The sequence below is a fragment of the Lathyrus oleraceus genome, chromosome 5 (assembly GCF_024323335.1).
Source record: "Lathyrus oleraceus cultivar Zhongwan6 chromosome 5, CAAS_Psat_ZW6_1.0, whole genome shotgun sequence".
In the NCBI taxonomy this organism is placed as follows: Eukaryota; Viridiplantae; Streptophyta; class Magnoliopsida; order Fabales; family Fabaceae; genus Lathyrus; species Lathyrus oleraceus.
In genome coordinates this window covers 241,188,878-241,260,966 of record NC_066583.1, presented here as the reverse complement: position 1 = coordinate 241,260,966, position 72,089 = coordinate 241,188,878, and the positions used below count along the sequence as shown (strand labels likewise).

At 41.5% G+C, this 72,089-nt stretch overlaps 1 non-coding gene across 1 annotated transcript; it reads left to right on the top strand.

The window, feature by feature from the left end:
* The first annotated feature begins 70,512 nt into the window (after window positions 1–70,512).
* LOC127090161 (small nucleolar RNA R71) lies at window positions 70,513–70,619 on the top strand. Its single transcript, XR_007791690.1, has one exon. It is a non-coding gene; the product is annotated as a small nucleolar RNA R71 (small nucleolar RNA).
* Window positions 70,620–72,089: the final 1,470 nt, after the last annotated feature.

Below are 72,089 nucleotides of genomic sequence, written 5' to 3'. Positions count from 1 at the left end.
TAGTTAACATTCCAGTTGAAGCTTCGAAGGTCAATAATGGAAGAAGTGGGGAGCATGATACAACATTGTTCAAGGCAAAGTGATTATGCAATTAGCTTTTGAGAGTGCCGATGAAGCTTTTTGGGTAAAGATTTAAGGTTGAAAGAGCTTGAAATGAAGAAACCGTAAACTGTTTTTTGAGCAATATCAGGTTCAAGTGAGGTAGGGTTTTTCTAGATGTTCAAACTTACATATCAAGGCAAAATGATCCCCTATTTATAGGAAATTAGATGGGAAGATTACATATCCCAATCAGATATGAATTCGTGTGAATTATGGTTGACATTTTGTGAAATGGTGCTCGTGTGAGATGAAGCATGGAATGTGTGATTTACTGATGAAACATGGTCATTTTGTGTTCATTTGCACGTGTTTTAGCATCAAAAACAAGTTGCACATGTGCAAGTGGTCCCAAGATGCAAAATGACTTATAATTGCAAATTCTGGGCGTCGGGCAAAACAGGGTTCAATATGCCATGTTTGAAGCTAAGCCAGATGGAATCCACTCGTGGGTTTTGTGATTTTCTTTATGCCAAATATGCATATCATTGCAATGAATTGAACAAAAAAAATAAACAAATCAAAAGGAAGTATGAGGTGAAAATGGCAAGTGTTAAAAGTTGAGGTCGTGACATGCTTTCTAGGTTAGGCATTTGGTCAAGCAGTCTTGGCGCATTTTGGGCATCTTAAGGCCCCAAGTTCATGACATCATAACTTTTGATTACCTCATTAATTTTGAGCCAAAATTGTGCTAAATGATATTTTAAATAAACTTAACAATATTCAAAAGGAACAAAATCAAAAGGAGACTTGAGCTGAAAATGGCATGACTGCCAAGTGGGGGTCATGGCAAGGTTTTGACCTAGTTTTGAAACTTGCCCCTTTCTAAAATTTAGGTCCTTAGGGGTTGAATTGATGTTTTATCCTTGAAACAAATTTGTACAGGAACTCCTTAGGAACATTTTACTCAAAGAAGCTTGTCAATTGGTTGAAAATTTAAGGAGTTATGGGGTTTGGACCAAAAGTGAGCCATACTTGCAAATTAGGTCAACAAAACTTGTGTCATCTTGTGCAAAACTTGAAGTTTCCTTGCATCCCAAGCCAAAATGATGATGGAATGAGCATCCTTTTAAGAAAACTTTATTAAGGTATGATCTTGAGGATGAGTTGATGATTAGATGAAATGGCATGGAAATAAACACATCAACCGCTCTTGAATCAATGGACCACAATTGCATCTTCCTTAACCAAAATGACCATTATTTTGTCTTGAATTGAATTATGATCACCTACATGAACAAGGAAACAAACAAGTACCGTATCTTATGATTCTTTGGTTAGTTTGAAAGTGAAACAAAGTAAAAAAAAACTAATGTTAAGATTAAACCAAAGAATATGGTCATGCTTGTGAATCTAATGACCAAATGCAATGGTCATGCTAATGATATGATTCCATGTATGCAAATGAAGAAGATAAAAAGGTAAGAAAATGGAAGGTAAATTTTGGGGTATGACAGATACAACCTTGTAGCAGTAAATTCATGACCATCAAGTTATGGATAAGCTTAGCATCAATTAAACCAGAGTCGCCACCGCACTTTTGTTGTTTCCAAAGGAAAAGGGAAAAGTAAGAACAAAACCCAAAGATAAGAAGTTTTCAAATCAAAACTAATAAAATACCGGAGATTAGATGTAAGGGGGTTGGTTACACAGAGGGAAGATGTTAGCACCCAAAGTGTCCTAGGTACTCCTAGGGGGCCTTTTTTATGTGTGCGTGTGTTTTTGGTATAAAAGATGTTTTATAAAATAGAGTGGGGGGATGAGAAAAGAATTCATTGATTATATTTTTGTGTTTGACAAGGCCTTCGGTCTTATGCCTACGTACCAACATAAAAATGAGGGATCAAAACCTCATAGTTCATGGTAAAAATTTCAAATAAGTTGGTGAATTAATTTTAACTAAAGTTAATAAGAGAAGGCACAAAGGGCCAAAAATTTGAATGGAGTTGTTAGTTCTTTTTGTATTTTGAAATTTTAAGTCAATATGATTAAGTTTATTTACGAGTTTGATTTAAGAAAGAGTTTGAAAATTAAATGGCAAAAGGCCAAAGTTTCTAATCATTAAAACAAAGTCTAAGTTTGAAATCACAAGCAAAGAAGTTTTTGAAAAGGGGGAGAGATTTTGAAATTAAATAAGTGGGAGGAGATGAAGAGGTTATCCTAAGCACACATTTAAAAGTTAAGAGTTGAAAATATCTGACCAATGGGATGCAATCCAATAGACAAGAATGTCATATAGAAACCCATTTTCCTTTGGACTTTAATCAAGCAATAATCAATAAGCAATGAGCAATATCCAGACATCACGAAGATCAAGGAATCAAATAAAGATGGCCACATTCAAGTAAGCAACTCCAATAGCTAGTAGTCTTTATTGTTTTCCCATGTATCAGATGAAATATTCCTTGATCAACTTAGAACAAAACACCAGACACAAGATCAAAATAAAAATTAAGCACAAAGACGTAGTAGCAGATGGACCCAAGAAATTCTCAAGTCTTGTATCAGATCATGGCACAGTTCAAAGTGGCTCAGTCTCAAGATGTTGGCATTGGCCAAGTCCTTTTAGCACAAGGAATGTTGCCTAATCCTAAGTCCAAAAGTTCAGATCAAGTTCAACAGTCCACCAAATGTTTTTTAGGGTTTTTGTTGTTATTAGGTGTTTTAAGGTCCTAAGACCATAAACAAAATCAAAACACACAAATAAATATATACGATCACAAGATATGGCTCAAATGAGCAAAGTGAAAAGGACGTAAACATAAACAAGTTATATGAAATGTAAATGGCAATGAATGATAAAGGACTGAAATTTAAATTGCATAATAGTAAATGACTTGAAAGTAAAGCAATATTAACAAGAGTTAGTTAAATGTTAGTCAAAAGTTAGTGGTGTTAGAGGTATTTTTTAATTGATTAAGTCATTCCTTGGAGAACACTCAACCATTCATTCACAAGTATGAATCCTTAAACCAAGACATCTTCCATGAGAAGGGTTCCAACTTGGATAATTCAACAAGTATGCCGCTAGCTCCCATGAAAGGAAGAAAGGTCAAGTATCCACACAAATCCATGAAGAATGGGAGACTTACAATCTCACTTACTAGAATGTTATGCTTTGAGCGTCAAATTTAGCTCTATGTTAAGCAATCATAATTGGACTTATGTAGAAGTCACAACTATCTGAGACCAGACAATAAAAACTTAGGTGTATTGAAGAACCAATCTTTGTCAAAAGGGAGGGACCTATCTTTGTCATACTTGTATTGATTCATCTGACACAAAGTCATTGATGAATCAATTAGCCTTTAAACATTAGAGATTTCATTGGTCAAATGAGGGAATAGGAAATAATAGGGATGAAGATGAAGAGGGAGGGGAAGATAGAAACACAAATTGATCATGGGAGGAATTTCATCATGTCAAAATCATCCATTCATTTTGGGAGATAAAATGTGCATTTCATCAATCCCCTAAATCCAATGATTTTTATCCAACAAAAGTCAAATCAACCTTGACCAAGGCCCAAACAGAAAGACAAACATCACAAGACCATAAAAATGGCTCAACATGATTTTTATACATTTAATCAATTAAAAATCAATTTAAAAATGAATTAAAATGCATTTTAATTGGTTAAAACCTAAAATACCTTCAAAACACCAAATAAATGGCTAAGGGATTTATCCTAGGTCAAACAATGTCAAAGGACCTTAGACAAAAAATTTCACAATTTTTAAAAAGTCAGAAGTATTTTTAAACAATTAAAAATATATTCAAAAACACTTAATTCATGAAAAATACCAAAGTTAATCCAAAAAATAATTTTAATTCAGAATATGGAAGAGAAAAATATTTAAAGATTTTTGGTGAAAGTCCCATATTTTTGGATTAAAAGTGAAATTGCTATGAATAAAATAAAATAAGTGGATTAAATGAAAATTTAGAAAATACAAAAAAACAAGGGCCATCAGACCTCCTTCATTAATTGAGGTGGCAGATCTGATGGCCAAGCGCGTGTTTCACACCATACACCTCAGTCAACGCGTCATAGGGATGATAATCATAAGGAGCGGTCATGATTAAAACATTTTAAATGAATCTGAAGGTTGGAAGAGTGACAATGCACCACCGGAGTTAGGGCTTCGGTCATCTTCTTCGGTGGACCTCACCGGACTGGTCCACTATCAACCAACTGGAAAATGAAAAGTGAGTACATGTTTTTGAAGGAAAAATGCTCATGAGCATGAATATAACCTCAATTTCTTCCAATTCCAAGTATATAGAAAGATACATGGATTTGAAATTTTAGGTTCATGATCTGAGTTGCTTTGATTTGACCTCAAAGTAACTCAATCTTATTGCCTACATTGGTAGGACTTCAGCCAACCAAAAATCAAAGAGAATGGTGATGAATTGAGAGAGAATCGAAGCTCAAAGTTTTTGAAAAATCACCTTCGGGTAGCTTCAAATTGGCTTGATCTCGAGATGAATTTACTTGATTCTTCCTCCTCATTCTTGTAGTGATCAATTGAGATGAGTAAGGTTATGAATCCTTGGAGTTTGAACTTCAAAATATAAGGTGAAATTCAAACTCAATTTCAAAAAAATCTTTAAGGAATTCTATGGTGTGAGGTTCTGAGATCTCTTGGCAAAGATTGGGCAAGGTGTATGTGTTATTTATGAGGCAATGCACTTGTTTATATAACCAATTGAATTCAGTTTTGCACCCTTTCAATTTTTGACAAAATTAGAAACCATAGTGCATGGATGCATAAGCAATGATTTGGGCCTAAAGAATGATGCGATCCAACTTCAATCCATGCATAATGAGTACTGAGGTCATTACATGGAAGCATGCAAATGGAAATGATCATTTGAATCTAAATCTTGCCAAAACAAACCCTACAAAGTAGCCATGCGCAGGTCCTTCAATTTTGGTCCAAATGAGGTGATCTTGGACTCTTCGGAAAGGTGAGATCAAGGGGAATAACTTTCAAGTTGAACACTTTTCCATTTTAAGTTTGGATAATGATGAATTTTGAGGTGGAAGTTTGGAAAATCAAACATAATTGAAAATTTTCTAAGTACCAAGTCAAATATCCACTTCTTCCACCTTGAATAACTTTTGTTATGAGCTTCAAATGAAAAGCGTTCCTTCATCAAAGTTGTATCTCTTTCAAACATATTAAATATGGTCACAAATTTGACTTCATTTGGATTTGGAATGAAGGATTTATGCATTGTAGAAGTTGAAGAAAATTGCTTGTTCAATGATGATGGCCCAAAATGACCTATAATGTTTCCTCTTGGCAGATTCCTTTGAAAGTTGAATTTGAAGTTTCTCAAAGAATCAAAGTTGGAGAGGACATCATGAAACTGATCATGAAACTTGGATGACCTTCATCGCATAAAATTGAGCAAGTTATGGTCCTTGGAAGTTGACCTCCTAACTAGGGCATAGACAAAATGACCTATAATATTTCACCATAAACAATGACTTTTCAAGCAAAACTAGCTCTTGACCTCAACATTAAAGTTGTTTGGAATGTCATAAGGAGTAACTTTTATCTTGGAATAATTTTCATATGACAAAAATTGTAGGAGATAGGGTCTAGGGAACCCCAATTTTAACTAGTTAACTTTCTCTGGTCAACCTCTTTAAACCAACTTGCAAACTTGAAGTTATATTAATATTTAGAGATCATGGAGGATCATATATGCATAATATGATCTATAATGAAGTATCCCTTGATATATTTGATCAATTTCTGAAGAAGCTTGTGATGCGTTATTTTTCGCAAGTGTACGAACGCGTCAGAGTAATATAAAAGATTGTCGAATCCACAGAGACCAAATGTCAATCTATCGTTATCTATTGTTATGGTGTTTATCTAAGGTAATCGAAACAGGGTTTTTAAGAGTGCACAATGAAATATAAAGTATTTAATTAAATTCAATTAATGAAGACAGGTTCAAATGTAATTCACATAATCAATTAATAATCTAAGTACTTTCTAATAGAATTACTTATGGGCAGTGTTTCCTACTTTGAAAGAACCAATTTAACGAGAACTGTCGCTTTCACGTATTCAGAACCGAGTTGTACTCCCTAATCAAAACCTCTTATTGTCCCTTATAAAAAGGCGCGCATTGCGTTAGAGTAGTAAACCTATTTTTAAGAAATATAGTATCTTGACTAAGTTGAAAAGTATTTTGACCTGGATTCTTTAACCAAAAAAGGTTCTCACGAACCAGACTCTAAACTTATAAACACTTCCAAAAGTAGTTTTAAAATCACTTTTCTTTTTAAGTTAAAAACTCCTAATGAACTAAACAAAGCACTTCGCTGTATTTGAAATAGTTAAAAACAACTAAGTTTAAATAGACGTCGGACGGCTTTCGATCTTACCCAACGAAAATTAAGTGCGGGAAAACTTAAGTTGAAAATCAAAATAGCCCTTAAGTGTTTCTACGAACAATTGTACGGATTATCGGTTCAATTACGATCCTTACATTCTAACCTTTATAGGTTTAGCTAGACATGGTAAAGTAAAGATGCATTTTAATTTAAATAAAAGTAGTGCGAGTGCAGGAAATTAAATAAAAGTAGTGCGGTGCAAGAAATAAATAAAGTAAAGTGCGAGTGCGGGAAAGTAAACAAAATAAAGGTAGTGCGGGAAATAAAGAAAGTAAAGTGCGATTGCGGGAAAGTAAACAAAGTAAAGGCAGTGCGGGAAATAAATAAAGTAAAGTGCGAGTGCGGAAAAGTAAAGTAGACAAAGGTAAAGCAATAAAACCTGCTCCAATCGGAGGGTCGAATAAAGTGTGTGACGGAAATAAAAATGGCGGCAGGATTAACTTCCTTCCAAAGTGCTCCAAACTCGATTACAGACTCGATTACACAGTTGTGGCAACACTCCGATGTGAAGCGATTACCATTTTTCCACAATACTGATATATGCCTAGTTGTAACTAAGTTTGGATGCCGAAACAAATGAAATCAAGACTCTATTTATAGGCAAGGAAAATAATCGAAATGACAAGGATGCCCCTAAGTTTGAATTTGGGAGGGAAACATCTTTGTTCATGTGGCGCCCGCCACAACATCATGGCGCCCGCCATAGGAGTAAATTGTGGCGCCCAAGTGGAGATCGTGGGAGATGTGGCAGTTGAGGAGAAGTTGAACTAGGACACGTCATGGCTGGACCCATGACGCCAACCACAGTGGGAGCCACAAGTGTAAAATGCTGATTTTTTGGCTTTTTAGCTCATTTTCGCTCCTTTTCTCGATCGGGGATCCGATTAGACTGAAAACTTGAAAACAAAGAAAAACATAGTAATAACATAACAAAATAACAATAAAACAACTAAAATGCATGCGAAATCGGAGTTAGAAATACGGTGAATTTCAGTGTCATCAAATTCTCCCACACTTAAACCCTTGCTTGTCCTCAAGCAAGACACTTAAAAGCTCAAAGAAGAAAGACTGGTGTCGACGAGTGATTCGGGCTAAAAAGGCTTCTAGGTTCAAGTCAGGATGCATTCATAGGTACTAACTGAGTGAACCAAGGGTATCATGATGACACTTATCCGCAGACACGGACATAAACTTCATTCCTATATTAACCAACCCATATTATCCCACAATACCTAGGCCTACCTCTTCATCTCTTTTTGAGTCCTTTTCATTCAGGCGCAATCACATTAAGCCCGTTATCCGTACATGCTTCATAGTGGAGTGACCTGTTAGTGATTATGATCCTAAACATGGGGTTCCTGGCACATAAATCTGTGTAAACCCTTTTATTTGAACCAAATGCAGTTATGGGGGATCGGATCGTAATCCTTCCTACCGAGTTCAGCACCAGATACCTCTGAACCAACTAACAGCGGATGAGTTTTTCTTTTTTTCTTTTGCAGATTTTTTTTACAACTTTTTGGTTTAAATGACTTTGTGAGGGTCACCTATCCTGGAGTTGCCTTTTTCTTTATTTATTGCACTGGATCATTCACTTATGTTCATCGGTCCCCTACGTAGAGGATGCTTAGGTTGGAGCTGACTGCTGGAATAAACTATTGAGGACTATACTGAAATGATAATTAAGGCCATGGTATATGGGGTTTCGGGAGTGATTCCTATATTCATGAAGTCTATGGTGCTAAAATGATACTGATGTTTCAAAAAGTTCTCCCAAGTCACCACATCTTAACTCAAACCTATCTTAGAGCCCAAAAACTTTCAGAACAACACCGTTTTCTTTTACAAAATTTTTTGGTAGGGCTAAAGGAATGGGGAGATTAGGATGTACTAAAGATACACTATACTGGTGACTCGTCAGACACATGCATTTTCTAAAACACTCTAACTAAAAGCAAAATAAAACAAAGTAAACAACTAAAAAGCAATAAAAACAATCTAACTAAAAACAACAAAGGAAAATAGAAAGCGATAAAATCTCCTCCCACACTTAAATCGAACATTATCCCCAATGTTTCGAAATAAGATAAGGGGAGAGTAACCTGTCATACTACTACTGACCACTGCTCCCTTCGCCATCCTGAGGTGGACGACGGGATCGACAGCGACGACGGTCTCTCTGGTCCATCCTGGCCTGTAAGGCAGCCTGAGCAGTCCTCACCTCTCGAAGGTTGCCTAAAATAGAACCCTGAGTGGCCTCTATCAGCGCAGAATGCTGATGGTGGTAGTTCTGCTAACGGGATTGCTCGTTTGTGATCGCAAGCAGGGTCTGTGCAACAGTCTCATATGATCGATCTGTCCTCCGCTGCGATTCTTGCATGAAGCTCATATTGTCTACCAGTTATTGTTGAATGGTAGAGAGTAGGTCATCACGCCTCTGTTCTCTAGCCATGTGGTCGCGCCACATCTCCTCAGTAATATAGAATCCAGGAACAGGACCTGCAAAAGAAGAAGATGGTGCGGTGTGTGGTGGTGAAGGGTGATGGGGGGGACATATGAGGTACGGGAGATTGCTCTCTCCGATCAAACTCTTCATCAGTGTCGTGTCCCTCCTCATCAGGAACATTAGGAGGAAGTGGACCTAAAACAGGTGGAGCATCTAAAACATAGGTCCAGTTCCTTTTATTACGTACATCAGTACGTATAGTGCACGGTAAGACAACAAATGGGATAGCTATACCATGAATCATAAGCACATAACCTCCCTCTCTTCTCACTCGGCACAATTTCATATCTCTCAGAAATTTAAGGTTGATTGTGCGAGGAGCTAAGGGAACTAAGGTAGCTATCTCATTGTTCAGGTTAAGAGCCCGAGCAATAGACGTAATGAGTCCTCCAAAAACAATAGGTCCCGCTTTATTAAGAGTTAAAGCCATATGAGCAATCATAAATGGGACCGAATTAATCCTCCTATTTGTGAGGCTTCCTTGTAAAAATAGAAGCTCCCTAGCATTCACCTTGTTTGGATTCTCCCGGCCAAAAATAATGCATGCCAACAGATATCTAAAAACTCTGATGGCCGTGTTATGGATGGTCGAGGCAAGAATTCCTTCAAAAGAATTTATTGAAGTATTAGACAATCTCTGCCAGAAGGAAAACACCTCGACCGACCAATCTGAATCCAAAGGGGCCTCACAAATAGCACCTTCCCCATGAGGAATTCCTAACAGACCTGCTAGTTCGTTGGTACTAAACTCATACTCAACAGCAAACATTCGAAATCTAACAGTACCAACTGTACTAGCAGTGTTGGGACTGACAATATAAATTAAAGAACTTAAAAACTCGATTGTCAGTCGCTCAAAGGTAGGCTCTCTGTTTGAAAAGATAGTGTGCAAGCCTAAAGAATCTAACAAATGAAAAACACTATGGTAGATACCCAAAGTATAAAGACAATTATCATCCACGTACCTCGTCGGGAGAATTTCCCGATTTTGCAACCTTTCGATAATCCTTCTCTGCCTATCCCCAGGTTTCCTTTCACGAAGAATATATCCGTTGAACTCCATTATTTTGATCTTTGAATGTGTTGAAGAAGATGAAAATGGGTTTATATAGATAGTGTGGTAAAGGTGGGATTTTTATGGATATTGATGGACGAAAATTAAAATGGAAGTTGGAAAGGTATTTTGTATGGTGGGAAGATGAGAAATGTAGGAGTTTTTATGGGGTTCAAGGGAGTTTTTGGAAGAGGAAAAAAATGGGTTTTGGAAGTTTGAAGGGTTAAAAATGGTGAAATATGTGAATCTACCCCGCTTATACCAGACGCCGTGGCAGGCGCCACAGGATCCATGGCGGGCGCCACAAGAGCAATTGAAGCTGGGCTGAAATTTGAAGATTGGTATGGGCTTCTCCATGCTTTTTTTTGGTTTGGGGGTCCGGATAGCATTTTCATTATTCTTCCTAATGAAATAAGACTTGCACACTTTTATGAAAATAAAATTTAAACATTAGACAAATAAATAAGTAATACTATTATACTATAATATGATTATAAAGGAAATAAACACACATAATATATATATATATATATATATATATATATATATAATATATATATATATATAATATATATATATATATATATATATATATATATATATATATATATATATATATATATATATATATATATATATATATATGAAAATATCAAAGTGCTAACGTAATTTGAAAATATACCAAATGCGATAATATAATAAATAAGTCTGGGAAATGCGAAAAATAATATAAGCATAAATAAGAAAAGGTAAACGAGATGGTAAGCTCAAACAGTAGGGAGTTCCTCTGCCTGACTGGATCCACGAAGCACGACTATCTCCTGACGAAGCTCTGCGATCTCTTGGTACAAACAATCAGCCTTAGTAGCATGTGTAAGATCGGATACTGCAATCTGTAAAGTAAGATCAACCACCTTCTGCCTAAGCTCGACAATCTCTCTACGACACTCGGCAATCTGCGTGTGGACATTTGGGGTCTGCAAAGCTAAATTATTAGAGAGCACAGTAATCCTGGGTGAAAGCGGCGTAGGAGTATAATCAGCAACAGGAGGGGATCTAGGCTCCTCAACAGTCTCTCCATGACCTTCCAAAGCATAACTCCAGTTAGCTGGATCATGAACATTGGTCATCATGGGGTCTGGCAGTGTAAAGTAGTGTATCGTCTCGCTATCAATCAACAATCTGAACTGTCTGGGATTGAAAGAGGATCTCCTCATCAATCCTCTGGTCAAGCAGAAATCAATATCCATAGTAGTATGGCCACAAAAAGTCTTGAGATGGAGCAGCTTGCGGAATAGGCCTAAGGCAATGGCAATCTGCGTGACAATCCCTCCTATATGAATAACTCCTTCGGATGATCTAGCAACATTGCTAAGGCCACACAGTAGGAAATTCCCACATGCCACAGGGCGTGACTGGGATGCACAGAATAACAAAAATATCTCCTCCTCACTCAGCAAAGTCTCAACATCTGGTCTTCCAAGAAAGAAGTGCGCCAGTATCATCTGGAAGTACCTCATAGCAGGGTTGTGGATAACCTGGGACAACTGAGTGGAAGGATCCTGACTACCTCCACCAGAGATATTGCTCCAGAATTTCTCCACTTCCTTACTCAGAAAGTATCCCATCGGCGTCTCAGGGATAGCGTCGGGGGTAGTCTGAAAACCTAATAAGTCACCGAACTCCTTCTGGATGAAAGAGTACTCAGTCCCGAATAGCCTGAAAACAGCATGTCCATCTGGTTCGGAGTAAGGATCATAATCAAACGAGCTAAAGAACTCCAAGGTCAGGTTCCTGTAGGTGTTATTCATGTCATCAACAAATTGATCCCATTGGAGTTGGTGGCATAGGAATCTGATGCTCGGCTCAATGCCTAGGGCGTTCATGCAATCCTGATCCGGATAACGCGTAGGTGCCATAGGGCGCTGGTAGAGAACTATGTAATGCTCCCTTTGGGCGTCATCTCTGAAAGCCACGTGCATGTCATCAAAGTTCTGCATCATGCAAAGGTTAGGGAAAAGGATCCTGAAAACACAAACATTGCAAATGATATTTAGTCTTGACGAAAATATGATTAAAAAAATAAAATAAAGTAAATAAATGCAAAAAAAGAAGTAAAATAAGATACGAAAACCGTGGGTTGCCTCCTAAGCAACGCTTGTTTAACGTCGTTAGCTTGACGATCAGAACTTATACATTTGTCGTAGGATTTGGTGGATCTATCAGAGTGTGGCTGGAGTAGTCTGTTGGAATGTCTCCTCCTTCATAGAGCTTCAGTCTTTTCCCATTTACAATGAATGGACTATAGGTTTCGTTCTTGATTTCTATAGCTCCGGATCTCAAAATCTTAGATACTTTGAAAGGGCCAGTCCATCTGGAATGCAGCTTCCTAGGGAAAAGTCGTAACCTAGAGTTGAACAGGAGAACAGGGTCGCCTATATTGAAATCTTTTTCACAATTCTTTTGTCATGCCAAGCTTTTGTTCTCTCTTTGTATATTTTGGCATTCTCGTAGGTAGATTGCCTGAGTTCTTCCAGTTTGTGGATGTCAAGGATACATTTTTCACCAGCGGTCAGGTAATCTAAATTCAAAGTTTTAATTTCCCAATAGGACTTATGCTCTAATTTAAAAGGTAAATGACAGGATTTTCCATAGACTAGTTGGTAGGGAGTTGTTCCTATAGGGGTTTTGAAAGCAGTTTTGTAGGCCCATAATGCTTCTTGGAGCTTCTGAGACTAGTCTTTTCTAGATATAAAAACAGTTTTTCTAGAATTTGTTTTATCTCCCTATTGGATACTTCTACTTGGCCACTAGTCTGTGGGTGGTATGATGTTGCTACTCTATGCCTAACTCCATATTTGCTTAAAAGTTTATCAAATATTCTCGATATGAAGTGTGATCCTCCATCGCATATGACTAAACGGAGTGTTCCAAATCTGGGGAATATGTAGTTTTTAAATAACTTGATCACCACTCTAGTGTCGTTTGTGGGTGAAGCTATAACTTCAATCCACTTAGACACGTAGTCCACAGTGTCGCAACCTGAAAAAAGGAAATGCGAAAAAAACAACCGACGAAGAGGAAATGACAGAAGAGTCGCCACCGTGCGTTATTTATCCCAAAGGAGGGAAAGGAAACGCTCGAAGTAAACCTGGAAAAAGGAAAAGGAAAAGACAAGGTCTCGCAACCAAATCTTGGGTTCGGGAGTTGGTTATGTGAAGGGAGGGTATTAGCACCCCTACGCATCCGTAGTACTCTACGGGATCCACTTTTGTTGTTCTTGTCTAAAGGGTGTGGGTTTATCTAATGTGTTATTTACTAAAAGGGGGGTCAAAAGAAAATGACTCACACGGATGTCGCATCCACTGCATACGTATCTCATCTGAATATGAGAATCAGAGTCTTCGTAGCTCGGCTACCTATGGGTTAAGGGGAAGTGTGCTCGCTAAGACATCGCGTCTTATGCTTACGTATCTCATCTGGAATGAGAATCAGAGCAAGCCGTAGTTCAGCTAACTACGGGTTAAGGGTTGGGTTTTTTGGGTGAACGACGTTACTACGCAATCTACCGGATGCTCGACCTTTGGAGACTTACTCGTCTGTAGTAGAAGGAGTAAACGTGTTATTAGGAGAAGACAAATCAATGAGTTGTTGGTGTTTAGGGATGCTCATGCAAAAAGGGTAATGAGGATAAGACCTCATAGCTCTTTACCCTGGACAGGGTGAGATCATGACAAAAAATGGGGGTTCAGAAAGGTGGAACCCTCTCCACTGACCGACCGAACAAGAGATCTGGGGTTTTTGTTCTGAAGCATCGACGCGTAGTGTGATCTTAAAGAACGACGCACTGAATAACGAGGGATTGACTATTGATCCCTTTTATCCGTCAATTGCCTCTTCATGGAGGTCTTTAGGCAAAAAGTAGTAAAATGCGGGAAAGATAAAGGGGGTTAAGAGATCTACCACACGGATAAAGATCCGAAGCAACAACAAATAAAGGAATAAGAAACCCAGAGATCTCTCAAGCTAGCACCATCAAAGAAAGTGAGTCAGTACAGGTAATCGGAATAAACCTCCAGGTGGTATCCCACAAATAAAGTGGAACACCAGGCAAGCCATCTTTGCAAGAGTCATGTGAGCCCTCACAAAAAAAACTCAACAAACAGGTTAGAGTGACAAGACGGGGCGCAATCAAGAGTTGCCCCCAAATCAAAATGTAACCACATGAATCATGCCATTAAAATTCATAAAAAGAGCTCACAAAAAGCAACCAAGTGTAGAAGGCCTAAACCTCTTGTCAAACACATGCATCAAAAGGGTATCAAATTCACCCATAATACCTCATACATTCAGAGCATTCAAATTAAAAGCATAAAGTAATGGGAATAAGGCAAACCTGACTGGAGAGATTGAATGAAATTGAATTTCCCGGTTGGGTTTGTAAAGCAATCTGAGGGTTTATATGAGATGGAATTGGTTCTTTGCAGATGAGTTCCCTTCAGTCTCTGGAGGTTGCTCTGAACTCTGTTAGCTCTTCTCTCACTATCTTTTTCCCAGCCAGGGTAATAGGAATAGAATGGCCTTTTGTTTCACTGAAACTTTGAATTTATAACCTGATTTTTGTGGACCTGTGGGCTCAGATGAGAGAGGCCCAAGTCCAAAATTTTTCTGTTATATTTTATTTATTTATTTATTATTATTATTATTATTTTTTCGTTTTTTTAAAACACGTGGGCTTTGCCTAGCGAGCATGACAGTTCAAGAAATTCCTCTGAGCGTAGGTGATTCTGGTGGCTTTTCTTGGGACTCGCTAGGCGACCCATTCTGCTTGCCTAGCAAGCATGACAGCTCATGAATAAACTTTTGTTCCTTCATGATTAACGTTTTGAATGACGAATAGACCCCATTTGAACCTGTTGGAAGTAACTAAAGTCTTTCCCTTGTGTTGACTGATCATCTAAGTAGAACCCACAAAGTGTCTTGGATGATGTTCAAGCTTCTTGGAGCTAATCCCGATTGACATGATGAAATGAAATGTATCTAATTCTGATTGATAATGATGAAATGCAATGTGAAATGTTAAATGACCTAAAAATGAATGCATGAATGAGGAGGGCAAATTTTGGGGTGTTACAGCTGCCCCTATTCAGTCATCAGCTAATCCGAGTAGGGTGAAAGCGAACAGCTTATCAGACAAACAGGGTGAGCTGTGATTGAATACCAAAGACAGACCGAAAATTTGCGCTCTGAGAACACCACAAAAATGCTGAAATACACCGCGCTGTTTATTTCTCTTCCGATCCTCTGGCTGAATCTGAATCTGTCTTCTGACTTAATCTGGAGTTCCGATCCTCTGGCTGAATCTATACTCAATTTAGTCCTCTGGCGATATTAATTTGATCCTCGGGCTGGATATGATTTTGATCCTCGAGCTGGATATGATTTCAATCTTCTGGCTAGATCTTCTTCGATCTTCTGGCTAGATCTGAATTGTTTCGATTCTCTGGCTGAATCTATTCCCTTTGATTCTCTGGCTGAATCTATTTCTGATCTTCGGGCTAGACCTGACTTCGATCTTCTGGCTAGATCTACTTCGATCTTCTGGCTAGATCCTCTTTGTTTGATTCTCTGGCTGAATCCATTTTCGATCTTCGGGTTAGACCTGACTTCGATCTTCTGGCTAGATCTACTTGTTTTGATTCTCTAGCTGAATCTATTTCCGGTCTTCGGGCTAGACCTGACTTCGATCTTCTGGCTAGATCTACTTCGTTTTGATGATAAATTCCCATCATCAGGATCTCGCATCTGAGGCATGCGCTGGTTGACCCTCTTTCGAAACCTACACCTAATCTTCGTGTTAGATATACAGCTTTGAGAATATTCCACTTTTTGGGCTTCGTACATATTCTTCAGGCTAGAACATGTTGTAACGACCCTTCAATTAGACTTTTGTTTTTAAATTGCGATCTGCGGGCTGGATCCTCTTGTAGATTGATTTTCTGTTGAACTGCCAATCTACTCCTCCAGCTGGTTTGCTGGGGAAATAACGCTTGTAGGCGATTCTCTGGGTGAATCTTCAAATTGAACCTCAGGCTGGCTCATTGGAAAACGATTCTCGGGCTGAATCTTGGAAATGACCCTCAAGCTGGATCACACCCACTTGATCCTCTGGCTGGATCTCATGACTTTGGTTGTAAAGTAATTCTTCAGTCTGCTTTGAAGAAACCGTTTATCAGCTTATGTGTATGCTTGATATGCATGCAAATGCAAATGCAAATGTTATGCATGGTGCAAAAAAGAAATCTGCTTGGGGAAGCAAGCTCCGGTAGGGAACAGATCATTGTATCAATCCTTGAATGCGCTGCGGGGAACGATCCGTCTCTCGGGACCGGGGAGCCACCGAAAATAAATCGGCTTTTTTCTAGAAATTTGACCTTGCTGGGGATGTGAACTTGCTAATCGTCCTCAGGTTGAGGACCAAAACAAATATGTTAAAAATAATCTGCAGGGGAGTGGGATGAACACTGGGAACACCACCCTCTTGTTTGTTGGGTATGCAACTACTCCGCTGTTGCTAGGGATACAAGGTGCAACTCTACTGGGGGACATGCTCTGCTGAAGAGAGCCTTTGTCAACCGCTTGGGGATGAGGATTCATGACTTGGCATCCAGTTCCTGTGACCTGCAAACACACACGTATGTCCCGGGGGAATTACTCGGTTTGAATTCACCGTCCGGGATTAAGCACATTCAAAGCAATTTTAAATGTTTTCCTGTGCAAATCATCTGCAAAAGCCACCATTATATTCAGATGCAATATGTTTCATCAAGAATTCAGACATCTTCTACAAACAAACTGATAAATGAAAAATAAAGAGGCTCTTTAAATGAAAAATTTGTGCCAGGAATAGGCGAGTACATCAGGAAGATGATCCCTGAAAAGAGGCGATCGATATAAATTGAAAAAAAGAAACTATCCTAATGGCAATGTGGATACGGGGTCCCACTGTGTTTCGACTCTGCTATGGCTCGTATGTCCTCAAGACGCTCTGCTCATCTTGCTTTCTGAAGTGGATGATTAGTCGATCTTTAACCTTCGAAGATTGCCGGATTGAACGAAACGGTGATATAACACAGATGAGCTCCAATCGCAGTCATTCGCTTATTCCCTCTTTTGCGTGGACCGCCCTTTTGGGTTTTCAATCCACCGGGATACCCTTTTTTGCCTGAGCCGCCCTTTCAGGTTTTCGACTCACCGGGTGTACATTTTTTATTTATTTTTATATCCCTAATTTTTGCCCGAACCTCTTTATTTTGTTTTTTGGTTCGTCGGGACGCCCTTTTTTGCCTGGACTCTTCTTTTTATTGTCCAGTGGGTCAATTACGCGAAGTATTTTTTAACTGCGTCTGAGTTGACAGGGGATGGGAAGTCTTCGCCATCCATGGTTGTTAGCATCAAAGCTCCGCCAGAGAAAACTCTTTTAACCACGTATGGACCCTCATAGTTCGGTGTCCATTTGCCCCTGTGATCTGTGTTGGGAGGAAGAATTCTTTTGAGTACCAATTCACCAACTTGATACTCCTGAGGGCGCACTTTCTGATCAAACGCTCTCTTCATTCGTCTCTGATATAGTTGGCCATGGCATATAGCTGCTAGTCTCTTTTCCTCAACTACATCCAGGGTTTTAATCCGTAGGTTGATGGCTTCCTCAAGTCCTAGGATACAAGCTTCGTATTCGGCTTCATTGTTGGTGCATGGAAAAGTTATTCTGGCACAAAATGGCATATGAACCCCCTCCGGCGTGATCAACACTGCACCAACTCCACGACCATTGACGTTGACCGCCCCATCAAACATCATAATCCATTTGGATTCAGGGTCAGGCCCCTCCTCCGGGAGTGGTTCCTCGCAATCTTTCGATTTGAGAAACATGATGTCCTCATCAGAAAGTCAAACCTCATAGGTTGGTAATCATCAATCGGTTGCTCTGCAAGATAGTCCGACAGGACACTTCCTTTGATGGCCTTCTGCGAAGTGTATTGGATGTCATACTCTGTCAGTATCATTTGCCACCTAGCAACCCTTCCGGTAAGCGCTGGCTTTTCAAAAATATACTTGACTGGATCCATTTTTGATATCAATAGAGTTGTGTGAGTCAACATATACTGTCTTAGTCGGCGAGCAGCCCATGCCAAAGCGCAGCAAGTTTTCTCGAGCAGTGAGTATCTTTGTTCACAGTCGGTAAACTTTTGCTAAGGTAGTATATTGCATGCTCTTTTCGACCTGACTCGTCATGCTGACCGAGCACACAACCCATTGACCTTTCTAACACAGTCAAGTACATGATCAACGGTCTTCCCTCTACTGGAGGCATTAGAATCGGGGCTCCTGCAAATACTCTTTTATTCTTTCAAAGGCTTTCTGACAATCATCATTCCAACTGACCTCTTGCTCTTTTCTCAGCATTTTGAACAATGGCTCGCATGTGGCTGTAAGATTAGATATGAACCTTGAAATGTAGTTCAACCTGCTCAGGAAGCCACGAACCTCTCTTTCTGTCGTCTTCGGTACCAATGTTGATAGTCTCAATCACCTCCTGATAAGGTGTAATAGCTCGGTCCTCCTGTTTCAACAACCTGGCTAACTCTTCAGGCAATTCACAATCTTCCTCAACCCTTTCTCCAACTTGATAGATAGGACTGTCGAAGTCATACTTGGCCATAACAGTGTCGTTAGCAGTGAGATCCGGGTGATCATGCTTTACTTTAGAGCGAGATTTTTTGGAAAGAAGAAAAAACGAAAAAGAAACATTGCCATTTTTTGTAAAAGTAAAAATAATTGAAAGAAAGAGAACACAAAATTGTTTGCAAAAGCTGTCCTTTATTGATGATGAAAATAATTATGAAATGTAAGTAAATGGATGGCCCTACAGATGAGTCATTACACCTTGGGCAAAGTGTAAGACTTTATTATGCATGTAAAAAGGAAAACAATAAAAATTACTCTTTCAATAGAGTAACCCGGACGACTTTTTCGGATGACCAGTTGTTGAGCTTTTCTCCCGGGACACACGGGCGAATCCAGCTATCTAAGTCACAGTCGCTGTCAGCCTTGTCTTCATCTGCAGCATTGACGATGTGGGGAGAAACCAAACCCCCGCTGGAGAAAGTACCGGCTTCATTCTTCTGAGACCCCGGAGTAAACCCCAATCCAAACTTGTCTTCTTTGATGACTAGCTCCACGAATTTGCCCCAGCCTTGGGCGTTACCAACTTTTACCACTTCAACAGCTTGCTTGTATGAAGAGATAGAAGTCCCGACCTTCTCAGACTTAGGTGAAAAGACAGCTTCGGGCGCGATCTCACTGATGTTTATGGCTTCGAAGCCCTGACACAGCATCTCATGCATCTCGCCATCCATCTCCACATACTTAAACGTAGACAGGTGGCTAACAAAAATATCCTCTTCACCACAGACAGTGACGACCTGACCTTCTAGTTCATATTTGAGCTTCTGGTGGAGAGTAGAAGTAACAGCACCGGCAACATGAATCCAGGGCCGACCTAGCAGACAGCTATAGGCAGGCTGGATATCCATCACATAAAAGGTGCTCTTGAACACCTGTGGTCCAATCTTAACTGGCAACTCGACTTCGCCACAAACAGTTCTCTTAGAGCCATCGAAAGCCCTCATAACTAAATTACTTGGCCTCAGGATGATGCCATCGCAATCCAACTTCATTAAGGCTTTCTTTGGAAGAACATTCAGAGAAGAGCCTGTATCAACCAAAACATGGGAAAGCACCACCCCTTTGCATTCCATTGTGATATGCAAGGCTTTGTTGTGATTCCTGCCCTCAGATGTCAGGTCATAATTGGTGAAACCTAGCCCATGGCTAGTGTTTACATTTGAAACTACCGACTCCAGCTGGTTAACAGTTATCTCTGGTGGAACATAGGCCATATTCAGTACTTTCAACAAGGCCGCTCTGTGCGCCTCAGATCACATCAATAATGAGAGAATGGAGATCTTTGAGGGTGTCTGATTTAGCTGGTCGACTACCTTGTAGTCACTTTTCTTGATAATCCTCATAAACTCATCCACTTCCTTCTCGAACGCGGTCTTAGGAGGAGCTTCCTCAGTAGTAACCTCTTCGGTGGCTATCTGTTTTCCTTTAGCCTTGGTAGCTGCCTCAGCTTCAGTATTCATACGCAATGTTGATGGTGCAAATAGGCGTCCACTGTGGGTGAAGCCACCAACTCCTCCAACATTGTCTACAACGGAGCTACCAATGTCAAAGTCTTCTTTATTAGCTTTCCGCCCCTGGAAGTAGATATCAGCCCCATAGTGCCATGGGATAGCACTGTCTTTCTCATACGGAACAGGTCCTGGTACCGTGATGGTGACCGGACTAACCAAAGCTGGTTGAGGGCTGTCAGAGTAAATTGTGACTGGTGTTGGACTTTCGATGTTCACCGTTGCTGGTGCTGTACTTTCTGGGAAATATATTATTGTCGGAGCGGGTCTCTCGGGAACATATATTTCTTTAGGAGTGAAATAAATCGTCACTATCGACACATCATTCTTCACTGGACGGGTCTGATCGAACTGAAGACAACCTTCATCTATCAGTTGCTGAATACCCCTTCTCAAACTGTCACATCCGTTCTCGGCAGCTTGACAATTTCTGCACTCTTCCCTATAGCCCGGGAAAATCTGTCCTTTCAAAAGTCGGTCTTTGACTACCGATAGCGAAGTCTTCACTTTAGTCACATCAGAAACCAAATTCAAAGTTTCCCCATTATCAACAGCATTAATCCTCTGCCCGCCGTGGGCTGGCATCGGATTTTGGATAACATTAGGCACCGGAGAAAAATTGATGGCCTGGGCATCTCTCAAATCTTGTACCTTTAGCTGGAGAGCCTTGCAATTATCTGTAGTATGGCCAGGTGCGTTGGAGTGAAAAGCACATCTGGTGTTGATATCATAACCTCTAGGCAAATTATTGGGATCGATTGGTGGGGCAAGAGTTCTCAACGTAACCAGATTCATGTCAATCATCCTGGGAAGTAACACAGAATAAGGCATTGGGATTGGCTCAATGACCCGGTCCGTTTGCCTTGGACATTGTTGATAGTGTCTCTGTTGACCCGGGTTACCTCCTTGTTGTTGATTGTTGTACCTGGGTTGTTGATGAGGATGATACTGCGGTTGCTGTTGCTGTTGAGGAGCAGGTGTTGGAATAGTGACTGCAACCACTTGATCTTGATAATAATTAGGGCGTCCTCTGCCTCTTCCTCTGCCGGCATACACAATGCTTGTCTCGCCTTCTCTTCTTCGCTGTCCGTTACCAGCAAACAGTTTCTCCAACAATCAAGTGGCTGCAGTCTCTCAAATCTTTCTCCAACAATCACTATCTCTGCAAAGCTGATTGACGGGCAAGCAGCCAATCTCTCAATATAATTGCCTTGAAGAGTGTTCATGAACATGTCCGCCATCTCCCTTTCAGATATAGGGGGTTGGACGGACGCAGCAATTTGTCTCCAACCTGAGCATATTCCCTAAAGGTCTCCTTGGCAGTCTGAGACATTCCTTGCAACAAGGTCCGATTTGGAGCCATGTCCAAGTTGTATTGGTATTGCTTGACAAAAGCCTCTGCCAAGTCTTTCCAGCTCTTGATGGTAGTATGAGACAAATGAGAATACCATTCACGAGAAGCTCCAGTTAGACTGTCTTCAAAATAGTACATCCACAGCTTTTCATCTTCCGTGTGAGCTCCCAACCTTCCCAGATAAGATTGGAGATGAGTGTGTGGGCAAGAAGCCCCGTTGTATTTCTCAAAAGTAGGGGGTTTGAACTTGTGAGGGATCCTTACTCCCTGAACCAGACCAAGATTTGTGACATCAAAACCTAAGGAATTTTGAGACTCCAAAGATTTGAGCTTCTCAGCAAGCTCATCCATACGGCGAGTGGTCTCGTAAGCTTCGTCGTGCACAGAGAATTGATCATACTGATAATCTTCAGTAACGGGGAGCCCGTTAATCCGAATTCCTTGATTCACATTGTACCTTCCGCCAATGCCATTTCCAACATTCCCCGTGTTGCCAACATTACTCGGGTTTCCATCAGCGTTTGGGTTACCCGCGTTACCAGTGTTCACAGGGTTATCAACGTTCCCCTCAGCATTTGGTATCTCTACCTCTGGATCGGGCCTCGGTTGCTCAACCAAAACCCTCAGCTTTTCCTGGCCTTCTGCCATACCAGTCATCAATGTCATGAATTGATCCATCCTTTCACGCATATCAGCCAGCTCTTTCTGTACTTGGTCCATCGTTAGTTGCGGACGATTTTCCTTTGTCGGGTACCTGTGGACTAGCTTTGGACCAATAATGCCTGAGATAGGGAACAAATATTAGACACTGCGGTGACACCTGCAAAACAAACAAGGGTTAGTATGCATGGTATGCGATGCGCTGCTTATTCAATTTCAAGGCACCCCCCTTAAAAGGGGAATACTCTGCAAATGAATAAGCATGAGATGTTGGATGCAAATATACAAATGATGTTATGCAATGCAAAGGCATGTCAATCAGGATTGTTGGATCCGCTTGAACATCTGTCAGGTTGCACTGCCTGGAGAGAAACCCACTGAGGAATATAATACAGGATCAGCACTTCGACATGAACTCGGAACCGGGAACCATAGAACATAGTCATCAACTCGGAACCCATACTTCAGAACCAACGGTCACCAACAAGAACCGAACAATAGTCACCAACAGAACAAGTCACCATCAGTACCTATAAATGATTCATTCCCGCCCCACTCACGGGTGTAATCTAGGCCAGGGTAAGGTCAAGAGGAACGCAGGATAAACAATCCTTTCAAGAATATCATCATATGCACACCAGGTGTATGCAACGATAATACCCCATCAGAATCTGAACTGCTCGTGATACCATGTTCCGCTAAGTGGTGCCATACCACCCGCTTCCCATGAATCACTCTATTCCTAGGTGTCCTAAAGTTCACTCATAGCCTGTGTATTGGGCCTTTTACCTCTTGTGGAACATCCCATCCCAACAAACAGAACTAGCAGATATAGCAATCATACGTACACAATGCAATAAAGCAAGTAAATGCTGAAAAATAAGTAACTGTACAAAAGCATGAACACCCAATAAACAAGCAACCTACAAAAGCTAGGAGGTGTCGCATCCGCGAAAAACAACCGGCGGGAAAAAACAAACAGACAGAGCCGCCACCGTGCGTTATTTATCCCAAAGAGGGAAAGGAAACGCTCGAAGTAAACCTGGAAAGGAAATGGTCTTACGACCGGAGATTGTAAGGATCGGGAGTCGGTTACGCAAGGGGAAGGTATTAGCACCCCCTCACGTCCGTCGTACTCGACGGGATCCACGCTCAAAAGAATAGAATAAGGTTGCTAGATAACTGCTCAAAGAATGCACACACGCTGGAATCAAACAGGCGAAAGAGGATGGAGGAAGAGGACTCGGCAGGATGTCGCATCCTGGGCCTACGTAGTTTGTCAGACACAAACATCAGAGTCAACGTAGTTCGGGGAAATGGGGAACGGGCTCGCTAGGATATCACATCCTATGCCTACGTATCTCATCTGGAATGAGAATCAGAGCTACCGTAGTTCGGCTAACGCACGCCGAAACAAAACACACACACAGACGCTGAGACGTCAAAAGAAACACACAAATGGAAACAGACTGCCAATCAATGGACTTATGTCCGACTCCAAACAACAAACACAAACAAGGAAACCGAATGCCAATCGCTGGACTTACATCAGACTCCAAGCACACAAACACCCGCAGGAAACCGAATGCCAATCGCTGGACTTACATTAGACTCCACACAAACAAAACACAGGAAACCGACTGCCAATCGCTGGACTTACGTCAGACTCCCAGCCCACAAGAGGTTAACCGGACGCTGAGTCGTCAAAAGCAACAAAAAAGTTGAACAAACAAGCTAACAGGGAGTCTGGTACTCGAGCCTGCTAGCTGTCAAGCAAACACACAAAAAAAAGGAGAAGGGTGCCCGGAGAGATCTCGCACGATCTCCTGCCTACGTACCTCATCTGGTATGAGGATCAGGGCAACGTAGTTCCCCTTAACAGGGGAGAAACTTCTATCCTAACTAGAGACTGGGAAATGACAAACTAAAAGGGAGACTGACTCGAGCCTAATAGTTATCATGCAATCCACAATGGTCCTAGGTTGAGGTATCTAACATAACCTAACTCGCACAGGCAGCAAGTTGAAACAGCAAATAAACAGCAAACAAGCATTCACAAGAGAGCAAGCACACACACTATATGCAAACAAACGGCTCATACAAGGCTGGGCTTTAGTCAAGGGGTCAAATCAACCTCGACAAACAAGCTAACTGGAAATGGGTGTTTTGAGCTCTTAACCCTAACATTGAGAGTTAGGGTGAAGCAGATGAAATGGGAAGTGAGGGTAAGACCTCACAGCTCTTATCCCTGGTCTGGGAGAGCTTGAAACAATGGAAGTGTGGGAGTCTAGAATGAAGGAACTCTTCTCCACATGACTGACACAACAAGATCTTGGGTTCTTATTCAAGATGCATCAACACATGGTGTGTGAGCAAAGTGAATGACACAACTGAATAGCAGGGGATGGATTGCACATCCCTTTTATCTGCCAATTGCCTCTTGAGAGGACTTTACCTGCTTGGCACAAAATTAAACAAACACAAGCATTGCCTCTTAAGGAGGGCTTCAGACAGGTGCCTGCCAAAGTAACATGACAGGTCTTCCAGACTACATGAAGATTAGGGAATATACCTAAGTGGTATGCCAACCACAAGCAATGCAAAGCAAAGTTCAAATGAACTTAAAGCAACTTAGGTACCTGTGGAAACAGCTAAACCAATCAGTACAACTTTCAGACAAACAGACAACAGTTAATAACCAACAGACAATCCCAATGTACAACACAAAAGCCACAAGGCAAACTAAAATGAGTTATCATCACCCTACAAAACAGAAAGTGTTAGCAATCAAAAGCAAATATCAACATCCAAATGATGAAGCATCATCAACCATGGAACTTGGATGCTTAAACCTGAAATTCAAAGCTCACATGTAAGCAACAAACCACTAGGTCAAAGCCTAGGGTCAAAGATGAAGAAAAAATTCAAAACAGGAGCTGAAATTCAACACATTGCAACTTCAAACACATATTAACATGTCCTAAAAGGCTCACATCAAAATCAATAATCAAAGGCATTTCATGATCAAAAGAAGTCAAAGGCAATTTCAAAGCTCATATGTGATCATCATGAATGAAAATTCCAAAACAAAACAGAAATGATTCAAATAATTCTGAAAATAATCATGAGCATTCAACACATCCAACATGATAATCATACAAAAAATCAGAAGCATCCAAGATCATTTGGTATGGAAATTAAATTGCACAAGTAAGAACAACCAAATGTGTGACACAAATTGTCACACCATGTTAACACAATCATAAAACAGAAATGGTACATGAGAAAAATACCAAACCAAGCCTAAAACATCCAGAAATGTGTCTAGAATCAGCATGTAAAATTTCAAGTCCATTGGATTAAAATCAAGCATTTCACAAAGGAAAGAGTAAGGCAAGGTCACAAATGAACCTATGGTCAAAGATTATAACACCAGCAAAAATCCAGCCATGCACAACTTTCAAACTTATGATCATAAAAAACTAGACATTCTAAGGATCATTATGCAAAAAATTGGGAGTGATTTGATGCATTTTTCAATTTGTTATGATTTTTACAAGTTGATGAAAAAATGTGAAAATAAAAATGGCATAGTGGCAAAAGTGAAAAATAAATTCCAAAAAACGCCTGAAGCAGGAATCGAAGTGAGGACCATGGATTAAACAGGCCTGGGCGCGTGTTCTTCATGCTAGAACCCTAGCGAACCAGAGATGAAGATCTTCATCTTCTTCATGAAGATGAAGATGAATACCATGAATGTTCATGCAAGCTTTTTCCAGAATTTCCAGATTTTTTCAGAATTTTACAAATTATATATCGTTGGAAAGCTCTTTCAATGTAGAATTCAAATATCATATTATCTAAGCCTAAATCTCCATGGATTTTCTGAATCGAAGCAAAGAAGTTTCTAGATCTAAACTTGAAATCATCATATCTCACTCAATTTTCATCCAAATTCCACAAAATTTATATCAGAATTCTCACCACAACAAGATCTACAAGATTATGTACATAAAACAGAGAATTAAGAGGATAAAAAATGTGACCTCTTGAAGAACATTTGCTTGTTTTACGCGATTCAAAGCTCCAGATGCTTCTAATCCACTCCAGAATACTTGATATGATTTTTGATGATGAATTGGAAGCTTGGAAACTTGTAGATCTAGCTTAAACTTGAATTTCCATTTTCAACTTCATGAGCTTCAACCACTTGATTCTTGCACGAATTCCACGAACAAACACTTGATTCACACTATAATCAACTCACTGATCATGAATCTCCAACAAAAAACAAGTGCTATGTTCAAGAAATTTGAATTTTGGTTTGAAGAAAGTTTTGGAGGGAGAGAGAATTTTGGATCTAGAAATGTGAATTGTGATTAACCCCTCCAAATTCTGTTATAATTATGTATATATACCATGTGCTAATCCTATTTTAATTAAAATTAAGCAAAGTTAATTAGGAATTAGCAAAATAAGGGTGCATGGCAAAAATTTAAAATTTGCATGGTGCATGTAGTAAATGGACGTGAATAGTGCCATGTGCTTGATCAAAGTCACTCAAAATCATTTTTTAAACACATTGGCAATGGCAAAAAGTTCCCATGATGCATCATTTTTAAATTTATGATTTTCCCTCCAAAATATTCATGAATAAGCAAGTGATCATATTCAAATTTCATGCAATGTGATGGATGTTTTGGAAACTACATGTCATGAGAAGCAAAGTGCAAAAAGAACCACCAAGTTTGGAGTTATGAATCAAAAGTTATGCCCTTTTGAAGTTCCATGCATCCTTGGCAATGATTTGATCATATCTCCTCAACCATTCATCATAAATTCATGATCTTGGACTTTTTGGAAATGGGAGAGAGAGATCTTCAACTTTCATGTTGGGAAAAAATTCATTTGAAGCTTCTTTGATGATGCAAGATCATGGTGAATTTGAACCAAAAACTTTCCATTTTGGGAAACTTTCAATTATAGGTCACTTTCCATTTTGGGAAACTTTTGATCTGACCTCAAATTCTTCAAGATATGCATTTGACATGATTAATAAGCCCCTTTTGAACATGAAACCCTAGCTTATACAAGCTCAATAAAATCATATGATGATCTCCTTCTCAAGAAAGACCTCATCTCCTTGAAAATCCCCGACTGGTAGCATGTAACTGATTAGGGTTGACCAGAGGTCAAAACCCTAATCCCAAAGAATCTGAGCATAAACAATGAATCCATGGAGGATGACATAGCCATAATGATGATGTATCCTTGCAACCAAGATAATGCTCAACCTCCTTGAAGGACCAAGAAGCCCTAATTGAAGCACAAACCCTCAGATGGCTAGTGATCAATTCAACAAGACCCTCAGGCATGAATCCCTTGACTTCTCTATCTTCTGATCAAGACTAAGGAGGATGACTTGTTTATTCTCACATGATATGCAATATGCAAATGCATAATGTCCTAAAAAATGAAATGCAATATGCTAAGCTAGTCCCAAGAGAGGAGGGTAAATTTTGAGGTGTTACAGCTGCCCCTATTCAATCCACTGTGAACCTGTTGATATGGATAGCCTCGGCTTTTAGATGATCAGGATGAAGAGTGATTGAATACCAAGAACAAACGAACAATTTGCACTCCGCTGGGAAATAATTAACAATGCCTGTCAGAATTGGCAAAGAAATGATCTTAAAAGAAAAATCCGTCTGGTACGGTGAGAATCGACTTGAATACTGAAAAGAAACGTTGACCTGGATACCAAAATAAATGGTAACACAGGAACCACATGGCCTGAACGCCGCTTGTCAGTCTGAATACTAAGCATCGAAATATGAGAGTATTAATGTCGGTCTGATCACCGAGAGATTGGCCTGAATGCCGCTTCGGTCTGAATACCACTTCGGTCTGGATACCGGAAACCTGGCCTGAATGCCGCAAGCTGCATCGATCTGAACTTCAGAAGCTTCTTCAATCTGAAAATCGGAAACTGGCCTGAGTGCCACAAGTGCGTCGACCTGAACGTCGGAAACTTCTTCGATCTGAAAATCGGACACTGGCCTGAATGCCACAAGTGCGTCGACCTGAACGTCGGGAACTTCTTCGATCTGAAAATCGGACACTGGCCTGAACGCCACAAGTACTTCGACCTGATCGTCGGAAACTTCTTCGATCTGAAAATCAGAAAATCTGGTCTGAACACCCTCCTCGGCCTGAACACCGGAAACCTGGCCTGAATGCCACAACGGTCTGAGTACCCAAAAACTGGCCTGAACGCCAGATCGGTCTGAATACCCGAAACTTGTCATGCCTGTCAGCATCGGCAGAAATAAGGGACGGTGATAAATGAGGCGGCACGTGAGCCAACGACTTATGCTGGGGATAACAAGCCACGAGCATGCTGTCCTCTATTCAACCCTAGCAAACGAACAATTTGCACTCAGCTGGGGATTTTTCTCTCTTTACTTTTCTTTTTGTTCTTTTCTTGAACCCCGAAACTTCTTTGATTATCATTTCCATCTCCGCACGACAGAACCCCTCCTCCAATATCGCACTACTGGGGAATACTGTGGATTCAAAATCACGATGATAAACTCCTAAGAGTAACATCTTCACCATCTGGCGATCCCAATCCTTAAGCGGTAACCATGGCTCGAGACTAGCTTATGCTTGCAATGCTGATGCATGATGATTTTTTAGCGTAATGCTCCATAATCATGGAAATGCTACCCAATTAGCTATGCAATATGCTATGCTTATCTAAATGATGAATGCATAAAAAGTATCCCCCTCAAGGGACTCTTCTGGGGAGCTCAAGGCACTCTGCTGAGGAACCCTCTAACACTCCAACCTCCACCCTGCTGGGGAATAGTACTGCTGCTGGGAAATAGACCACCCTCACTAGGGATAACCTCCTCTGCACCCGACCCGCCTGGGGATTTCGCTGGGGAAGAAACCACCACCGCACTCTGCGGGGAAAACAACAGTCTCTGATTTGCTAGGGGAAAAGCCAGCAACGGACACCTCCGCTGGGGAAATAGCAACCTTCAAGCCTGGTTGCTGAGGAAACATCGATCTAAAACCTGCTGGGGAGATAACCATCCCGACCCTGCTAGGGAAGACACAGACCTTGAATCTGCCGGGGAAGACACAGACCTTGAACCTGCCGGGGAGGTAACAATCCCAACTCTGCTTGGGGAAACAAGGAAATTCTGGCACAGAACACCCGTCGACTCGTCGAACCCTGGTATTCAACATCCAAATCCAGTGTCAGCTTTCCACTTTTGAGAGCTCCCAGACTCGTCTGAACTTTTCTGATTCATCACCTTGTATTCCCGACTTTTCCGTACTCCACGGAGATCGAACTCCCTGGATTCATACAGACTTTCCAATCCTCAGACTTTGAAGAGTCTTCTTGATTAATTCTCAAGGATCGTCGCACGTCTTTCGTCGTCTTTTCACCATTCTTCAATCCCTGGTCCCTGAGTGGACTCCACAGGGATCTTTTTGTCAAAAAGGCTTCACATCACAACCTGCAAGTGAGTGAAAATATCTAACAACACCTGCAAAAGAGATCGTTAGATAAAAACGTGCCCCAGGCGTGCCAAAATTTCAACACTTGGGTCACTCCACCTTCCAAATAAGATTTCAAGTTTTCAATCTTATAAACATGCATTGGAAGGGACCTCCATGTATCAAAATACAAAGATTCTTTATCACAATAAACGAATGTTTTTGCAATCAAAGCGGAAATGAAAACAAAAACAAAATTATTTGACTGAATATGTATTTTATTGATTGAAAAGGTGTGGCTCAAACTGAGCAATACAAAGGAAGCAATTCCTGAAAAGAGGTAATTGCGCACAAAAGGAAAATCTATCCTAATGGCAATGTGACACCGTGATCTCATCGAGTTCCAACTCGGTTACACCCCATATGTCCTCAGACTTTCCGTGCTTTTTGCCTTCTGAACAAGACGGTTCCGACTGATCCCTGCCGGGGATTATCCATGTGTCTTAACCCAAGCACAAACAATCATGCTAGACGCAGTTGTTCGTTTCAATCCTTCTTTTGCTTGGACCGCCCTTTCGGGTTTTCAGTCCACCGAGATACCCTTTTTTGCCCAAGCCGCCCTTTCAGGTTTTCGACTTGCCGGGTGTACAGTTTTTCCATTTTTATCCCTAATTTTTGCCCGAACCTTTTCTTTTTTCTGGTTCGTCGGGATGCCCATTTTTGCCTGGACTCTTTTATTCTTTTTGTCCAGCGGGTCTCTTTTACGAAGTATTTTTTAACTGTGTCCGCATTCACAGGGGATGGAAAATCCTCTCCATCCATGGTCGTCAACAACAAGGCTCCGCCAGAGAAAACCTTCTTGACCACGGATGGACATTCATAACCGCATATCCACTTGACCCACGATCGCCTTGAGGAGGAAGGATCCTTTTCAAATACCAGCTCTCCCACGTGGTACGCACGAGGTCGCACTTTTCGGTCAACAACACGCTTCGTTCACTGGGTACAACTGCCCCATGACAAGTAACTGCCAGTCTCTTTTCCTCAATCAGGCTCAACGCGTCATACTGAGTCCTTATCCACTCAGCCTTCTCCAATTTTACGCCCACCAAGACTCTCCATGATGAAATCTGGACCTCAAATAGTAGCACCGATTCCTTCTCATACACCTGCGAGGAAGGCGTTGCCCCAGTAGATGCACGCACCGAGGTTCGATACCCAGGATACAAGCTTCGTACTCAGCCACCATTGTTGGTGCAATCAAATACTAACCGGGCAACGAAGGGAACGTGGGATCCCTTTGGCGTAACCAAAGCAGCGCTAACTCATCCACATTAACCCCATCAGACATCAGAATCCGTTTGGATTCAGGGTCAGGCCCCTCCTCCGGGATCGGTTCCTCACAATCTTTCGATTTGAGCACCTCGAGATGTCCTCATCAGGGAACTCAAACGTCCTTGGTTGATAATCCTCAATGGGTTGCGAGGCGAGGTAATCAGACAATACACTCCCCTTTATTGCTTTCTGAGAGGTATACTGGATATCATATTCAATCAAAATCACTTGCCCTCTCGCAACCCATCCGGTCAATGCTGGCTTTTCAAACATGTACTTGATCAGATCCGTCTTGGAAATCCACAAAGTGGTATGAACCAGCATATACTGTCTCAGTCGGCGAGCAGCCTATGCCAAAGTACAACAAGCTTTCTCGAGCAGTGAATGTATTGCTTCACAGTCGGTAAACTTTTTGCTAAGGTAAATTGCGTGCTCTTTTCGACCAGACTCGTCATGCTGACCCAGTACACCTCATAGACCCCTCGAGGGCTGTCAAGTACAGGATTAATGGTTGTTCCTTCACTAGAGGCATCAGAATCAGAGGTTCCTGCGAATGTTCTTTTATTTTTTCCAAATGCCATTTGGCAATCATTATTTCACCTGACCATTTGATCTTTTCTTTTCTCTTTTTTTTTCCACAGCTTGAATGGGTTCACACGTGGTTGTTAGATGAGATGTGAACCGTGAGATGCAGTTCAATCTATATAGGAAACCACGAACCTCTTTTCTGTTCTCGGTTCAGGCACTTTTTGTATTATTTTTACTTTTTCCTTTCCTCTTTTTTTTAGCAGGATCAACCTCTGTTCCTCTTTCATTCACAATAAGCCTCAGCAACTTACCGGACCGCACTCTGAAAGTGCACTTATCTGAATTCAACCTCCGTTTGAATTATCTCAACTGGTCAAACAACTTAGCAAGATCTGCCAGATACCCCTCTTCAGTTTGGGACTTTGTTATCATGTCATCAACATAGCATTCGATTCTACGATGAATCATATCATGAAACAAAGTCACCATGGCCCTCTGGTAGGTAGCACCGGCATTCTTGAGACTGAATGGCATCACCTATAGCAACAAGAAGGTGCCTCACGGTGTGATGAACACTGTTTTCTCCATGTTATCTGGCGACATTTCAACTTGATTATAGCCAGAAAAACCATCAATGAAGGAAAACACCGAAATGAACTGTATTATCTACCAACACATCGATGTGAGGTAACGGGAAATCATCCTTCGGGCTAGCTCTGTTCAAATCTCGGTAGTCCACACACATTCTCACCTTCCCATCCTTCTTCGGGACCGGGACAATATTTGCGACCCAAGGCGGATAATTAGTGACAGCGAGGAACCCAGCATCCAACTGCTTCTGAACCTCCTCTTTAATTTTCATGGCCATCTCAGGTCGAGTTCTGCGCAACTTCTGCTTCACTGGAGGACAATCTGCTCTCAACGGTAGCTTGTGCACAACAATATCGGTATCCAACCCTGGCATATCTTGATAAGATCAGGCAAAGATGTCGACATATTCTTTCAATAATGCTACTATTCTGCTCTTGACACTCGCCCCCAAAGCAGCCCCAATTTTCACTTCTTTTCTGTCCTCCTCGGTACCCAGATTCACAACCTCGACTTGCTCCTCGTGCGGCTGAATCACCTTCTCCTCTTGTTTCAACAACCTGACTAATTCCTCTGGCAGTTCACAATCTTCTTCGCCTTCTTCTTCGGCATGATAGATCGGATTGTCGAAGTCATATGAGGGTGTAACAGGATTGTTATCAAGGAGATCCGGAGAATGATCGCATCTGCATGAATGTTGATTCATGCATTTCTTTAGAACCGGAGCGAGACAAATTGAAAAAGAAAATAAAAACATTGCCATTTTTATTTTTGTTTTTATTATACTGCAAAAATAAATGAAAAACATGGAACACCGCTTTTAATGAAAAACATCCATTTATTACTGATGCAAATTTTGCAAAATGAAACATGAGGTGGCCCTTACAATGAACCATTACGTTTCGGGCAAAACGTATGGCTTCCATGCAAATAAAATTGAAAAACAGAAAATATTACTCTTCAAGTAGAGTGACAGTGATGATCTTTTCAGCCTTCCAATTCTGGGTTTCCATCCCTGGTACGCACGGCTTTATCCATTGATCTATCTCGCAATCACTGTCAACTTCTTCACTCACCATACAGATGTGATATGGATCCAGCATTCCAGCACTGGTGAACGTGACTGACGGACGACGTCCTCTGCCTTGTCCAGACAAGCCTCGGCCCGGCTGATAACCAACCCCAAATCTGTCTTTCTTGGCGGCGATGTCCATCATCTTCCCCCATCCTGGAGCTTCTTCACTCTTCACCACCTCAGCGGCCTGCTTGTATGAAGAAATGGATGGCTTCTCCTCTTCTTTGGAAAAAAGAGCATTTTCCACCTTGACGGTTTCGAATGCTTGACTTGGCGTTTCAACAATTTCACTGTCCATTTCCACGTATTTGAACGATGATAGGTGGCTGACGAAGATGTCTTCCTCTCCACAGACTGTGACGACCTGCCCGTCCCAGATGTACTTCAGCTTCTGGTGCAAAGTCGAAGTCACTGCCCCAGCAACATGGATCCATGGTCGACTCAACAGGCAATTGTATGCCGGCTGGATATCCATGACATAGAATACCGACTTGAACACCTCAGGCCCGATCTTCACAGGGAGCTCCACTTCCCCGAACACAGCTCGCTTAGAACCATCAAAGGCTCTCACTACCAGGTCAGTGGGCCTCAAGATCAACCCTTCACAATCCAGCTTTGCTAGGGCTTTCTTTGGCAACACATTTAAAGAGGAGCCGGTATCAACCAACACGTGCGAGAGCACGGCTCCTTTACACTCCATGGCAATGTGTAACACCCTATTATGATTCCGCCCATCCACCGTCAAATCAAGATCAGTGAAACCTAGCCCATGGCTGGCATTGACATTTGACACCACTGTCTCCGACTGATTGATCGTGATCTCTTGAGGAACATAAGCTCTCTTCAATATTTTCAGCAAAGCCTCTCTATGCCCCTCTGAGCTCAGCAACAATGACAGGATTGAAATCTTGAATGGCGTCTGCTGCAGGTGATCAACAAGCTTGTACTCAGACTTCTTGATGATCCTCAGAAATTCTTCAGCTTCATCATCAAGTTCTCTCTCCGACCCACCAGGCGCCGGTGTCACCACGGGATTACCCTCGCTCACCACCTGTTTCCCTCTTGCCCTGACTAAAGCCTCGGCCTTTTCTTTCTTTTCTCTCTCTCCATCCCCACTCCTCAAAGGATCAGGTGCAAACAACCTTCCACTACGAGTGAAACCACTGGGTCCGACATTATCCACCTTTAAAACGGTGGTTTCACCTGCAGTCTGATCCTCCAACCTCTCCCCAATACAGTAAACTTCTCCACCATAATGCCACGGCACGGCTGCATCTTTGTCATAAGGAATTGGCCCAGGTACCGTGATAGTAACTGGAGCCGCATCTGCCAGCATTGACAAATCGACCGGATCGAAATAGATGGTTATGGTGGAGACATCTTCCTTCACCAAATCAACCTTCTCAAATCGGAGGCTTCCCTCATCCATCAGTCTCTGGACAACCTCCCTCAATGATACACACCCATCAGGAACAACAGTGCACGCAGCACAACAGTTATCACAGCCCGGAAAGACCCCATTCTTCAACAGTTATCTTTTGATCTCAGCCAACGGAGTCTTCAACTGCTTCACACTCATCAGCCCGATTCTACCCTCTTCAGAAATTGCATTCACCCCCATTTGACCATGCGCCGGCATGGGATTAGCATTAACATTTGGAGATGGTGCAAAGTTGATAGCTTTGGAATCCACCAAGTCCTGGACCACATGCTTAAAAGCTTTACAATTTTCTACATTGTGTCCAGGGGCACCTGAGTGGAATTCGCACTTGGCGTTCTCATCATAGCTGGGAGGCCTTTGGTTGGGTCTCACCGGAGCCAAAGTTCTCAGCTGAACCAACCCCAAGTCCTTCAACTTCTTCAGTAAGAATGAATAGGTCACAGGTGGCCTATCAAATTGACGATCAGTAATTCGTCCTCTTACTTGATACCCGACCCTCTGCGGTCTCTGTTGAAATGGTTGTCGTTGTTGTTGCGGTTGTTGCTGTTGCTGATTATCAGCAGGAATGGTTACCGCAGCAGTGTGCTGGTAGTAACGATCCCTACTCTGCCCCCTCTGAGCATACACGACGCTGATGTCACCCTCCTTCTTCCTCTGACCATTCCCAAAGGGCTTCTTCGATCCAGATGACGAAGCACTACCCTGTATCTTCCCCAGCTTCAACCAACTTTCAATTCTTTCCCCGGCCACCACAATATCAGCAAAATTGGTAACAGGGCATCCCACCATTCTTTCCGCAAATGTCCCCTGAAGGGTACCCATAAACAGATCTGACATTTCTCGGTCTACCAACGGAGGTTGGACTCTGGCAGCCAGCTCCCTCCACCTCTGTGCATATTCTTTAAACCCCTCGTTAGGCTTCTGAGACATACCCTGCAATTGGGTACGGCTAGGAGCCATATCAGCATTAAATTGGTATTGTTTAAAGAAAGCGTCCCCAAGATCCTGCCAGCTCTTGATGTCAGAAGATTTCAATTTGGTGTACCACTCCAAAGACCCCCCAGACAGACTGTCCTGGAAGAAGTACATCCACAGCTTCTGGTCCATTGTATAAGCAGAAATCTTTCGGACGAAGGCCTGGAGATGAGTTTCCGGGCAAGAACTCCCATTGTATTTGTCAAACGCGGGCGCCTTAAACTTTTGTGGGATCACAATCCCCTCAACCAGCCCCATGTTCGACATGTTAACAACCCCCGGAGTAACATAACTCTCAAGAGCCCTGATTTTCTCCGCCAGCACCTGAATCTCTTTGTTTGGTGGTTGGACACCGTACTGCCCAAACTGTTCATTAAGCACGGAGAACTGATCTTCTTCTCTATCTTCCTCTGCCCCGAAGAAAGGAGGAAACAGGCTATCCTTCAAATTATTGCCCATCGGACCCGGTCAACCGCCTGCGGCAACACCAAAACCACCGGCATTATTAGTCACTACACCAGCAGTTGTCCTTTTTCCGAGATCTCCTCCATCCCTGGAACCACCAAGGTCGTGGTTGGACACACCCTCTAAATTGATACCACTGTTGGCAGCTGAAGCCTGCTCGAGCTTCTCCACTTTATCAGCAAGTGCTTTTTGCCCCACGACAAACCCTTGCATAACATTGATCAGTTCGTTCATTTTCTCCTTCAGCTCAAGAATATCTGCGTTGGGTAGATCCATCAGCCTGGGTGTGTTGCGTCTGGTAAAGTATTTGTGTGGACGTGTTACGTGCAAGGGAATGATTCTACGCGCACGAGCAATGATTCCTGAAACAATCAAGCACGTTAGAAACTGACACCTGCAAAATAGAAGACAAGTTATTATGATTCATGCATGAATGCAATGTCTATCCATATGAGGAACACTCTGTCTTTCGATCCTGGTTTCATCAAGACAGATAATAATTTGACAGCAACATTCTGACATTCATCATTTGATTTTGCCATACAGAGCAGAGATATATGATTTAGCAAAGATATCACCCAACCATGTGTGTGTGATGTGAGTGAAGCAATGGCAAAGCAAATAAAGCTTGAAGATCAATCACTGAATGAAAATAACCACTGTATACCAAAAGTGCACAATATGTGCGAGAGTCATACACCAAGTCTGATACAAATCAAATTATAATTCTCCAGAAACAGAAAGAAAATACAAGCAAGTGAATTCCGTCAACAGGCCTGACGGTAATCCAACACGATAACAAAAGTCTACACCAAAGGAGGTCCCCCAGAGGGCTCCGCATCATCTACCGTCTTGGTAAACTTTACAGCAAACCTGAGTTCAGTGTTCTCCTGCTGCAGTCTTCCTATCTCCTTCTGGTGAATCTTCATCTGTCGGAAATAATGATCCCTCTCAGCAAGATAATGATCTCTTTCAGCAATATAATGATCTCTCTCAGCAATGATCTTCACGTTCTCTGCTTCCTTAATCTTCAGCTTTGCTTCCCACTCAGTGATAAGGATTCTGACTCTGTCTTCCCTCTGATCCCTCACAAGGATTTGTCTCCTCTTCTCATCTTCGATGACCTTCGAAGCTCTAGCCAACCTCTCCTTGGTGATGTCGTGCTCCCTCGTGGATGACTCTAAAGCTTGGCTAACCTTGCCATAATAAGCGGTGTCTATCTCAAATCGCTTCACCACAAGAGCATGCCTCTTATCCTGGTCTTCTATTCTCCCTTTGATTTCCTGATTAGCCATCTGAATTCTAGCAACACTCATCTCCAACTCAGTCTTCTCTGCTTGCAGCTGATCTCTGGCTTTCTTCATCTCAAGGAACTCTTCCATGCTGACAGAAGAACGTGGCCCTTCAATCAAAGGACACCAAGGATCACCTCCAGGAAATGGTAGATGTGTGAGCTCAATCCTCTTCCTAAGCCAATCATCAAACGGAGGAAAAGACCTGCTGTTAACCTTGCCAAAAGGAACCTTGCCCTTTCTCTGAATGTCACGCCACTCATCAGACACTTGCCTCAACTTTGGCTGATTACCCTCAATTGGGAAGTAGAAAGACTCCTGAATCTCTCGCCCGAGTGGATGACCCTCAACAGCAAACCCCATCTGTCTCCTAAGAAGTACCGGGTTGTAATTAATGCAACCTTGAACTCCTATAAGAGGCACATTGGGAAGACTCCCACAACTGTAAATGAAATCTCGTCCAGCCATACCATTGTGAGTCCAAGCTATGTCCTTGGCCCGCAAACCCATCAACCTGAATGACCACTTGACAGTAGGATCAAGAAAGACAAAGGCACCCCTGGAAGGCAAATACCCCATGAACCATTTGTACAACAGCTGAGCACAACATCGGATCAATCCCCCACGCCGCTTCTCGTTCTGATTATGGACCGAGTAATAAACATCCCCAACCAGAGTAGGAATAGGATTCCTCTGCATAAACAATCGGACGATCATTAATGTCCACAAAGTTCTTCTGATTAGGGAACATGATGATCCCATAGATGCTGACAGCAAGTAAAGCGCAAACGGCCCTCCAATCACCCAAAACAACATGCTCCTTGGCTTTAGCCTCCAAGAAACTCAGATGAAAACCAGGCAACTTTCCCTTCTCCTTCAAACCCCCCTTAATCATCTCTGGGCTCAAATAAAGAGCCCGAGAAATCTCAGCAACATCAGGCTCCCCCTTAGTGGCATAGAAAGGAATCTGATCTCTGATCTGAATACCCAGGATGCTGGCATAGTCCTCCATCAAGGGTCCCAACAAGTAATCCGAGAACACGAAGCATCTCAAGCCCGGGTCATAGAACTGGAGAAAAGTATGGATGGCACTCCTGTCACTGTCTGTGAGCCTGAAAACCAACTTCAGGATACCACCATAAGTCTCACGGAACATCCCCACATGGTCAGGTGTAATCAATGCTATCATATCTCTCAGCACATCAATCTCTGGATCAAAGAAACTGTAGACGACGTCGTCTTTCAAGCCGGTCCTCATGTCTGGAACAAAGAAGTCTCTCAACCAGGATCTCGATCAAGAATGTCCCCTGCATATGGATAAACATGTGTTAGATGCATATAAATGCAAAATGTGAATGATGCTAATGTATGAATGCAATGCACTGTGCCATCCTCCAAGTCATCTGAACATCCACTGCATTGGTTTACGGCCTCTGAATTAATCACAACCATCTGAGGGACTGGGTAACCATAAATCCGGCTCAGGGTTCCGAAATAAACGGAACCGAAGGATATATCATCATCATCACCAGAAAGTCTTCTGAACAGATAACCATAAGACCCTCTGAACCAGCCCAGGGAATCCTGAAATAAACGAATCCCCACTGATAAATACTACGGATAGAACTCCGGCGTCTCGGAAATAAATCCATAAATACGGCTTATAAATAAGACTCTGATCAATAACTGAACCATTAGTCACCATCAGGACATGCATCTGTAAGAATCAACCCTCCCCTCACAGGTGAATTCTAATCAGGTCATCCTAAGGCGGATAATGGTCTCGACAATCGGGCAAAGATACTCAACGGGTTTGCCCTTTCGGGTGTGTCGTTGCAGCTCTCATAAGATCGTCTAAACCAATGATCTGGGAAAGAACGGTCACCGAAGTCACCAGCTCAGATGAGGTATCTCAACCAAAGTGGATACTCCACAAAGGAAGAGCTCCCTCAAAAGAACCTCGTCCGGCTTGTGGTATGTCACGTCGCCCAAAACATGTTGACCTAACATGAGAGGCAACATGAGACCACGCTAATCCTAGGTGTATACTCGGGCCTGGGTTTTAGCCCCACTCAGAACACCCACCCCAAATCAGAGGAACCACCTGTCCAGACAGCACAATGATAATATGATACATGCAAACATATATGCAAATATATACACAGTATAATAATCATAAATGCAATAAATAGAGCAGCAAAAGCAACCTAAACTATCCTAGAGAGCGCTAGGAGTGACTCGCTTAGGGAAGATGGACCAGCAAGAGGTCAACTTCTATGTCTCCAGCAGAGTCTCCAGCTGTCGCATCCGCGAAAAACAACCGGCGGGAAAAAGCAAACAGACAGAGCCGCCACCGTGCGTTATTTATCCCAAAGAGGGAAAGGAAACGCTCGAAGTAAACCTGGAAAGGAAATGGTCTTACGACCGGAGATTGCAAGGATCGGGAGTCGGTTACGCAAGGGGAAGGTATTAGCACCCCCTCACGTCCGTCGTACTCGACGGGATCCACGCTCAAAAGAATAGAATAAGGTTGCTAGATAAACTGCTCAAAGAATGCACACACACTGGAATCAAACAGGCGAAAGAGGATGGAGGAAGAGGACTCGGTAGGATGTCGCATCCTGGGCCTACGTAGTTTGTCAGACACAAACATCAGAGTCAACGTAGTTCGGGGAAATGGGGAACGGGCTCGCTAGGATATCGCATCCTATGCCTACGTATCTCATCTGAATGAGAATCAGAGCTACCGTAGTTCGGCTAACGCGCGCCGAAACAAAACACACACACAGACGCTGACGTCAAAAGAAACACACAAATGTAAACAGACTGCCAATCAATGGACTTATGTCCGACTCCAAACAACAAACACAAACAAGGAAACCGAATGCCAATCGCTGGACTTACATCAGACTCCAAGCACACAAACACCCGCAGGAAACCGAATGCCAATCGCTGGACTTACATTAGACTCCACACAAACAAAACACAGGAAACTGACTGCCAATCGCTGGACTTACGTCAGACTCCCAGCCCACAAGAGGTTAACCGGACGCTGAGTCGTCAAAAGCAACAAAAAAGTTGAACAAACAAGCTAACAGGGAGTCTGGTACTCGAGCCTGCTAGCTGTCAAGCAAACACACACAAAAAAGGAGAAGGGTGCCCGGAGAGATCTCGCACGATCTCCTGCCTACGTACCTCATCTGGTATGAGGATCAGGGCAACGTAGTTCCCCTTAACAGGGGAGAAACTTCTATCCTAACTAGAGACTGGGAAATGACAAACTAAAAGGGAGACTGACTCGAGCCTAATAGTTATCATGCAATCCACAATGGTCCTAGGTTGAGGTATCTAACATAACCTAAATCGCACAGGCAGCAAGTTGAAACAGCAAATAAACAGCAAACAAGCATTCACAAGAGAGCAAGCACACACACTATATGCAAACAAACGGCTCATACAAGGCTGGGCTTTAGTCAGGGGTCAAATCAACCTCGACAAACAAGCTAACTGGAAATGGGTGTTTTGAGCTCTTAACCCTAACATTGAGAGTTAGGGTGAAGCAGATGAAATGGGAAGTGAGGGTAAGACCTCACAGCTCTTATCCCTGGTCTGGGAGAGCTTGAAACAATGGAAGTGTGGGAGTCTAGAATGAAGGAACTCTTCTCCACATGACTGACACAACAAGATCTTGGGTTCTTATTCAAGATGCATCAACACATGGTGTGTGAGCAAAGTGAATGACACAACTGAATAGCAGGGGATGGATTGCACATCCCTTTTATCTGCCAATTGCCTCTTGAGAGGACTTTACCTGCTTGGCACAAAATTAAACAAACACAAGCATTGCCTCTTAAGGAGGGCTTCAGACAGGTGCCTGCCAAAGTAACATGACAGGTCTTCCAGACTACATGAAGATTAGGGAATATACCTAAGTGGTATGCCAACCACAAGCAATGCAAAGCAAAGTTCAAATGAACTTAAAGCAACTTAGGTACCTGTGGAAACAGCTAAACCAATCAGTACAACTTTCAGACAAACAGACAACAGTTAATAACCAACAGACAATCCCAATGTACAACACAAAAGCCACAAGGCAAACTCAAATGAGTTATCATCACCCTACAAAACAGCAAGTGTTAGCAATCAAAAGCAAATATCAACATCCAAATGATGAAGCATCATCAACCATGGAACTTGGATGCTTAAACCTGAAATTCAAAGCTCACATGTAAGCAACAAACCACTAGGTCAAAACCTAGGGTCAAAGATGAAGAAAAAATTCAAAACAGGAGCTGAAATTCAACACATTGCAACTTCAAACACATATTAACATGTCCTAAAAGGCTCACATCAAAATCAATAATCAAAGGCATTTCATGATCAAAAGAAGTCAAAGGCAATTTCAAAGCTCATATGTGATCATCATGAATGAAAATTCCAAAACAAAACAGAAATGATTCAAATAATTCTGGAAAAAATCATGAGTATTCAACACATCCAACATGATAATCATACAAAAAATCAGAAGCATCCAAGATCATTTGGCATGGAAATTAAATTGCACAAGTAAGAACAACCAAATGTGTGACACAAATTGTCACACCATGTTAACACAAGCATAAAACAGAAATGGTACATTAGAAAAATAACAAACCAAGCCTAAAACATCCAGCAATGTGTCTAGAATCAGCATGTAAAATTTCAAGTCCATTGGATTAAAATCAAGCATTTCACAAAGGAAAGAGTAAGGCAAGGTCACAAATGCACCTATGGTCAAAGATTTTAACACCATAAAAAATCCAGCCATGCACAACTTTCAAACTTATGATCATAAAAAACTAGGCATTCTAAGGATCATTATGCAAAAAATTGGGAGTGATTTGATGCATTTTTCAATTTGTTATGATTTTTACAAGTTGATGAAAAAATGTGAAAATAAAAATGGCATAGCATGGCAAAAGTGAAAAATAAATTCCAAAAAACGCCTGAAGCAGGAATCGAAGTGAGGACCATGGATTAAACAGGCCTGGGCGCGTGTTCTTCATGCTAGAACCTTAGAGAACCAGAGATGAAGATCTTCATCTTCTTCATGAAGATGAAGATGAACACCATGAATGTTCATGCAAGCTTTTTCCAGAATTTCCAGATTTTCTCAGAATTTTAAAAATTATATATCGTTGGAAAGCTCTTTCAATGTAGAATTCAAATATCATATTATCTAAGCCTAAATCTCCATGGATTTTATGAATCGAAGCAAAGAAGTTTCTAGATCTAAACTTGAAATCATCATATCTCACTCAATTTTCATCCAAATTCCACAAAATTCATATCAGAATTCTCACCACAACAAGATCTACAAGATTATGTACATAAAACAGAGAATTAAGAGGATAAAAAATGTGACCTCTTGAAGAACAGTTGCTTGTTTTGCGCGATTCAAAGCTCCAGATGCTTCTAATCCACTCCAGAATACTTGATATGATGTTTGATGATGAATTGGAAGCTTGGAAACTTGTAGATCTAGCTTAAACTTGAATTTCCATTTTCAACTTCATGAGCTTCAATCACTTGATTCTTGCACGAATTCCACGAACCAACACTTGATTCACACTATAATCAACTCACTGATCATGAATCTCCAACAAAAAACAAGTGCTATGTTCAAGAAATTTGAGATTTGGTTTGAAGAAAGTTTTGGAGGGAGAGAGAATTTTGGATCTAGAAATGTGAATTGTGATTAACCCCTCCAAATTCTGTTATAATTATGTATATATACCATGTGCTAATCCTATTTTAATTAAAATTAAGCAAAGTTAATTAGGAATTAGCAAAATAAGGGTGCATGGCAAAAATTTAAAATTTGCATGGTGCATGTAGTAAATGGACGTGAATAGTGCCATGTGCTTGATCAAAGTCACTCAAAATCATTTTTTAAACACATTGGCAATGGCAAAAAGTTCCCATGATGCACCATTTTTAAATTTATGATTTTCCCTCCAAAATCTTCATGAATAAGCAAGTGATCATATATTCAAATTTCATGCAATGTGATGGATGTTTTGGAAACTACATGTCATGAGAAGCAAAGTGCAAAAAGAACCACCAAGTTTGGAGTTATGAATCAAAAGTTATGCCCTTTTGAAGTTCCATGCATCCTTGGCAATGATTTGATCACATCTCCTCAACCATTCATCATAAATTCATGATCTTGGACTTTTTGGAAATGGGAGAGAGAGAGATCTTCAACTTTCATGTTGGGAAAAAATTCATTTGAAGCTTCTTTGATGATGCAAGATCATGGTGAATTTGAACAAGAAACTTTCTATTTTGGGAAACTTTCAATTATAGGTCACTTTCCATTTTGGGAAACTTTTGATCTGACCTCAAATTCTTCAAGATATGCATTTGACATGATTAATAAGCCCCTTTTGAACATGAATGAGATATCGAAACCCATTTCTCCCCCTCCTAGCCCTCAGTTGACTTGCAGTTGACTTTTTATGGTTGACAGATGACTTGAACATGCTCAGATGACTTTGAACCTCAACCACTTGATGAAATGGCTCCAAAATGAAACCCTAGCTTATACAAGCTCAATAAAATCATATGATGATCTCCTTCTCAAGAAAGACCTCATCTCCTTGAAAATCCCTGACTGGTAGCATGCAACTGATTAGGGTTGACCAGAGGTCAAAACCCTAATCCCAAAGAATCTGAGCATAAACAATGAATCCATGGAGGATGACATAGCCATAATGATGATGTATCCTTGCAACCAAGATAATTATCAACCTCCTTGAAGGACCAAGAAGCCCTAATTGAAGCACAAACCCTCAGATGGCTAGTGATCAATTCAACAAGACCCTCAGGCATGAATCTCTTAACTTCTCTATCTTCTGATCAAGACTAAGGAGGGTGACTTGTTTATTCTCACATGATATGCAATATGCAAATGCCTAATGTCCTAAAAAATGAAATGCAATATGCTAAGCTAGTCCCAAGAGAGGAGGGCAAATTTTGAGGTGTTACAGGAGGGACTCGCTTACGGAAACCAGGTCAACTCCCCAGCAGAGTCGCCAGTTGTCGCAACCTGAAAAAAGGAAATGCGAAAAAAACAACCGGCGAAGAGGAAATGACAGAAGAGTCGCCACCGTGCGGTATTTATCCCAAAGGAGGGAAAGGAAACGCTCGAAGTAAACCTGGAAAAAGGAAAAGGAAAAGACAAGGTCTCGCAACCAAATCTTGGGTTCGGGAGTCGGTTATGCGAAGGGAAGGTATTAGCACCCCTACGCATCCGTAGTACTCTACGGGATCCACTTTTGTTGTTCTTGTCTAAAGGGTGTGGGTTTATCTAATGTGTTATTTACTAAAAGGGGGGTCAAAAGAAAATGACTCGCACGGATGTCGCATCCACTACATACGTATCTCATATGAATATGAGAATCAGAGTCTTCGTAGCTCGGCTACCTATGGGTTAAGGGGAAGTGTGCTCGCTAAGACATCGCGTCTTATGCCTACGTATCTCATCTGGAATGAGAATCAGAGCAAGCCGTAGTTCGGCTAACTACGGGTTAAGGGTTGGGTTTTTTGGGTGAACGACGTTACTATGCAATCTACCGGATGCTCGACCTTTGGAGACTTACTCGCCTGTAGTAGGAGTAAACATGTTCTTAGGAGAAGAAAAATCAATGAGTTGTTGGTGTTTAGGGATGCTCATGCAAAAAGGGTAATGAGGATAAGACCTCATAGCTCTTAACCCTGGACAGGGTGAGCTCATGACAAAAAGTGGGGGTTCAGAAAGGTGGAACCCTCTCCACTGACCGACCGGGTAAGAGATTTGGGGTTTTTGTTCTGAAGCATCGACGCGTAGTGTGATCTTAAAGAACGACGCACTGAATAACGGGGGATTGACTATTGATCCCTTTTATCCGTCAATTGCCTCTTCATGGAGGTCTTTAGACAAAAAGTAGTATAATGTGGGAAAGATAAAGGGGGTTAAGAGATCTACCACACGGATAAAGATCCGAAGCAACAACAAATAAAGGAATAAGAAACCCAGAGATCTCTCAAGCTAGCATCATCAAAGAAAGTGAGTCAGTACAGGTAATCGGAATAAACCTCCAGGTGGTATCCCACAAATAAAGTGGAACACCAGGCAAGCCATCTCTGCAAGAGTCATGTGAGCCCTCACAAAAAAACTCAACAAACAGGTTAGAGTGACAAGACGGGGCGCAATCAAGAGTTGCCCCCAAATCAAAATGTAACCACATGAATCATGCCATTAAAATTCATAAAAAGAGCTCACAAAAAGCAACCAAGTGTAGAAGGCCTAAACCTCTTGTCAAACACATGCATCAAAAGGGTATCAAATTCACCCATAATACCTCATACATTTAGAGCATTCAAATTAAAAGCATAAAGTAATGGGAATAAGACAAACCTGACTGGAGAGATCGAATGAAATTGAATTGCCCGGTTGGGTTTGCAAAGCAATCTGAGGGTTTATATGAGATGGAATTGGTTCTTTGCAGATGAGTTCCCTTCAGTCTCTGGAGGTTGCTCTGTACTCTGTTAGCTCTTCTCTCACTATCTTTTTCCCAGCCAGGGTAATAGGAATAGAATGGCCTTTTGTTTCACTGAAACTCTGAATTTATAACCTGATTTTTGTGGACCTGTGGGCTCAGATGAGAGAGGCCCAAGTCCAAAATTTTTCTTTTATATTTTATTTATTTATTTATTTTTCTATTTATTTATTTATTTATTTTTTTCGTTTTGTTTTCGTTTTTTTTAAAACACATGGGCTTCGCCTAGCGAGCATGACAGTTCAAGAAATTCCTCTGAGCGTAGGTGATTCTGGTGGCTTTTCTTGGGACTCGCTAGGCGACCCATTCTGCTTGCCTAGCGAACATGACAACTCATGAACAAACTTTTGCTCCTTCAATATTAACGTTTTGACTGACGAATAGACCCCATTTGAACTTGTTGGAATAACTCAAGTCTTTCCCTTGTGTTGACTGATCATCTAAATAGAACCCACAAAGTGTCCTGGATGATATTCAAGCTTCTTGGAGCTAATCCCGATTGACATGATGAAATGCAATGTATCTAATTCTGATTGATAATGATGAAATGCAATGTGAAATGTTAAATGACCTAAAAATGAATGCATGAATGAGGAGGGCAAATTTTGGGGTGTTACACACAACTACTAAGATATACTTGTTTCCTAAGGATGGTGGGAAAGGTCCCATGAAATCTATACCCCAAACGTCGAAGAGTTCTACTTCTTGAATGTTTCTGAGAGGCATTTCGTCACGTCTTGAAATATTTCCCGTGCGTTGGCATCTATCACATTTGACAATGCAAGCATGGACATCGCACCACATGGTAGGCCAAAATAGGCCAGCTCTAAGAATATTGGCGTATGTCTCAGAGGTGCTCGCATGTCCACCATAGGGTGCAGAGTGACAATGCTCAATTATAATTTTTACCTCCTCTTCTGGAACGCAACTACGAAAAATGTCGTCTTTACCCCTTTTGAAAAGGAGCGGTTTGTCCCAATAAAAGTTTCTTACATCATTGAAGAACTTCTTCTTCCGGTGGTAGTCAAGATCAGGGGGTATGATATCAGCAGCTAGGTAATTAACAAAGTCTGCATACCATGGCACGTTACTTACAACTAAGGATTTTTGGAAGTGCTCATGAGGGCCTAGGCTATCGTCTTCAATGGCTTCTAGTTTAGCTATCAGTCTATCATATGCAAAATCATCATTTATGGGTACGAAGTCTGGTTTCAGGTGTTCTAGCCTAGAAAGGTGATCAGCTACTACATTTTCAGTGCCTTTTTTTTGTCACGGATATCTAAATCAAACTCTTGTAGTAACAAAATCCATCGGAGTAACCTGGGCTTGGCATCTTTTTTACTTAATAGGTAACGAATGGCAACATGATCAGTGTAAACTCTAATTTTGGCTCCTACTAGATAAGATCTAAATTTGTCTATAGCAAAAACTACAGCTAGTAGTTCCTTTTCAGTTTTTACATAGTTAAGTTGGGCGGCGTCTAGGGTTCTACTGGCATAATAAATCACATGTAATTTTTTATCTTTCCTTTGTCCTAGAACGGCTCCAACGGCATAATCACTAGCGTCACACATTATCTCAAAAGGTTCTGACAAATCAGGGGGTTGCATGATGGGTGCTGAAATCAATGCTTGCTTTAAAAGATTAAATGCTTCATTATATTTTCCATCAAAAATGAATTTAACATCTTTCATTAAAAGGCCAGTTAAGGGTTTAGTTATTTTGGAGAAGTCCTTGATAAAATGCCAGTAGAATCCAGCATGTCCAAGGAAACTTCGGACTTCTCTGATAGTTTTGGGTGGTTTTAGGTTCTATATGACTTCTATCTTAGCTCTATCTACCTTAATACCTTTTTCGGAAACTATATGTCCTAAAACAATCCCTTCGGTGACCATGAAATGACACTTTTCCCAGTTTAGCACAAGGTTCACCTCCACGGATCTCTCCAGGATTTTCTCAAGGTTAGCAAGACAATTTTGGAAATCAAATCTACAAACCGAGAAATCATCCATAAATACTTCCATGATACTATCTAGGTAATCTGCAAAGATTGACATCATGCAGCGTTGGAAAGTAGCTGGGGCATTACAGAGACCGAATGGCATTCGTTTGTAGTCAAAAGTTCCATAAGGGCATGTAAAAGTCGTTTTTTCTTGATCTTCGGGGTGGCTAGGTATTTGGAAGAATCCAGAGTATCCATCTAATAGCAGAAGTAAGAGTGTCTGGCTAGACGCTCCAACATCTGGTCTATAAATGGTAAAGGGAAATGATCCTTCCTGGTTGCTTTATTTAACTTTCTGTAATCTATGCACATTCGCCGTCCTCCTTCTATCCGTTTTGCTACATGTTCGCCTTTATCGTTTTGCACTATTGTGATGCCTCCCTTTTTAGGTACTACATGCACAGGGCTCACCCACTTACTATCCGAGATCTGATAGATTATACCTGCCTTAAGTAACTTAAGAACTTCTCTTTTAACAGCTTCACTCATTATAGGATTTATTCTTCTCTGATGTTCTTTGGAGGGCTTTGAATCTTCTTCGAGCGAAATCCAATGCATGCATACGGATGGACTTATACCTTTCAAATCAGAGATATTATATCCTAAGGCTGAGGGATATCTTCGTAAAACATCTAAGAGTTGGTATGTTTCCTCTTGGCTCAAGGTAGCGCTGACTATAACTGGACGGTTCATCTCTTCATCGAGGAACTCATATCTCAGGTTCTTAGACATTTCCTTAAGTTCTAAGGTTGGTTTCTTAGGGCATGACATAGGATCTGGGGTAAGGGATAAACATTCGTAAAGGTTATCATCGATGTAGGGCTTCATAAAGTTATCATCTTCCAGTATGAGAGTTGATGGCAACTTAATTGTTTTTATGATTTCTTCTTGTTCTAATTCCCTAACGCATTCATCAATGATATCTATGGCATAACATGCGTCTCCCATCACAGACGCCATAAGAAATTTCGAAAGTATAAATTTTTTCTTCTCGTCACCTACCTCAAAGGTCAACTTTCCTCTCTTGACATCTATTATGGCTCCTGCAGTTGATAAGAATGGTCTACCTAGAAAGATTGGTATATCATTATCCTCTTTGATGTCCATGACAACAAAATCAGTAGGGATAAATAACTGACCTATCCTAACAGGAAGATCTTCTAATATGCCTATCGGATACTTAACAGATCTATCGGCTAATTGAAGTGACATCTTAGTAGGTTGTAATTCTCCTAAGTTTAACCTCTCACAAACTGCTAAAGGCATTAAGCTCACACTAGCTCCTAAGTCTAGAAAAGATTTTTCGATGACATGACTTCCCAAAAGACAAGGAATGGAGAAATTTCCAGGATCTTTATCCTTTTCTGCTAACTTACTCTCGGAAATAGAATTGCATTCCAAGGGCTTCGAATCGTCGATTCTGCGTTTGTTGGTAAGGATGTCTTTGAGAAACTTTACATAAGAAGGTATTTGGTGTAACACCTCAAAATTTGCCCTCCTCTCTTGGGACTAGCTTAGCATATTGCATTTCATTTTGTAGGACATTAGTCATTACATATTGCATATCATGTTACATATTTGCATATCATGTGGAAACAATGAGCAAGTCATCCTCCTAGGTCTTTCTCAGAAGATGGAGAGGTTAAGAGATGCAAGCCTGAGGGTCTCATGAATTGATCACTAGCCATCTGAAGGTTTGTGCTTCAATTAGGGTTTCTTGGTTCCTCAAGGAGATTGGGCATCATCTTGGTTGAAATGGTACATCACCATCATCATGGTCTTATCATCACCAAGAGGTTCATTATGCCTGATCAGATTCCTTGGGATTAGGGTTTTGACCTCTGGTCAACCCTAATCAATTGAATTGTGCCAATCAGGGTTCTTCAAAGAGATGAGGTCTTCATTGAGATTGGAGATCGTCATATGGTTTTAATGAGCTTGTGAAAGCTAGGGTTTCATTTTGGAGCCATTTCATCAAGAGATTGAGGCTCAAGTTCATCTGTGCATGACCAGGTCATCTATCAACTGCAAAAGTCAACCACAAGTCAACTGTTGGATTTGGAGGTGGGAAGTGATTAAAAATACTTCATTCATGTTCAAACAAGTCTCATTTGACATTTCAAACATCAACTTTGAAGAAAATAAAGTCAGGACAAAACTTTCCAAAAATAGTAAGTAACCTGTAATTTGAAATTGCCAAAAATGGAAAGGTTTTCAACTCAAGATTTCATCATAAAAAATGCTTCAAATGAAATTTTGTTGAACATGAAAGTTGTAGATCTTGTTCTCCCATTTCCAAAAAGTCCAAGATCATGGATTTCTCATGTATGGTTGAAGAGATATGGATCAATCTTGGCCAAGTGAACATTGAACTTCAAAGGAGCATAACTTTCAAACCATAAGTCCAAATGAGATGGCTCTTTTTGCAACATTCTCCTTTTAACCTCTAGTTTCCAAAATTGGCATTACATGGCATGCATTCCATTCACATAAATATTTGGAAATTCAATTGATTTTTGGAGGGAAAAATGAAATTCAAAATGTATGCATTATTTGGACATGGCATCACTTCCATTGGCTCTAAAACAGTTTTTAAAGTAAAATCCAATCCAAATTCGTGCACTATTCACCATGATTTCCATGCATAGAGGTGAAATTCCAATTTTGACAAAACACCTCCAAAATTAATCCATTGCATTAACACTTGGTTTAACTTAATTAATCATGATTAGTGAAGCATATATAACACAAATCATAACAGAATTCATCACATTTCCCAATTCTAGATCTAGAATTCTCAAAGTCTCTCAAAATTTTCTCTCATTTTTTCTCCAAATTTCTTCACATCTCATGCATTTTTCTTGATCAATTCATCATCTAGTATCATTATGGAGCAAGATTGAACCAAGATTCAAGTGATTTCGTGTAGTTTGAAGCATATTCAAAGCTTGAGTTCATCAATGGTGGAATCAAAATTCTGTTGAATCAAGACCAATTGGACCTCAAGCATTCATCCAAACACTTGTACAAGCTTGCTAGAGGAAGATTGAAGCATTGCACGGCCAGGAACACGTGATTTCATTAAGCTGTTCTTCAAGAGGTCACTTTTTCGATCTCTTTAATTCATGAAATTGTTGATATATTCTTGTAGATCTCTTTGCTGTGATTAATCTGAGCTTTGAACCACTCGATTCCATGCAATATTCGTTAAGTTATGATGGATTAAAGTTCTATGCATGAAACTTAAGTTGATCGATTCTCATTGTTTATGATGTTTTAGGCTTAGTTGATTGTGGATTGTTGTTATACATTGAAAGATCTAGCTATCCATATGATTAATTTTAAAATCTGAGAAAATCGTTCATCATGTTCATGATTGGTTTACTGTTCACGCGGGGGGGTTTGATGAAGAAGAAGATACAGGACTTTAGGCCACGGTTTCAAAACCGTTCCCTTAGAGGCGCGCTAGGGCTCGTTTCCTATTGGCCCATGCAAACTGCCATGCAGCGCGCCAATTTCCCTTTTGAAAACGCGCCTGGTTCGATTCCAGGCGGTGGTGTTTTTTCCACATTCTTCTTTGATTTTTTCAATTTTCCTTCCATATGTTCATGCATGGCTTCCTATGTTTTTTTATTTTTTCTCTAACTTTCAAAATTCATAACAAATTAAATATTGCTCTAAAATTGATGTGGTTTTTTGCATTAGGTCACATTTTATGCCTAGTATTTTATGGAAATTTTTCCCTAAATTGTACATGGTTGGTTTATTTTTTGTGCTAGGGTTCTTGTACATGTGTGCATTTTGGACATTGCTTTGCTATACTATTTGTAAAATGCTCAATTTTAATCCAATGCTCATGAAATTTTACATGTAGAAACTAGACATCTTGCTGGACACTTTGGTGTTGAGTTTCCATTTTTATCAGTTGCCATTGTTGAGTTATGATTTTTCTAAGTTAGGTGTGACAATTTGTGTCACACCTTGTGTTGTTCATCTTGATTGATCAATTTGCCTTGCCAAATGAATTCCAAATGTTCTGATTTTTTGTATGGTGCTTGATATGAATGTTGTGAATGCTCATGATTTGTTTTGGAATTTTTGGATTCATTTCTGATTTGATTGAGATTTTTTCATTCTGGATGGTCATTTGTGAGCTTTTGAAGTGTCTTGAACTTCAATCTTTTGTGAAATGCTTGTGCTTTGTCTAATGGATATGAAATTTTGCACACTACTTCTAGACATGTTGAAGGTTGTTTTGGCTTTGGTTTGAGGTTTTTACCATGATTCATTTCTGTTTTAGGTTTGTGCTAAGTTGGTGTACCATTTGGTGTCACATATGTGCTTGATTGTGCTTGCCTTGCCTTATGCAATTTGATTACCATGCCTAATGTTGTCCAAATGCTCTAATTTTTGTGTGTGATGATCATGTTGTATGTTATGTTTACCCATGAATTTTGCCACAATTAATTGAATCATTTTGGAATTATTGTGCATTTGTTCATTCTGATGTCACAATGTGGTTACAATGTGCATACCTTGCCATATTTGGTTCATGAAATGAATTTGGTGAATGATATTGAGATGAGACCTTTTGGATTATGTTCTCAATTAATTGAAGTTGATTCATGTCATCTTTCATGTTCTGTTTTGAATTTTTTCTCCCTCTTTGACCCTAGGCCTTGACCTAGTGGTTTGTCTCATCTTTGAGCTTTGATTTCAGGTTGAACATCCAGGTTATATGGTTCATGATGCTACCTCACTTGAGCATTTGATGCTTGCTTTTGACTACTAACATTGTGTGTTTTTTAGGGTTGTTAACTCATTTGAGCTTGAGTTGTGGCTTATGCCTTTGCTTATTGGGTTTGACTGTTGATATTCATGATTGTCTGTTTGTCTGTACCGTTTAATTGATTGGTCTGATGTTTTCACAGGTACATAAGTTGCTTAAGTTCAATTTGAACTTGCTTTTGCTTGGTTGCTTAACCACATAGGTATAACTCTCTGACTTCATGTAGTCTGGAAGACCTGTCCTGTTACTTGGGCAGGCACCTGTCTGAAGCCCTCCTTAAGAGGCAATGCTTGTGTATGTTTATTTTTGTGCCAAGCAGGAAAAGTCCTTTGATAAGGCAATTGGCAGATAAAAGAGATGTGTAGTCCATCTCCTGCTATTCAGTGTGTCATCCACTTTGCTCACACACCTTGTGTTGATGCATTGTGGATATTAACCCAAGATCTTTGTTGTGTCAGTCATATGTGGAGAAGAGTTCCAACTTTCTGAACTCCCACTTTCATTTGTCTGAAGCTCTCCCAGGCCAGGGATAAGAGCTGTGAGGTCTTACCCTCACTTCCCATTTCATTTACTTAACCCTAACTCTCAATGTTAGGGTTAAGAGCTAACTACACCCGATTCCAGTTGGCTTGTGTTTCAGAGTCTAACCTTGTGTGAGCCCACTTTGTTTGTATATAGTGTGTGCTAATTGTGTGTATGTTTGCTTTGCTTGTGCTGTTTAGGATAGCTTGCTGCCTGTGCAAGTTAGATAGAAACCTCAACCTAGGACCATTGTGGATTGCATGATAACTATTAGGCTCGAGTCAGTCTCCCTTCTAGTTTGTCATTTCCCGGTCTCTGGTTAGGAGAAAGTTTCTCCCCTGTTAAGGGGAACTACGTTGCCCTGATCCTCATACCAGATGAGGTACGTAGGCAGGAGGTTGTACGAGATCTCTCCGGGCACCCTTTTCCTTTTTTTGTGTGTGTTTGCTTGACAGTTGCTAGGCTCGAGTTCCAGACTCCCTATTAACTTGTTTGTTTGTTAACCTTCTCGTGTGTGTTAGGAGATGGATGTAAGACCAGCGATTGGCAGTCTGTATCCTATTGGTGTTTGTTTGTGTGGAGTCTGACGTAAGTCCAGCGATTGGCAGTTGGTTTCCTGTGTGCGTTTGTTGGTTCGGAGTCTGATGTAAGTCCAGTGATTGGCATTCGGTTTCCATGTTTGCCTGTTTGTGTGGAGTCTGACATAAGTCCAGCGATTGGCAGTCGGTTTCCTGTGTGTGGTTTTGTTTGGCGTGCGTGAGCCGAACTACGGTAGCTCTGATTCTCATTCCAGATGAGATACGTAGGCATAGGATGCGATATCCTAGCGAGCCCGTTCCCCTCTTCTCCCACCTATGTTGGTTCCAGTGTGTGTGTGCATTCTTTTGAGCAATGTTTAGCAACCTTTCTTCTATTCTTTTGAGCGTGGATCCCGTCGAGTACGACGGATGCGTAGGGGTGCTAATACCTTCCCTTCGCATAACCGACTCCCGATTCCATCTCTCTTTGGTCGCGAGACCATGTCTTTTCCAGGTTTACTTCGAGCGTTTCCTTTCCCTCTTTTGGGATAAATAACGCACGGTGGCGGCTCTGTTTGTTTTGTTTTAGCCCGCCGGTTGTTTTTCGCGGATGCGACAGCTGGCGACTCTGCTGGGGATATGAAGTTGACCTATTGCTGGTCCATCTTTCCTAAGCGAGTCTCTCCTAGTGCTCTCTAGGATAGGTTAGGTTGCTTGTGCTGTTATTTATTGCATTTATGATTATTATGTTGTGTATATATTTGCATATATGTCTGCATGCATCATACTATCATTGTGCTGTCTTCTGTACAGGTGGTTCCTCTGATTTGGGGTGGGTGTTCTGAGTGGTGGCTAAAACCCAGGCCCGAGTATACACCTAGGATTAGTGTGGTCTCACGTTTCCTCACTTGCTTTATCAGCATGTTGTTGCGACGTGACATACCACAAGCTGGACGAGGTTCTTCTGAGTGAGCTCTTCCGGGTGGAGTATTCCACTTTGGTTGAGTTATCTCTTTAGAGCTGTTGACTTCGGTGACCGTGCTTTCCCGGATCTTTGGTTTAGACGATTTTAAGAGAGCTACAACGGCACACCCGAAAGGGCAAACCCGTTGGGTATCTTTGCCCGATTGTCGAGACCATTATCCGCCTTAGGATGACCTGATTAGAATTCACCTGTGAGGGGAGGGTTGAGTCTTGCAGATGCATGTTCTGATGGTGACTTTGATGGTGACTAATGGTTCAATTATTGATCAGAGTCCTATTTATAAGTCAGATTTATGGACCTTTACTTCTGAGACGCCGGAGTTCTGTCCGTGGTGTTTATTAGTGGGGATCCGTTTATTTCAGGATTCCCTGGGCTGATTCGGAGATTGTTATGGGTATCTATTCAGAGATTCAACCAGTGGTGATGGTGATGTATCATTCCGTTCCGTTTATTTCGGAACCCCAAGTCGGATTTGTGGTTATTCAGTACCTCAGATGGTTGTGATCCGTTCAGAGGCTGTAACTCAGTGTAGTGGTTGTTCAGATGACTTGGAGGATGGCACAGTGCATTGCATTCATACATCAGCATCATTCACATTTTGCATTTATCTGCATCTAACACATGTTTATCCATATGCAGGGGACATTCTTGATCGAGATCCTGGTTGAGAGACTTCTTTGTTCCAGACATGAGGACCGGTTTGAAGGCCGATGTTGTCTACAGTTTCTTCGACCCAGAGATTGGTGTGCTGAGAGATATGATAGCATGGATTACACCTGACCATGTGGGGATGTTCCGTGAGGAATATGGTGGTATTATAAAGTTGGTTTTCAGGCTCACAGACAGTGATAGGAGTGCCATCCATACTTTTCTCCAGTTCTATGACCCGGATTTGAGATGTTTCGTGTTCCCGGATTACTTGTTGGGGCCCTTGATGGAGGATTATGCCAGCATCCTGGGTATTCAGATCCGAGATCAGATTCCTTTCTATGCCACTAAGGGGGAGCCTGATATTGCTGAGATTTCTCGTGCTCTTTATTTGAGCCCAGAGGTGACCAAGGAGGGTTTGAAGGAGAAAGGAAAGTTACCCGGTTTTCATCTGAGTTTCTTGGAGGCTAAAGCCAAGGAGCATGCTATTGCGGGTAATTGGAAGACTGTCTGTGCCTTGATTGCTGTGAGCATTTATGGGACCATCCTGTTTCCTAATCAGAAGAACTTTGTGGACATTAATGCTATCAGATTGTTTATGCAGAGGAATCCTATTCCTACTCTGGTTGGGGATGTGTATTACTCGGTCCATAATCGGAACGAGAAGCAGCGTGGGGGACTGATCCGATGTTGTGCTCAGTTGCTGTACAAGTGGTTCATGGGGTATTTGCCTTCCAGGGGTGCCTTTGTCGCTCTTGATCCTACTGTCAAATGGTCAATCAGACTGATGGGTTTGCGAGCCAAGGACATAGCTTGGACTCACAATGGGATGGCCGGACGAGATTTCATCTACAGTTGTGGGAGTTTTCCCAATGTGCCTCTCATAGGAGTCCAGGGTTGCATTAATTACAACCCGACGCTTCTTAGGAGACAGGTGGGGTTTGCTATGGAGGTTCCTCCTCTCGAGCGCGAGATTCAGGAGTCTTTCTTATTCCCGGCTGAGGATAATCTGACACGGTTGAGGCAAGTGTCTAGGGCATGGCGTAACATTCAGAGGAAGGGCAAGGTTCCTTTTGGTAAGGTTAATAGCAGGTCTTTTCCTCCATTTGATGATTGGCTTAGGAAGAGGATTGAGCTCACACATCTACCATTTCCTGGGGGTGATCCTTGGTGTCCATTGGTTGAGGGGCCACGTCCTTCTGTCAGCATGGAAGAGTTCCTTGAGATGAAGAAAGCCAGAGATCAACTGCAAGCAGAGAAGACTGAGTTGGAGATGAGTATTGCTCGAATTCAGATGGCTAATCAGGAAATCAAAGGGAAAATGGAAGACCAGGATAAGAGACATGCTCTTGTGGTGAAGCGCTTTGAGATAGATACCGCTTATTATGGCAAGGTCAGCCAAGCTTTAGAGTCATCCACGAGGGAGCACGACATCACCAAGGAGAGGTTGGCTAGAGCTTCGAAGGTCATTGAAGATGAGAAGAGGAGACAAATCCTTGTGAGGGATTAGAGGGAAGACAGAGTCAGAACCCTTATCGCCGAGTGGGAGGCAAAGCTGAAGATTAAGGAAACTGAGAACGTGAAGATCATTGCTGAGAGAGATCACTACATTGCTGAGAGAGATCATTACTTCAGACAGATGAAGATTCACCAGAAGGAGATAGGGAGATTGCAGCAGGAGAACACTGAGCTTAGGTTCGCGGTGAAGTTTGCCAAGATGGTAGATGATGCGGAGCCTTCAGTGGGGCCTTCTTCAGTGTAGTCTTTTGTTATCATTTGTGTGGATTACCGTCAGGCCTGTTGACGGAATTCACTTGCTTGTATCTTCTTTCCGATTCCATGGAATTGTAATTTGACTTGTATCAGCCTGATGTATGACTCTTGCACTTATGGTGCACTTTTGATATACGGGGGTTATTATCATTCAGTGATCGATCTTCAAGCTTTATTTGCTTATCTGTGCACACTCACAACACACACATGGTTGGGTGATATCTGTGCTAAATCATAACTTCCTGCTCTGTATGGCAAAATCAGACGATTGATGTCAGAATGTTGCTGCTGAATTATTATCTGTCTCGATGAAACCAGGATCGAAAGCACAAAGTGTTCCTCATATGGATAGATATTGCATTCATGCATGAATCATAATAACTTGTCTTCTGTTTTGCAGGTGTCAGTTTCTAACCTGTTTGATTGACACAGGAATGATGAATCTCCCCAACGCTGACCTTCTCGAATTGAAAGAAATGATGAGGGAGTTGTCCAATGTTGTACGAGGGCTCGCCTTGGGGCAGAAAGCAATCGCTGAGAGGTTGGAGAGGATTGAACAGTGGCTGAGAATGGGGGAAATCCAGGGAGATGCTCTGTCGTCTGGAGTAACGAAGCCCTCTGGCAGTAGTCAGCACAGGAAGGATGTTGAATCATTGGATGTGCATGCCAAAAGGGGTAAGGATCGTTACCACCCGTATGCTGCTGTAGTGACTATTCCTGCTGATAATTCATCTGCACTACAGCAACAGCAGCCACCTCTACAGAAAGTACAAAAAGCCGGGTGCCAAGTGAGAAGAAGGACGACAGATCGTCATTTCAATAAGCCGCCCGTGACTTATGCCTCTCTGTTTAAAAGGTTGAAGGATCTTGGGTTGGTGCAGCCAAGGACATTGGTTCCAGGGAAACCGGATCAGAGGGTTGCAAGTTACGATGAGAATGTCAGGTGCGAGTTCCATGCCGGTGCACCCGGACATCACATTGAGGATTGCAAAGCTTTTAAGCATGTGGTCCAGGACTTGGTGGATTCTAAGGCAATCAACTTTGCACCGTCTCCAAATGTGAATGCTAATCCCACGCCGATGCATGGCCCTATGGGGGTGAATGTGATGTCAGAGGATAAGAGAAAAATAGAGGTGACAGATGTGAACCAGTTGAGGACTCCAATGTCTGTGGTCAAGAGACATTTGATGAAGAGTGGAGTTTTCCCTGGTTGTGATAATCGTTGTGCTGCCTGCACCGTCACTACAAATGGGTGTGTAATGCTGAGGGAGACGATTCAAAGAATGATGGATGAAGGACGTCTCCGATTTGAGAAAGTTGATTGGGGGAAGGAGGACATCTTTGTCAGCCACTTGTCATCGTTCAAGCAGGTAGAAAGGGACAGTGAAATATTTGAAACACCATGTCAGGCAGTTGAGACCGTCAAGGTAGAAAATGCCATTTGTGTTGAGAAAGAGAAAAAACTGTCCATTTCTTCTTATAAGCAGGCCATAGAAGTGGTGAAGAACGGAGAAACCCTAGGCTGGGGAAAGATCATAGACATTGTGGTGAAGACGGATATGTTCGGGGTTGGCTATAAGCCAGATCAAGAGTCATCTAGACAAATCAGAAGACGCCGTCAACAGTTCCCGTTCATCAGTGCTGGAATGTTGGATCCAGGTCACGCCTGTACAGTGGGTGAAGAGACCGACAGTGACCGCGAGCTTGAGTCGTGGATAAAATCGTGCGTACCAGGGAACTGGAAGGCCTCAAAGATCATCACTGTCACTCATCCGGAAGAGTAATATTTCTGTTTTTCAATTCTGTTTGCATGAAAGCCATACGTTTTGCCCGAAACATAATGGTCCATTGTAAGGGTCACCTCATGTGTTTCATTTTGCAACATTTTGCATCATTAATAAATGGATGTTTTTCACATTAAAAGCGGTGTTCCCTGTTTTTCATTTATTTGTGCAGTTTTAAAATAAATAAAAATGGCAATGTTTGTTTTCATTTTTCCCCTTTTGATTTGTCTCGTGCCGACTTCAAAAAACTATTCTCCTGATCTCGTTGATAACAAGTCGGTTAGACCTCTGTATGACTTCGACAATCCGATCTATCATGCCGAAGAGGAAGGCGAAGAAGATTGTGATTTGCTGGAATTAGCCGGGTTGTTGAAATAAGAGGAGAAGGTGATTTAACCGCACGAGGAGCGATGCAAGATTGTTATTCCAAGCGCCGCCGAGGTCAGAAAGGAAGTGAAAATTGGGGCCGCTTCAGAGGCGAGTCGAAAGCAGAATGGTAGCCTTTTTGAAAGAGCATGTGGATACCTTCGCCTGGTCGTGTCAGGATATGCCAGGGTCGGATACCGATGTCGTTGTGCACAAGCTACCATGGAGAGAAGACTGTCCTCTAGATAAGCAGAACGCCGGTGCCACGTATCAGAGAGCCATGGTGACTTTGTTTCATGATATGATTCATCATGAAATTGAATGCTATGTTGATGACATGATAGCAAAGTCCCAAACAGAAGAGGGGCATCTGGCTGACCGGGGCAAGTCGTTTGATCGGTTGAGATCATTCAGACTGAGGTTGAATTCGAATAAGTGCACTATCAGAGTGTGGTCCGGTTAGTTGCTGGGGCTTATTGTAAGTGAAAGAGGAATCGAGGTTGATCCTGCTAAAGTAAAAGCAATACGAGAAATGCCTGAACCGAAAACAGAAAAAGAGGTTCGTGGTCTCTTAGGTAGATTGAACTACATTTCATGGTTCACATCTCATCTAACAGCCACGTGTGAGCCCATTCAAGTTGAAAAAAAAAGAAAAGAAAAGAAAAGATCAAACAGTCAGGTGAAATAATGATTGCCAATGGGCATTGAAAGATAAAAGAATAAGTTGCAGGAACCTCTGATTCTGATGCCTCCTGTGGAGGGACGACCGTTAATTCTGTATTTGACAGCCCTCGAGGGGTCTATGAGGTGCGTATTGTGTCAGCATGACGAGTCTGGTCGAAAAGAGCATGTAATTTACCTTAGCAAAAAGTTTATCGACTGTGAAACAATACATTCACTGCTCGAGAAAACTTGCTGTACTTTGGCATAGGCTGTTCGCCGACTGAGACAGTATATGCTGGTTCATACCACTTTGTGGATTTCAAGATGGATCTGATCAAGTACATATCTGAGAAGCCAGCAGTGACCGGACGGGTTGCAAGAGGGCAAATGATTTTGATTGAATATGATATTCAGTATACCTCGCAGAAAGCAATTAAGGGGAGTGTATTGTCTGATTACCTCGCCCAGCAACCCATTGAGGATTATCGACCAAGGAAGTTTGAGTTCCCTGATGAGGACATCTCGAGGTGCTCAAATCAAAAGATTGTGAGGAACCGATCCCGGAGGAGGGGCCTGACCCTGAATCCGAACGGATTCTGATGTCTGATGGGGTTGTTTATGTGAATGGTAACAGAGTTGGTACCGTTTTGATTGCGCCGAAAGGACCCCACATTCCTTGTGCTGCTAGGCTAACATTTGAATGCGCCGATAATGCGGCAAGTATGAAGCTTGTATCCTGGGTATTGTACCTCGGTGTATCTACTGGGGCAAAGCCTTTCTCACTCGTGTATGGAATGGAAGCGGTGTTACCGGTTGAGTTTCAAATTCCCTCTTTGAGAGTCTTGATGGACGTGAAATTGCAAGAGGCTGAATGGGTAAGGACTCGGTATGAAGAGTTGAGCCTGATTAAGGAAAAGAGGCTGGCAACCGTTTGTCATGGGGCAATTGTACCAGCAGCGGATGAAGCGTGCTTTCGACCGAAAGGTACGACCTCGTGTGTATCACGTAGGTGATATGGTGCTGAAAAGGATCCTTCCTCCTCAAAATGATCGTAGGGGCAAGTTGACACCCAATTATGAAGGTTCATTCGTGGTCAAGAAGGTTTTCTCTGGCGGAGCCTTGTTGTTAACGACCATGGATGGCGAGGATTTTCCATCCCCTGTGAATGCGGACGCAGTTAAAAAATACTTCATATAAAGAGACCCGCTGGACGAAAAGAATAAAATAGTCCAGGCAAAAATGGGCATCCCGGCGAGCCGAAAAAAAATGATGAAAAAGGTTCGGGCAAAAATTAGGGATAAAAAGAAAAGAAACTGTACACCCGGCAAGTCAAAAACCTAAAAGGGCGGCTTGGGCAAAAAAGGGTATCCCGGTGGACTGAAAACCCGAAAGGGCGGTCCAGGCAAAAGAGGGTTTGAAACGAACAACTGCGTCTGGCATGATTGTTTGCGCTTTGGTTATGACATGGATAATCCCCGACAGGGATCAGTCGGAAGCGTCTTGTTCAGAAGGCAGAAAGCACGGAGAGTCTGAGGACATATGGGATGTAACCGAGTTGGAACTCGATGAGATCGTGGTTTCACATTGCCATTAGGATAGATTTTTCCTTTTGTGCGCAATTACCTCTTTTCAGGAATTGCTTCCTTTGTATTGCTCAGTTATGAGCCAAACACTTTTCACTCAATAAAATGCATATTCAGTCAAATAATTTTGTTTTTGTTTTCATTACCGCTTTGATTGCAAAAACATCCAGTTATTTTTGATAAAGAATCGTTGCATTTTTAGACATACAGGTCCCTTCCAATGCATGTTTATAAGATTGAAAGACTGAAATCTTATTCGGAAGGTTGAGTGGCCTAGGTGTTGAAATTTGGCACGCCTGGGGCACGGTTTTATCTAACGATCTCTTTTGCAGGTACTGTTAGATATTTTCACTCACTTGCAGGTTGTGAGGTGGAAGCTTTTGACGAAAGATCCCCGAGGAGTCCGTTTAGGGACGAATGGATGGAGAAATGGTGAAAAGACGGCGAGACGTACGACGATCTTGGATATTAATCAAGAAGACTCTTCAAAATCGGAGGATTAGAAAGTTTGTACCAATATAAGGAGTTTGTTCTCTGTAGAGGGCGGAGCAGTCGAGAATACAAGGTGATGAATCAGAAAAGTCCAGACAAGTCTGGGAGTTCTCGAAATTGGAAAGCTGACAGTGGATTTGGATGATGAATGCCATGGTTCGGCGAGTCGACAGGTGTTCAGTACCAGACTTTCCTGGTTTCCCCAAGCAGAGTTGGGATTGTTACCTCCTCAGCAAATTCAAGGTCTGTGTTTTCCCTAGCAGGGTCGGGATGGTTATCTCCCCCAGCAGGTTGGAGATCGGTGTTTCCTCAGCAGCCAGGCCTGAAGGTTGCTGTTTCCCAGCGGAGGTATCTATTGGTAGTGGTTTCTCCAAGCAGAGTCAGGATTGTTGTATCCCCAGCAAGTCAGAGATTGTTGGTTTCCCCACAGAGTGCGTTGGTGGTTCTTTCCCCAGCGAAGTCCCCAAGCGGATCGGGTGCAGAGGAGGTTTTCCCTGGTGAGGGTGGCATATTTCCCAGCAGCAGTGTTATTCCCCAGCAGGGTGGAGGTTGGAGTGTTGTCGAGTTCCTCAGCAGAGTGTCTCAAGCTCCCCAGGAGAGTCCCTTGAGGGGGATACTTTTTTATGCATTCATCATGTAGATAATCATAGCATATTGCATAATAAATCGCGTAGCATTTCCATGATTATGGAGCATTACGCTGAAAAAAGTCATGCATCATCATTGCAAGCATAAGCTAGTCTCAAGCCGTGGTTACCGTTTGAGATTTGGTTTTGCCAGTGGGTGAAGATGCTACTCAAACCGTGGTTACCGTTTGAGGAGTGGTTTTGCTAGTTGGAAAATCAGCAGCATTGCAAGTATCAGTTACTCGAGCCATGGTTACCGCTTGAGATTTGGTTTCGCCGGATGGTGAAGATGTTACTCCGAGGAGTTTAGCATCGTGGTGTTGGGTCAACAATATTCCCCAGTAGTGCGATACTGGAGGAAATTTCTGTCGTGCGAGATAGAATTTGGAGATGTTACTCTGAGGAGTTTAGCATCATGACGTCAAGTTAGCAATGTTCCCCAATAGTACGATACTGGAGGAAACTTTTCCGTCGGGCGGAGATGGAAATAAAATCAAAGGACGTTACGCGATCAGTGCGAAAATACAGTCCAAATGGAGAAAAGGAAGTGTTGAGACATTTTCTGGAGAACGGGGTCCAAATGGAGAAAAGGAAGTGTTGAGACATTTTCTGGAGAGCGGGGTTCAAATGGAGATTGGAGTTGAAGATTATATCCGGGATGAGGTCCTCAGGATTATCTTCTGTTCGTGTGTCACCTTAGACTTTGGCTGAGGCCAACAGAGGTCGTTATGGGTGTCTTCTAAGGAAGAGATGCACATGTTACCTTCCTTTTGTGAAGGTGTACCCTCTGATATGTCGCCATCAAAGTGGTGTTTTGGTGTTATTTCCGACGTTGCCAGCGGAATTATCACAAGAAAACGGAGAACGGGGTTCAAATGGAGAAAAGGAGATGCCGGGCATTTTCTGGAGAGCGGGGTCCAAATGGAGAAAGGGAAGTGTTGCGACATTTTCTGGAGAACGGGGTCCAAATGGAGAAAGGGAGACACAGGGTGTTTTCTGGAGAACGGGGTTCACAATGGCGATCACAAGTTATCGTCAGGCGACTGGGGTTCAAATGGAGACTGGGGTTCATTGTTTGGCAAGCACGAGTACTATGAAGTTGTCGGGGTTCAAATGCCGTGATCGGGGATCATCTGCGCGAAAGAAAATATTTGTTCGGGGTTCAAGAAAACGAAAAGAGGAAATCATCAGAAAGTTCCGGGGTTTAAGAAAAAGTAAAAAATAATAACCCCCAGCGGATAGGTGGTGTTCAGGCCATGGTTATTCCTGTGTTACCATTTATTTTGGTATTCAGGTCAACGTTTCTTCTCGGTATTCAGGCCGACTTTCTCCGTACCAGACGGATTCTTCTTTCGAGATTGCTTCTTCGCCGATTCTGACAGGCATTGTTAATTATTTTCCCATCAGAGTGCAAATTGTTCGTCTGTTCTTGGTATTCAATCACTCTTCATCCTGATCATCTGAAAGCCGAGGCTATTCATATCAACAGGTTCACAGTGGATTGAATAGGGGCAGCTGTAACACCTCAAAATTTGCCCTCCTCTCTTGGGACTAGCTTAGCATATTGCATTTCATTTTGTAGGACATTAGTCATTACATATTGCATATCATGTTACATTTTTGCATATCATCTGGAAACAATGAGCAAGTCATCCTCCTAGGTCTTTCTCAGAAGATGGAGAGGTTAAGAGATGCAAGCCTGAGGGTCTCATGAATTGATCACTAGCCATCTGGAGGTTTGTGCTTCAATTAGGGTTTCTTGGTTCCTCAAGGAGATTGGGTATCATCTTGGTTGAAATGGTACATCACCATCATCATGGTCTTATCATCACCAAGAGGTTCATTATGCCTGATCAGATTCCTTGGGATTAGGGTTTTGACCTCTGGTCAACCCTAATCAGTTGAATTGTGCCAATCAGGGTTCTTCAAAGAGATGAGGTCTTCATTGAGATTGGAGATCGTCATATGGTTTTAATGAGTTTGTGAAAGCTAGGGTTTAATTTTGGAGCCATTTCATCAAGAGATTGAGGCTTAAGTTCATCTGTGCATGACCAGGTCATCTATCAACTACAAAAGTCAACCACAAGTCAACTGTTGGATTTGGAGGTGGGAAGTGATTAGAAATACTTCATTCATGTTCAAACAAGTCTCATTTGACATTTCAAACATCAACTTTGAAGAAAATAAAGTCAGGACAAAACTTTCCAAAAATAGTAAGTGACCTGTAATTTGAAATTGCCAAAAATGGAAAGATTTTCAACTCAAGATTACATCATCAAAAATGCTTCAAATGAAATTTTGTTGAACATGAAAGTTTTAGATCTTGTTCTCCCATTTCCAAAAAGTCCAAGATCATGGATTTATCATGTATGGTTGAAGAGATATGGATCAATCTTGTCCAAGTGAACATTGAACTTCAAAGGAGCATAACTTTCAAACCATAAGTCCAAATGAGATGGCTCTTTTTGCAACATTCTCCTTTTAACCTCTAGTTTCCAAAATTGGCATTACATGGCATGCATTCCATTCACATAAATATTTGGAAATTCAATTGATTTTTGGAGGGAAAAATGAAATTCAAAATGTATGCATTATTTGGACATGGCATCACTTCCATTGGCTCTAAAACAGTTTTTTAAGTAAAATCCAATCCAAATTTGTGCACTATTCACCATGATTTCCATGCATAGAGGTGAAATTCCAATTTTGACAAAACACCTCCAAAATTAATCCATTGCATTAACACTTGGTTTAACTTAATTAATCATGATTAGTGAAGCATATATAACACAAATCATAACAGAATACATCACATTTCCCAATTCTAGATCTAGAATTCTCAAAGTCTCTCAAAATTCTCTCTCATTTTTTCTCCAAATTTCTTCACATCTCATGCATTTTTCTTGATCAATTCATCATCTAGTATCATTATGGAGCAAGATTGAACCAAGATTCAAGTGATTTCGTGTAGTTTGAAGCATATCCAAAGCTTGAGTTCATCAATGGTGGAATCAAAATTCTGTTGAATCAAGACCAATTGGACCTCAAGCATTCATCCAAACACTTGTACAAGCTTGCTAGAGGAAGATTGAAGCATTGCACGGCCAGGAACACGTGATTTCATTAAGCTGTTCTTCAAGAGGTCACTTTTTCGATCTCTTTAATTCATGAAATTGTTGATATATTCTTGTAGATCTCTTTGTTGTGATTAATCTGAGCTTTGAACCACTCGATTCCATGCAATATTCGTTAAGTTATGATGGATTAAAGTTCTATGCATGAAACTTAAGTTGATCGATTCTCATTGTTTATGATGTTTTAGGCTTAGTTGATTGTAGATTGTTGTTATACATTGAAAGATCTAGCTATCCATATGATTAATTTTAAAATCTGAGAAAATCGTTCATCATGTTCATGATTGGTTTACTGTTCACGCGGGGGGGGGGGGGGGGGGGGGGGGGGGTTGATGAAGAAGAAGATACAGGACTTTAGGCCACGGTTTCAAAACCGTTCCCTTAGAGGCGCGCTAGGGCTCGTTTCCTATTGGCCCATGCAAACTGCCATGCAGCGCACCAATTTCCATTTTGAAAACGCGCCTGGTTCGATTCCAGGCGGTGGTGTTTTTTTCACATGCTTCTTTGATTTTTCAATTTTCCTTCCATATGTTCATGCATGGCTTCCTATGTTTTTTTATTTTTTCTCTAACTTTCAAAATTCATAACAAATTAAATATTGCTCCAAAATTGATGTGGTTTTTTGCATTAGGTCACATTTTGTGCCTAGTATTTTATGGACATTTTTCCCGAAATTGTGCATGGCTGGTTTATTTTTTGTGCTAGGGTTCTTTTACATGTGTGGATTTTGGACATTGCTTTGCTATATTATTTGTGAAATGCTCAATTTTAATCCAATGCTCATGAAATTTTACATGTAGAAACTAGACATCTCGCTGGACATTTTGGTGTTGAGTTTGCATTTTTATCAATTGCCATTGCTGAGTTATGATTTTTCTAAGTTAGGTGTGACAATTTGTGTCACACCTTGTGGTGTTCATCTTGATTGATCAATTTGCCTTGCGAAATGAATTCCAAATGTTCTGATTTTTTGTATGGTGCTTGATATGAATATTGTGAACGCTCATGATTTGTTTTGGAATTTTTGGATTCATTTCTGATTTGATTGAGATTTATTCATTCTGGATGGTCATTTGTGAGCTTTTGAAGTGTCTTGAACTTCAATCTTTTGTGAAATGCTTGTGCTTTGTCTAATGGATATGAAATTTTGCACACTAATTCTAGACATGTTGAAGGTTGTTTTGGCTTTGGTTTGAGGTTTTTACCATGATTCATTTCTGTTTTAGGCTTGTGCTAAGTTGGTGTACTATTTGGTGTCACATATGTGCTTGATTGTGCTTGCCTTGCCTTATGCAATTTGATTACCATGTCTAATGTTGTCCAAATGCTCTAATTTTTTTGTGTGATGATAATGTTGTATGTTCTGTTTACCCATGAATTTTTCCACAATTAATTGAATCATTTTGGAATTATTGTGCATTTGTTCATTCTGATGTCACAATGTGGTTACAATGTGCATACCTTGCCATATTTGGTTCATGAAATGAATTTGGTGAATGATATTGAGATGAGACCTTTTGGATTATGTTCTCAATTAATTGAAGTTGATTCATGTCAATTTTCATGTTCTGTTTTGAATTTTTTCTCCCTCTTTGACCCTAGGCCTTGACCTAGTGGTTTGTCTCATCTTTGAGCTTTGATTTCAGGTTGAACATCCATGTTATATGGTTCATGATGCTACCTCACTTGAGCATTTGATGCTTGCTTTTGACTACTAACATTGTGTGTTTTGTAGGGTTGTTAACTCATTTGAGCTTGAGTTGTGGCTTATGCCTTTGCTTATTGGGTTTGACTGTTGATATTCATGATTGTCTGTTTGTCTGTACAGTTTAACTGATTGGTCTGATGTTTTCACAGGTACATAAGTTGCTTAAGTTCAATTTGAACTTGCTTTTGCTTGGTTGCTTAACCACATAGGTATAACTCTCTGACTTCATGTAGTCTGGAAGACCTGTCCTGTTACTTGGGTAGGCACCTGTCTGAAGCCCTCCTTAAGAGGCAATGCTTGTGTATGTTTATTTTTGTGCCAAGCAGGAAAAGTCCTTTGATAAGGCAATTGGCAGATAAAAGAGATGTGTAGTCCATCTCCTACTATTCAGTGTGTCATCCACTTTGCTCACACACCTTGTGTTGATGCATTGTGGATATTAACCCAAGATCTTTATTGTGTCAGTCATATGTGGAGAAGAGTTCCAACTTTCTGAACTCCCACTTTCATTTGTCTGAAGCTCTCCCAGGCCAGGGATAAGAGCTGTGAGGTCTTACCCTCACTTCCCATTTCATCTGCTTCACCCTAACTCTCAATGTTAGGGTTAAGAGCTAACTACACCCGATTCCAGTTGGCTTGTGTTTCACAACCTAACCTTGTGTGAGCCCACTTTGTTTGTATATAGTGTGTGCTAATTGTGTGTATGTTTGCTTTGCTTGTGTTGTTTAGGATAGCTTGCTGCCTATGCAAGTTAGATAGAAACCTCAACCTAGGACCATTGTGGATTGCATGATAACTATTAGGCTCGAGTCAGTCTCCCTTCTAGTTTGTCATTTCCCGGTCTCTGGTTAGGAGAAAGTTTCTCCCCTGTTAAGGGGAACTATGTTGCCCTGATCTTCATACCAGATGAGGTACGTAGGCAGGAGGTCGTACGAGATCTCTCCGGGCACCCTTTTCCTTTTTTGTGTGTGTTTGCTTGACAGTTGCTAGGCTCGAGTTCCAGACTCCCTATTAACTTGTTTGTTTGTTAACCTTCTCGTGTGTGTTAGGAGATGGATGTAAGACCAGCGATTGGCAATCCGTATCCTATTGGTGTTTGTTTGTGTGGAGTCTGACGTAAGTCCAGCGATTGGCAGTTGGTTTCCTGTGTGCGTTTGTTGGTTCGGAGTCTGATGTAAGTCCAGTGATTGGCATTCGGTTTCCATGTTTGCCTGTTTGTGTGGAGTCTGACATAAGTCCAGCGATTGGCAGTCGGTTTCCTGTGTGTGGTTTTGTTTGGCGTGCGTGAGCCGAACTACGGTAGCTCTGATTCTCATTCCAGATGAGATACGTAGGCATAGGATGCGATATCCTAGCGAGCCCGTTCCCCTCTTCTCCCACCTGTGTTGGTTCCAGTGTGTGTGTGCATTCTTTTGAGCAATGTTTAGCAACCTTTCTTCTATTCTTTTGAGCGTGGATCCCGTCGAGTACGACGGATGCGTAGGGGTGCTAATACCTTCCCTTCGCATAACCGACTCCCGATCCCATCTCTCTTTGGTCGCGAGACCATGTCTTTTCTAGGTTTACTTCGAGCGTTTCCTTTCCCTCTTTTGGGATAAATAACGCACGGTGGCGGCTCTGTTTGTTTTGTTTTAGCCCGCCAGTTGTTTTTCGCGGATGCGACATTTGGGTGATGGCTTCTGTGAAAGGGATTTCTACGTGAAGTTTTTCTATAACCTTAATGAATTTCTGATACTGGTTATTGATCTAGGTCTGTTTGAGTCTTTACGGATATGGTATCGGTGGTTTGTATGGAGGGGGTGATACATAAGCTTTGTCTTTAGGTTCTTCTCCTTTTTCTTGACCTTCCTATTTTTCAGATTCCTCTGGTTCCTTTACTTCGTCCGTGGGTTCGGTATATTCCTTAGAAGTTTTGGGTTCACTCAATCTTGAGTTAAATGGATCATCATAAGCGGTCCCACTTTGCAGGGTAATAGCATTGGCTTATCCTCTCGGATTTTGTTGAGGTTGTCCAGGGAACTGTCCTCCAGGCGTAGTCTGGGGGGCTTGGTTTAAAGCTGCCTGAGAGATCTGGGTTTCAAGCATCTTATTGTGAGTAACTATTTGGTCAACCTTGGTTCCTAACTGGGTAATCAGTTCGTTAATGTGAATGTTCTGGTTCATGAACTCTTTGTTTTGTTGGGTTTGAGAAGTGATAAAATTTTCCATAAATTTCTCAAGGCTCGGTTTTGGTGGGACAGGTTGCATAGGTTGATTTGGTCTTGGGGCTTGGTAACCTAGTCTCGGAGGTGCAATATTTTGGATAGGGTTATTGTTCTTATAGGAGAAGTTCGGGTGATTCCTCCATCCAGGGTTGTAGGTATTCAAATATGGGTTCCCTTGGGCGTAGTTCACTTGCTCAAAGTTGGTTTTGTTTAAGAGACTGCATTCTGCAGATTGGTGTCCTTTGGTTCCACATATATCACAATCCGACGAAACTGCAGCTATAGTATTCGGGTTTAGGCACATATGCTCAACCTTGAGGGCCAACGCGTCCATTTTAGCTTGCATCATGTCTATAGAGCTTAACTCATGTACTCCTCCTTGGGCTTCCTTCTTCTCAACTGTCGATCGTTCGACTCCCCATGATTGATGGTTTTGAGCCATATCTTCGATGAGGGCACTAGCTTCAGGATAAGGTTTGTTCATCAGTGCGCCACCTGCGGCAGCGTCGATGGTCCTCTTAGTGTTATAGTGAAGTCCATTATAGAAGGTCTGAATAATTAACCAATTTTCTAAACCATGATGTGGGCATGCTCTTAACAACTCTTTATATCTCTCCCAAGCTTCGAACAACGATTCTCCTTGATTCTGGGTAAATCTGGTTATTTGGTTTCGAAGAACGGCGGTCTTACTTGGGGGAAAGTATCTAGCAAGGAATGCTTTTCTAAGGTTGTCCCAAGTTGTTATGGAATTGGGTGGAAGGGAATCTAACCATATTAGGGCTTTATCTCTGAGGGAGAAAGGGAATAATCTTAAACGGAATGCCTCAGAAGAAGCTTCATTGGTTTTAAAAGTGTCTGCTAATTGGAGAAAGATTTTCAAATGTTGGTTTGGGTTCTCAGTAGCGAGACTTGTGAATTGTCTCTGTTGCACTAGTTGCAACAGGGAGGGTTTAAGTTCGAAATTATTAGCTGGGATGGTTGGGTTTACTATACTAGAACTAGGTTCTTCGTTGGATGGTTGGGCGAAGTCCTTAAGAGGTCTTTGGTTTTGATCTTCGACCATAACTCTCCTAAATCTATGGAAAAATAAACGTGTGCGAGCGTAACGTTCAGGTTCCGCCAGAGGATATACTAAGCTTCCGGTGCTACGAGTCCTTCACATTGACCGGCAGGTAACAACCTAAGTCTAAACAATATAACAACAGGGTACGAAATTTGACGAAATTGGTCCCCGGCAACGGCGCCAAAAACTTGATGCGTTGTTTTTCGCAAGTGTACGAACGCGTCAGAGTAATATAAAAGATTGTCGAATCCACAGAGACCAAATGTCAATCTATTGTTATCTATTGTTATGGTGTTTATCTAAGGTAATCGAAACAGGGTTTTTAAGAGTGCACAATGAAATATAAAGTATTAAATTAAATTCAATTAATGAAGACAGGTTCAAATGTAATTCACATAATCAATTAATAATCCAAGTACTTGCTAATAGAATTACTTATGGGCAGTGTTTCCTACTTTGAAAAGAACCAATTTAACGGGAACTGTCACTTTCGCGTATTCAGAACCGAGTTGTACTCCCTAATCAAACCCTCTTATTGTCCCTTATAAAAAGCCGCGCATTCCGTTAGAGTAGTAAACCTATTTTTAAGAAATATAGTATCTTGACTAAGTTGAAAAGTATTTTGACCTGGATTCCTTAACAAAAAGAGGTTCTCACGAACCAGACTCTAAACTTATAAACGCGTCCGAAAATAGTTTTAAAATCACTTTTCTTTTTAAGTTAAAAACTCCTAATGAACTAACAAAGCGCTTTCGCTGTATTTGAAATAGTTAAAAACAACTAAGTTTAAATAGACGTTGGACGACTTTCGATCTTACCCAACAGAAATTAAGTGCGGGAAAACTTAAGTTGAAAATTAAAATAGCCCTTATGTATTTCTACGAACAATTGTACGGATTATTGGTTCAATTACGATCCTTACATTCTAACCTTCATAGGTTTAGCTAGACATGGTAAAGTAAAGATGCATTTTAATTTAAATAAAAGTAGTGCGAGTGCGGGAAATTAAATAAAAGTAGTGTGGTGCAAGAAATAAATAAAGTAAAGTGGGAGTGCGGGAAAGTAAACAAAATAAAGGCAGTGCGG